This window comes from Aptenodytes patagonicus, chromosome 1 (genome assembly GCF_965638725.1).
Source record: "Aptenodytes patagonicus chromosome 1, bAptPat1.pri.cur, whole genome shotgun sequence".
Classification (NCBI taxonomy): Eukaryota; Metazoa; Chordata; class Aves; order Sphenisciformes; family Spheniscidae; genus Aptenodytes; species Aptenodytes patagonicus.
Window position 1 is genome coordinate 75577600 of NC_134949.1, and position 66770 is coordinate 75644369.

The window sequence follows — 66770 nt, forward strand, 5'->3', positions numbered from 1 at the left end:
CTTCCACTCCAGCCATGGGCGACTTGGAAAAGTCATTCTTGGACAAATCATTCCCTTATTGCCCAGCTACCCATCAGGGCAAAGGTCTGCAACAGGCCAGGCTCCATCTTCTTGCCCCACTCAGCTGGGTAGCAGTGTGGATATCTGCCTTTGCCACTCTGCAGCATTTCATATTTCGGTGGCAAGAAAGCTGCTGCAGCACAGCAGCCACCGCCAAGACTTACAACCCAACCTAGCTACAGGCTGCTGCCCAAAAGCATAGCCCTGGTCCCGTCCCCCACACCGTGCCCTTCCTGCATGTTGGCTCCCCACGGCCACACCATAAGCTGGGTCAAGAAAATGCCCTGGCTGAAAATTAAATGCTCCAGAAAGTTGACTCTGGGGCTTTTGGGGGTCAGGCTACTCCAACCCCGCCTCCTTCTTCAGGCACCCAGCTGCACCGAGACAGGGGGGCTCCCCCCTTTTCTCTGCAAACAGCTTTTTGCTGATGGGCTCCTGTTGGTGGGGAAATTGTGAGCGACACAGCTCTAGCCTTTGCTGCACGTTGTTTCATACGTTTGCCAGGAGATTTGGAAGAGAACTCCCCAGTCTTATCGCTGTGCTTTATTGAAATGACTCCAATTTTGCAACACTTGGTCTGTAGTACTAATGTGTGAGGGCCCAGCTCCAACATCTTAAACCATGACCCTCCCAGACCAAGAACTGTAAGAAGACAGTTTGCATAGCTAAACTCAAAAAAAAAAAAGCACCCTTTAAAATATATATTTTTCCATTTAGAAAGTGGCAAGATAAGTTGACTTTAATAGGTGGAGCAATGATAGTACCCTTACAATTAAAACAGTTACTGCTTATCATTTATAGAGTGGACGCTAAATGGGTCCAGAATGCAAACTTACCTTGCAGAAAATTCAGAGCTATGGAGAGGGGCTGAAATGGTTTCCAAATCAGAGCAAGATTTTTTGACTTCAAAATCAGCAATGGATTAAAAATTGCCTCCAAGTTGATTTAGAACCACCAACATATTTCCAATAATTCGTTTGGATAATGTTTATCCATCTCATTAGAACTTCTCTTATGTTAAATATGATGTGTTAGCTGGTATATTTAATATGAAGCATGTTAAAGATATTTTAATATAGAAACAAAATGAAATGAAAACATGATAAAGTCAAAACAATTGTATCTTATATCAAAACAAAAAGTTTTGATATTATTAAAATAAATCAGAAAAGTAAAAATGAAATGTTTTGACTTTTTCTTGTTAAAAAAATTTGTCAGAATTGACATGTTCTTGCAAAACATTTGGATTTTGACAAACAGAATTCTTTTCTACAGAAGAATTGTTTCAGTGAGCTCTAATTAAAAACTGGCTAACTCACAGATCTCAAAAAAATAGTTGTCAGTGGGGAATTATTACTGGGCATCAGATATATGGTGAAAGGGATCAGTTCATGGCTGTGCTGGTTTCGGTTGGGATAGAGTTAATTTTCTTCACAGTAGCTAGGATGGGGCTGTGTTTTGGATTTGTGCTGAAAACAGTGTTGATAACACAGGGATGTTTTCATTACTGCTGAGCAGTGCTGACACAGAGTCAAGGCCTTTTCTGCCTCTCACACCGCCCCACCAGCAAGGAGGCTGGGGGTGCACAAGAAGCTGGGAGGGGACACAGCCGGGACAGCTGACCCCAACTGACCAAAGGGATATTCCATACCGTGTGACGTCATGCTCAGCAGATAACGCTGGGGGAAGAAGGACGAGGGGGACATTCGGAGTGATGGCGTTTGTCTTCCCAAGTAACCGTTACACATGATGGAGCCCTGCTTTCCTGGAGATGGCTGAACACCTGCCTGCCCATGGGAAGTAGTGAATGAATTTCCTTGTTTTGCTTTGCTTGTGTGCACGGCTTTTGCTTTCCGTATTAAACTGTCTTTATCTCAACCCACGAGTTTTCTCACTTTTACTCTTCTGATTCTCTCCCCCATCCCACTGGGGGGGGAGTGAGTGAGCGGCTGTGGGGTGCTTAGTTTCTGGCTGGGGTTAAATCACGACAATGGCCCAGTGCAATTTAATATTGCCATCTGTGATCCTGAAATGAATATAAAAACACTTTTGACAAATTTCTAGGTAATAAGGAGTTTGGCAGAGTGGCCAAGGCCATCGTAGCGTGATGAGGATCACCTTGGGAGACTGGTGACCCAAATGTCAATTGTTTCAAATCAGGAAAATCTAGACCTTGCCCCCACGAACAAAGATGCTGAGACTGCTGCCTGACAGCAACTCTGCCTTGGCAGGAAGGGATCAATGATTTTTAATCGATAAATAACTAAGCAGTAAATGGAAGCAGGGGAGAAACAAGTAGGATACTGAGACTGGACCAATAGTGGAATATGGTGTCCTACTCTGGTATCAGCAGTGTAAAACTGTAAGCATGGAAAGTGCGATGAGGAAAGTATTTCTAAGCTGAGTTAGTGTGCTTCATTGTTTTGCCTGTCAGAAAGACGACTGAAAGGTGACAGGGGAAAAATGAGGTAAAAAGGTGACTTTTTTTTAAGCAGAGTTGTAAAATGGAATTTAAGGCAGACAAATTTAGAGGAAAAATGAAGCAGCTGTTTTTACCGGTGAGTCTAACTGACCATAGGAACATGGTACCTATCAAAGCAGCGAATTCGGCATTTCAAGCTCTCTTTAAATCAAGATTGGCTGGTTTACTGAAGGCACAAGTTATTTTGGTTCAGCCTAGCAGTAGGAGGAAAAAATGTATATGACCTGAATTGCAGAAAAGATCAGAGTAAGTATTCTATTAATAGCCACTACATTCAAAATCTATGTGAATCTACACATTAATTATTTGCACATGGTAGATAATCTGAAGATAACCAGGAAATGGCCAGTGAATCTTAAATTATGCTGAAAATCATGAATTTATCATCAACGTTGTCAACAGTTGTTGAAGGTAGACGTTTGGCTTTAAAATACTGCCCTGGACATCATTTCACAAAAGCATTTCCAACTTTCAAAATTTTGCTACTAACTTGAACGAGACTGAGTTTTTAACCTTCATTTTAGGGGGAGGAAGAGCGCCGATCTTCAATCACTGCCCTGATGGCAGGGAGACTCACGCAGATGCAAGAGAGAGACCTGCTTTCCTTCCCAGTTCAAAGCTTCCTTGGTGCCTCATACATTGCCCAAGATCTCAGGAAATTTTCAGCGAACAGAACATAATTGCAGAAACATTTCAGTCTCAGCGAGCACCGTTTTCTCAGGAAAAAAAAAAAGACGTATTTGAAAAGCTTGGTCAATTTAATAGCTGTGTTTAATTCCTGTTCATGCTACAAAACTCATTGTGTGAAGCTAGGTTTGTAATTTATATTTCCATCATGTTCTTCTCTACTTGTAAAATGGGCATATGACCTTCTTCTACCTTTATTTCTATTGTAAGGTCCTTGGGCAGAAGACTGTCTCTTTCCCTGTGTGTGTATATTTACACACAAAGTAAAAAGCAAAACAGCTTTGGGTATCTAAGCTCATTTGTAACATAGATAATGTTTGTTCTTCTACCACTCTATTTAAAAAGAGTATAATCAACAGTTAGGAAGCGCAACTCAGAGATATTATCTGCCATCCACGGCGTGAATATTATATATTTAAATAAAATATTGAATTGTTTGAAGGAACAGAATTCTTTTATGCCATGTGTTTCTTTGCAGAACAATATGACAGTAAGATAACATTTTGCAATTTCAGATCATTTCCCATGGCAAGGAAATTATATTTGCCAGCCAGCTGGCTTTTTTGCTCCATTTAATGTACACATGATAGATACTGGTTAGGACTGATGTTTTTAGCAGAACATTGTTCACAACTAAGTCTAAAAACATACAATGATAGAAAATCATGTATCAGCTTCTGGTATTTTCAGCTCTCAAAATCTAATCACGCTTTTCAATTTTAGAAGTGTTTGTTTTGCTTCTAGAGCAGGATGGCTTTTAATGAATTTAATTAATTACATGTTACTATAATACATGTAATAAAACATGTAATAATGTATAATACAATTATTATGTAATGCATAGTAATAGATATAATGTAGCATACAGAATAATAATTTTATGCTATATCTATTAATAGGTTTAATAATATTTAATATATTTATAGGTATATTAAGTTTACATTGTTTGCATTAATTTTGTGTGTTATATTTGTTATACAGAATTACATATGAAGAAAAGGATTTTCTTGTTTTAATTGTGACAGTAGTAGCTGTTTGTATCTCTGACACAGGGGGCTCCTGCCATTGTTTATCAGTATCTAGGGCAAATCTAGGACTTTGGTGATCTAAATACACAAAATATGGCAGGAAAAGAGAAATGGAGAAAACAAAATTGGCCCAAATCAGGTTAATTAACAGGTTCATATCAGAGCAAGGTATTAAACTGAATCAGTTGCTCAGACAGATACACATTCCTCCTAGCGAAGCCAGCTGTTAACATGTATATTTGTTCACAGCTCAAAGGAAGATTTAAAGCAGCAGTAATACCCTGTTTGGTCCGGCATTATGAAACATAACATAGCGACTGTAACAGTACTCAGTGGCAAAGTTTAAAATATCGCTTATTTTTGCCACTCGAAGTAATTCTCCACCTGCAACATCCTAACACAAGCATGTACTTCTCAAGTGAAGCTGCCATAAATCAGGATACTGAATGACACAACTTACAAAACCTTGGCACAAAGAAGTGATCTCAGTAGCCTCCACCTCCCCAATTCACTGATGCAATCCATATATTATTTCTTATAAGCCGAATTTCTCAGCCACCTCCCCCTGCCAGTTTTCTCTGGCCTCCCTTGCTGAGGACCAGGTTGTACAAAGTAAGAGGTAATATTTACAGCTCTCTCACCGCGCGCACACACACCCCCCGGAATAGGTATTAACCAGCAACTTACTAAAATCTCAGTCTTTCTGATTCACAACCCCTAAAGCCAGCTGCAGCAGGTTTTGCTAATCTTAGCCATAGAAAATAGGCTAGGAGGAATTCTGCAATGGCGCCCTGCACCTCAAACCAAAACCAGCTAAACATTGAGAGAAACCCCTTTATCCCAAATATTCTTATTTTATTTGAGGTGACCTATGAGGTTGCTTTTTGCCTTTCTATTTCCTCCTCAAACTTTTGCATAATCAGCTAGGCTAGGTAAAGGTTGGGTACAGATCTTCAGATTCATGTTAGTACAACATAAATAGCAGCAGTTTAGAGTTTTATTGAAAGAGTAGTTCTGGGACTGAATGTGCACTCACACTGGAGAATTATCTCCTGCATGCATTTCTAGTCTTTCCTCTCAATTTTTTGGCCTAGAGAATCATAAGCAGTTGAAATGAACCCTACATTTAATGAATAAATACACTTCCAAACACGAAGCTCAGAACTTGCAAGTAGACCTGGTTTTGGGACACTGTAGCAAGCCGCTCTGAACATTGCCAGATCTCCAGTTAGACATTCAAGCAAAAATATCTGAAATCACTACTGTTTTTGACGATATATGCCAGGGAAACAATAAAGTAAATTAACCATGACACCTTCATAATGAGGTCCCCTATTTTTTTCCTCAGCTGCAAACTGATTATTTGCAGCAAACCTCTGATTTATTCTTGCCACTCTATTCAGTACCTTCTCTTCCTCATCCTGGGTGCTCCCTTTATTTCATGTCCCCATTTTTTAGCCCTCCACTGTCCCCCATGTCAGTACACCTTTTCATTAATCACTCTTTTGCCATTCTCTTTTCCCATAATCCTTTCCTCATCTTTCTCCTCCATGGTGCTAGCTCTTCCTCCTCCTCCTCTCATCAGAGACGCACACTCTTCTTTCTGATCCCTGCAAATGATGTTCCCTTCTTTTACTCTTCCCTCTCTATACCACTACCTTAGACAGCTCCTCCATTTTAACCACAAACATTAGTATTCACATAGGTTAAGATTAGGGTAAAACATTTTCTTGGTCTAGTGCATAAGATACAGAAAATACTTTTTCATTGTTGTGTAGTATTATTAGACACAATTTGATTAGTTTTGTTTGTTTTAACCTGCTTCTGAAATCTTGGTACTAATCAGCATCTGCAGTGAGAGACTGCGCTATTTGGGCGAGACTTACGAGTAGTCATGCATCTCTAGTACACACAACAGGGAAAAGCTTTTGTTTCTTGTAAAGCTCTACCAGTCTGACACCTGCACAACAGCTTAATTCACCCACCTCTGCAAGTTAGTCAGCCCCACTTTATATAGAGGAAGTATGAACGAGCTGCCAGACAGCTCGGTGCAGATGAAATATCACCACTAGACTAGTTACTGGAATTGCTAAATCTGGACAAGCGCACCGGGACAGTCAGGAACCCGACGCTCCTTCTCTAGCTTTTAGACACATCCAGTTGCACAATCCAAAGGAGTAAAGACTAGCCGGTAGATGACTAGTCATTTTTCCAAGCCTGAAAAAAAGTTTTACCTTAAAAGCTTAACCGAATTTTGTAGCAAGAGCCAGAGGAAGCCCAGTGAGTCCATCTTAAGAGGCCAGATCAACACTGTAGCTTGAGCAACTCAAGTTTGGTGGTAGAGATCCATTTCACTCCCCACCAGCTCTCACAAGAGCTCTCACAGTATTACCACAGCCCAGAGAAGAGCGGGGCAGCAGCTGCTCACAAGCTGAAGCTTCAGACCAACTTCCGTAGAGCATCTTAAGTATTTAAAAGGTCAAATACATGAGGTTTTTTGGTCTCACTCCCTCCACGGTCTTGTCTCATTGTTATTTTACTGATAAAATCTGGGGAAAATGTGCTGCTGTTTTTATAGTGCAACACGATTGGCAAACCCCCACTTTAGAGAAGTGTAGGTTGTAGCACGCATGACTAACGATTAATGATGCTCATTAAAAAATGAAGTTCTGATGAAATTCATTAATGCTTGGCTTGAGTCTTGCTAACAGTTACGCAACATTAAGAGCAAGGCAATTACAGATCTTGGCTGCAACTCATTGAGAGATAAAAGAATACCCTTTTTCCTGTTTAACTCAATGTATGACATGCTGTACTACAAAAATAAGCTGTCCTGAAAAGCTTCTTCAACAATGAGGCACAGTCTGCAGCTCCATTGCCACCTGCGGGTAAGTGCTGGAGTCTATCATCCCGCTCTGTTTCACAGGGCACAGAGAAATAAAGGTATCAACAGAAAATAATGACAATAAAGTAAGAGCCATGCTTCTGGCTTGGCCCAGTCAGTCATAAAGTCATTTGAAGCAGACGCCACCTTTGGCCTCTCAGGTGACTGCTACCGTTTGAACAATTTTATGTACTGCTCCTTTCGCACTCCTAAAAATCTAAAAACCAGACAAGCAGCTTTATTCTAAATAGCATGGCAAGAGACCAGGATAAGGATGAACTGCAGATTAATTGTAGGGAATATTAACAGGGGATGGGAACAAACAAGTCATGGTTAGCAGCTTAAGTCTGGAGTCTCTGGCTTCCAAAAGACTATGCAACAAGAGGTTCGCACTCTGGTCTCAAAGCCAGTTCCTGATGAAAGAAATGATTTTGTCCCTGCACGTCAGCAGCAAAAGCACACTGTGGGGCTTACAAAAGCCTTCTCTACCTGTTCAGTAGCAAGTGCAGACTCTGAAAGGGGACCATGGGCAGCACACACCTGTGGATGTGTGTAAAACAGACCCCAGTGCACTCTCACACAGCTTGACTCTGCAGTGCTAACAGGAGCAAAGCCTTCTATTTAATAGATCTATTAACCTATAAACCTATACGCATTCTATATAACGCAAATCAGCTTTCTATTGTTAAGGGTAAATGTGCTATTTTTGAATACACTCAGGGAAACTCCTAGGAATGCAGATGTTATATAGTTGACATTTAAATACATTACGTATTGAAGTCCACTACATATGCCATTGTTTTCCCTCCTATTGTATGTCTGCAGTTTGCTCTTTATCTTGAAGAAAATGAATAACCTATTCAGGACCTTATTTTCCGGGGTGGCCTCAAAAAACCTCTTTATTACTTCCCACTGATGACTTCCAGCTCAGTAAGAGCTTGCTCTGCATTTTCTGGCCAAGTTGTGAATGAAGGATTTTTACCTGGGGAAGAAAAGAAAGATTCCACGTTACGATGGATTAGTTCATCAGCGCAGGAGATCTCCTTTTCACTGCAATTACAACAGCGAACAAAGACTAGCCACAGGTTAGCCCTGTGGAAAGTTTTGAGGATTTGGGCAGTGGATACCAGAGATACACCAGCTCTTGGCTCTAAGCAGCAATTGAGTAGGGACAAGTAACCCCAGATACCCAGTCGTAGTCAGAGTATTTTCTATTAAATTGAAAAACAATTCTTCAACTCACCCATTCTGTAGCAGTAGCACTTCAGCAGCAAAAAGCCCAGTGGAAACAGGCCACGTGTTTAGGTGGAGAGCCAGCGGTGCTTGGGAGTGTTTCAGAATCTCGGGCCGCAGAAGTTGTGCATATAGAGTATCACTGTGTGATCATTACACTTCCAGAAGACAGAGTTAAGAAGTGGAGGCCTTGCAAATTAAGATGGCATTTTTATTATACAAAAACCTTATTAAGCAAAGATGCATGGGGCTCAAGTCTCCAGTCTCCAACAACGCTGGGTTGATGCTTTTTCTTAGCCCAAAGATTAATCTACTTTTGCACTCAGCAGAACTTTTTAAGGTTTTGCTTTATTTGCTTGTTCTATCCGTCCCTTACTACATATACACAAACTCCGGTAATTCCTTAAGCTCACTACAAACAAGACCAAAATTTCGTATTTGGTGTATGCAGGAAAGGCCCATTTTCAGTGACAAGGATGGCAGGTACATAACGGAGTGCAGACTTTGGCCCAAGGAATGTTTTCCTCAATAAATTCACTGCGAGCAACTGCAGAGGGTAACTCAAGCCCAAGTAAAATCTGCATCTTGGTGAAATCATTTTCTTTAGGGTGCAGAACCGAGACGGAGGAAGCAGAGTTCTGTTGATAAGCATCATAACATCCCAGTTAAGCCCCAAGCAAGTGTCTAACATTGTGCCACTAGCCCTGGGTGCACAGCCTTCCTTCAGCATCACAGTTCAGCCTGTGAAACGGGTCCCAGGTAGTTAACACAGCCCTTATTGTGCGTAAATTAAACTTCACAGCAGCCCAAACTTCACGTTTTCCTCCGATTCCTCATTGGTAGCAATTCCTACTGACAGCCATGCTCCATCTAAATTCCTGCCTCCCAGATGTGAAATTTTACTGGTCGATGACCAAGCCTATTCAATATGCAAAACTTAAAAGAGTTAACTTTGTGCCAGCCAAATACTGGCTCAAAGTTACTTATTTTCAGCTGGGTTGTTAATCCCAGAAAGAGGTATGCATTTCCACACAAGTCAAAAGCCTTTCAGAACTCTCAGGTATTCCGTATCAGGTGCTTTCAAACCTGGAGAAAGCAAAATCATCACAACAGATGCTAGCAGTGCGGTTAGAAACAAACTTTATTGTCGCAGTTTGAAATTATTTACACAATATAAATCTCTTTGAAAGGTACATTACTTCATTTAATCAGTGGTAGAAGGCCTTATAATAGCTTCAATAACATTTAGTTTAAAAGAAATACAATTCACTCCAATGGATAAATGATGCATCTAAACTCCACAACATACAAGGAGGGTCATGGGGACAACTTGGGGGGATGACAGCGCTGGAAGAGGACAAAGGCTTATTTGTAAATTGAGCTTATTTTATTCACAGGACATAAAACGGACTTGTGTTTAAAAGAACACTGAAAAATATGCAGTAAAAAAATGACACAAAATGGAATATATCCCTAATACGCTATGGCCCTGTTTCTGCAAGTATTTAAAGGGGTTCAGATAACTGGATTAAGAGGCTTGAGACAGAACCAATGAATCTAACTTTAAGTCGTATTTAAGAAAGATTGGATACATTCTCAGTGCTGAGACTATTCAAAGCACTTGTGTACAAAGCAGCATTATTAACTACCACAGACTGCATCTGAGATACAAAGTGTTGAAAGGAACATTTCTACAAAAAAAAAATTCTTTCACACACTGAAGACTTGACACCTACCATTTTTTGATAACACTTAAGAATTACTACTACCAAAAGCTTAGAAACATATACTTTTTTCCAGTTCATGCTGCATTTTATGGCGTTGTATACAAGTTTTCATGTTTCTCTTCCATGGTCTCTTTCATCTCGTGTTTTGCATGGGTCTCTATGTGGGAAAAAACCACTTAAAAAACGCAGTTGCAACACCACAAAAATAGGCTGGTGCAGTACCTGAAGTTATTTCAGCATTTATTTTCTAATTTCTAATTTGTTAGATTTCAAGTAAATTGTTTGCTTTCTAAACATTCACACAACTTCTAATTTCCGACAAGTTTTTTCTGTGTCATCTCTCTGTAAGCATCAAATCAAACATATTTGGGAAGTCCATGAATTAGAGTTCCACACCGTAGAGACAGCAGCTCAACAGCTTTAGAAGGCTACAGAAACAGCTAACAAAATCTTGAACCCCAAGTTTGGTAATCTGGTGAAATCTGGCCACCTGTTCTAAAATCATATTGGGCTTCAGGGCCATTCCAGTCAGTTTTCTGACATTTCACAGTAATAATAAAACCCTTTATTAAAGGATCTGGTGCAGACCACCACCTGTACTGTTAAATACAAAGAAAAGCCCAACACACACTTTAAGCATTACAAATTAAACAACTGCATAGGTTGGGGTTTTTTTTAACAATCTTTTGGAACGTTTCTTCCCTCTCCCCCGGTTCACTGGTTTCCTAATCACAGGAACTTAATCTCTACAGATCAGACCAATTGGAAAAGTCACTTTAAAAAAAATAAAAATCAAACAATGCTTTTTCCAGTGTCTTATCACATCACTTAGATGGAGCACCTCCATACAACTGGCACGCGCAAACGTTTCACACATTTTCCTTCCCACTCCAGAGGTCTGTAAGCCACGAAGTTTGGTTTCTTCTGACACGTCCTACCTGGATTTGTGTGGTTTCTCACTGCTGAGAGCCCCTTTCTTAAAAGTTGCGTGGTTGGCTAGCAGAACACCTACCTTTCACAAGACCAAAGGTCATGGCTTTCTATATCTTTCACAACTAATGAGAACAATTGGCTTGCAGCCCACAGTAACAAAAAGGGGGGAAAAGAATCAGCTGCAAGACTGCTCAACATCAGCCCTGCATTACCTCAAGGTTTGATCAAATGCTTTCTGTCCTACTACAATTACAACTTGCCCGGTGCGGAAGAGATGATAGGAGGCAGTAGCTAATTCCAGTAGTTTAGTAATCTAGCACACCTTAGAAGGCATCCAAGAACACAGTAAACAATACCAAAAAAACCCCATTAAAACAAATCAAGAATAGACAGCCATCTCAAACGCACAGGCAAGATGTGGTCAACCTCCTCTGCAAACTACAGGAAGGACTACCTCAAGCAAGAGATAATATTCCACCGGGTTATAGAACAAAGTTTTGTTTAATCAGAAAGTTACCCAAATTTGTTTTAAGATTTCTTTCAGTAGGAGTAACAAAAGAGTATTTTGTGAGCTTTTGTTAGCTACCAAAGGCTTTAAAAAAAGCTGAACTTCATTTTGAAACAAGCTTTACCCTTTACAGTTTGCTCGTCCTTAAACCATGCAAGTAAATAAGCATATCCAATACCTTGCTACACTAAAAGCTTACACTTGAGTTTCCATGTGAATTATTTCCTTTTACTTACATTTACTGAGCCCATCCCCTCCTCTTGACTAATACTTCCTTCAATAAACTCACTTCCCAGGACCCTAGTAACTTAAAGGGTCAATATCGATAAGCATGCATACCTTTCATCCAGTGCAGGTAAAGCTGACAGGACGTACAAACTGCATCAAGATCGATCTGTCAGATGGACAGTAAGATCTGCACAGCAGTATTTTCCAGCAGAGTTATTAAACACAGCAGTGACAAGAATAAACTAAACAGCTTGAAGGACGCTATGAAGTTCAAAACAGACAGTGAAAGGCAACAGTAATGAAATAGTCAGGCATTTGGGGAAAACTATGCTTCATTACGTCTATGCTTCCAAGATTAAAGGCCTCTTCAAAAAGGGACTTCCTACACAAAAAAATTCTCTTAAGAAGTCATGTACTGACAAAATAAAACACAATTTTAGTCAAAAAGGAAATAGTGATGATTAAGTATGGAAAGGAAGCTTTTTATATTCTTGTTTCCCCTAATGAAGTAGGGTTGTGGGCACGGGGAGGGGGTGGAGGGAATGGCACACAGGGAAAATACCTCAGGTAAGTTTCAAATAGTCTAAAGGGGCTACCAATAGTTCTAGCATTGAGGAAAATGACGGGCAGAACTATTTTAGTGATTTGGGCATTTATTATAAGCATTTACAAGTTAGCAACTAATCCTATTATAAGGCTATATCCACCAAAAACATTTAAGCTGGGGGACTTCTACCACAACTAACTCAATTGCTGTCACCACGGGAGCGCACACTTTAAGAGTACTTCAACATGCTTACGTTTAGAAGTCACCAGCGTTCAAGAACGTATAGGAAATTTTCAGAAGTAAACAATTTTAACAGCCTTCCCTATACCACAGGTACTACATGTACCTCTGACACAGTTTGCCCTATTATTAGAACAGACTTTCTCTTCATTTTAGTACTGTATAAACTCCTTTATTCCCAGAATCATTCCCAAGAGCAAAATGTCAAAAAAGCTAAGGGGGGGGGGGGGGGAAAAAAGATGCCGGATGCCCAAGGCTATAAATGGATACCTTAACATAAAACTATTATGCTCTGTTACAGGTCAAGTTAACAAAAGAAGTCTGCACGCAGAGTTAGATTTCTTCTTTACATCGAAATTTCTACAAAATAGGAGAGAATACAATGCAATACACAAGTCCATAAATGCAAGATACAGTACAATTCACACTAATTTACAAATGGTTATTTACACTGTTGTATATACATACACAGTCAGACCTGGTTAATGCAAATTTGGTAAGTCCTTTTGAAATGCAAATCAAGAGGTGTAAATGAAGGAATTTAAAATTACGTGAGAAGAGACTAGTTATCATTCAGAAATCTTTAATGCTTAGGTAACTTAAGAAATTAGGCATGGATTAGCCAGATCTGACTGCAGAAATGAGAAGAAAAAAATTCACACTATTCTGCTTTACAAAAGCAACCAGGCCACTATGGTCTATTGACTTGATGCTATTTATGCAAGAATGCCATTACTAATAATCCTCTTTATATTTACAATATAGGTTTAACTACAGCAAGAATTATTAATTTTGGCATTCGTGCCCTTAGCTTAACATAAAGGCAACAGAAGATCTTCTTGGCAAGTCAGTCAAAACTACTTAAGGATGTTTCTAGAGCTCAGTCATTTCTTTGTCCTCCTTCAAGTATCTTAACACTGCTATTAAAGAGACCGAGATAAATTAATTGAAACAACTACATGTTCTCTAGTTCGGTGCTCTAGTACCTAACTTACATTCAGAATGTCCTGTATTCACAGTTTCAAGCTACCTTATAATCTGCAATGCTATTGCGAGCTACTGCTTCAAACCTAACACATCTGTAGATATTCCTTAGCAAGCGAGAATATCCGAGTGCTACCAGCTCGAACGGATGTGGAACAAGGCTCAAGGGAACTGGCATTTCATTTTGGAAAACGTTTTACAGCATTTCCTCAGAACTTACCAGGAATTGTTTTAACCTGTACTTGTCTTGAAAGATAGCTGATGCAAAGCAGCATTTGAGTATGTAAAATGAATTTCAACATGCAAAATGAAAGCCTCTACCAGTACTGCAAAGTCAACCACTGTAACCTGTGACAACCCTTGTGCGTCTTCCAAGTGGCTCAGGAAAAGCTTGCGGTATTTACTATCTGCTTCAAAGTGCTTTTACGGGATTCAGTGGAACTTCACTCCACAAGAATGAGATTGAGCTGCACTCATGAAGAGCTTTGGTTCTGCAGAAGCAAGCTTCCACTCCTACAGTTATTGCTACTTAAGCTATACAAACAAAAATACTACTAAAAAAAATTACACTAACTTGAAATTTAAATAGTACTGGTACCTAAAACGGGAATGTGGATTGCCAACTGTTGGGAAAGTTAGGATCTGTCAAGTGTTGGATTTCCCAAGACCAAGTGAACTTCACAGCCTTTTTCAAATATTTCACAAATACAAAGCAGCACTGCCAGAAATAAAGCCACCACTTGAAGAAAATAGTAGTAAGAGTTCAAAAGTCTTTATCAATCTTACTTCCAAGCAGATCTTGCTGAACTTAAAGGGACTACCAAGACAGCAGAGTATTATTCAACATATGTCAATAATCTCAGCAGGGAGAAAGTACAGAAAATTAAAGTCTTCAGTGCTTTCATGAGCTCTAGCAACATCCTTGATAACTGCTACAAAGGAAAATATAAATGTCTATTTTAGCTATTTGTTTCTATTTAACTACCAAGAAAATTTGTCCGGTATAGTAGCCTTCAGCTAACAAATGCTAACGAAAATGGTTACCTAATTTCAAGTTACAAGAAATCCCAGTTCTCCCATTTGTATTAGGATTTTTAAGGTTTTGACTGAAGGAAAGAAAAAAAAATTGGAAACAGATGAATACAAACTAGTTCAGAGGAAAAAAAAATCCCAAACCTTGCTTTTGTAAAATAACAGAATGCCATTCAAAATGGTCTTTCAAGGTGAAAGTTTTTCATTCACATCAATTTTCTTTGTCCTGAATCAATCCAAGCTTTTGTAAAGCACATGTGTATATGTGTGTGTGTGTGTGTATATCCACACACACACACAACAGTGTGCCATAAAGCAATTCTGAATAAATATCTTTGCTGGAGTCTGTACAACAGACTCCCCATAATATTTACTCTTCAGGTAAGTTTGTGTTTGCACGTGTATATGCACACACACAGACTTTGTACATGTGGGCACTTATGTGACCAAAGTGCAAAGTTTTTCAGAGTATAATCAGAGTTGAGTACATGCCTGCCCAACTCCACACTGCATTGTTGGGTTTTATTTTTCTGTTGTGGGTTTCTTCCCCTCCCGCCCCCCCCCCCCCCTTTCCAGATTTAAAGCCTCTTTTCCACTCAAACTTATACATTGTTTTGTTAAGTAAACATTTTCTTTTCAATTCACATTTTGTAATCCAGACCATTCTTGGTATAATAGCTTTAAGAAATAAGAAAACGTGTGTGATGATCAAAGCCCCTTTGTTCAAGTCATATGCTTTTCCATATTATCCTTCAAACTGGAGACTTTGAAAAGTAATTTGCTACCACAGAAAAGAAAAAAAAAAGACATACCAGAATCTGCAACTACAGGACCAAGCATTTAAGACTAGAATCCAAGGTTAGAAGATGACAGAGCAGAAAGATGTCAACAATACATGAACTGTAAACCTAAGCGTCTTGCTCCCCAGTGCAACAGGATCTCTGTTCACTAATCTTCAGTTCAATAGTCCATTCCGCTAGATACTGCTGAAGCACATCAAATGCAGACACCAGAATAGTGTTCAAATTTAGAATCAAGTTTCAAAAAGCAATATAGATTTGGAATAGTCATCTTCTGCTTTAAAAGTACACTTAATAAACAAGCAGCTTTCCCACAGAAGTTAGAGATGGTACAATGTCCACCTAAGACTATGATGATACATACCCTCAAAGAATCTGATGGCCACGTAACTTTCACATTTCTACAGCTTAACGCATCAATAAGGAAAAATCAAAACATTATTATTTCAGCAAGCTGGTTGATTCTTACACAAAAGTACCATCATATGGAAAGCTACCTTTTTCTTTTTTAAAAAAGAGGGGGAAAAAATAAAGATCACCCTAACCTTCTTCCCTAGTTAGAGCACGCTGGTGATCTCACGAGTCTATTATCACTCATATTTTGCTTGTATACATCTAAAAGGTTAATATTCTCTGACCATGTTTTCTTTAATATAAGTTAATGCAACTTCAATAAAATAAGTTGTTAAACAAATCCTTTGGAACAACTTCACTGTCTGCACCCAATTTTTACAAAAAACAGATGAAAGCAGCAATGGAATCATGTTAAACTTATAATAAATAATTCACATACAACATATGTTAAATTACAAAGAAGGATTAAATTGCCATTTCTACAACTTTTTATAGATTTAGCAAGTTTCTAATCTGTTTTATATCAACAGCAGTATGTATGCTCTTCATATAAATTTAACATTGAAGGACTGTTTAGAGGCATTATTTATAAAGCAAGAACTACCAAGTGAGCATTACAGAACTTCAACAAATGTTTAGCTTTTTCCAGTATCTGTTCTCAGAAAAGATTCAGGGGTTGTCTATCCACTTGGCAAGCTTCTTCCTCTTCATTACTCAGGAAGAGTTAATGTCATGACCTCCAGCTTCATTTTGAAATACTGGTTAAACCGAACAATTGCATACCTATTCAAAGGGAGAGAGAGATTTGAAGTTAAGAGCAGATAACTCCTCACATGAAAACAGCATGCTAGGTAGGACTAGTCAAAAGTCCACTTGCCCCAGTACCCTCTTTCCAACATTGACCCTTAGCAGCTGCCAAAGGAAGAAGTTAAGAACAGAGCAGCCATATTAAGGTACTTCCTCACCACCACCCCCACTCCCAGCCTGCTACACTTTGCAAAACATGCTGTTCTGGGATTATCAAAGATGTTGTTTTCGTGTTTAATAGTTCTTAATAGACTATCCAACAACTGACAACTACAATTCCAAAGAAATCTGATCTTGATCATTGCAAGAACAGCATTTTATTCAAAACTGACACATTTGGGTTCTACCACCTGTGCTTTAACTTGGTTTTTTGTGCCATCTAGTGGTTATTAACAAGTACTTCTACTTGAGAATAATTAGTCACAAGTTCACATTTGTCTCATTTACAAAATGACACAACTAAGCCTAGTAAACTGGCTTAGTCAGTGCAGAAAATTCTGAAGTGGCATCTTTTACCAAGCAAAATGATTAATTTTATCACCTCGCCCAGTCACCAATGGAGAGATGACTTCCTCTGCTTGTTGCCATGAAAGACCATTTTAAAAAATGCCAAAGACACCCATCTACCTGAAACAGAACACCATTGGCCAGCATCTCAGGAAACAGAACTTAACATTCACTGACATTACAAAGATTCTTTTAAAAAAAGATTAGGAATATCCAAGATCAACACTCCATGCAATCAGAAGTAAACAAGCTCTTTTGTACAAGAGCCCCGTTTCTTGCTTGACTCTTGCAGTTGGAGACATCAGTCTTGCATCTGACAGATAGTACACCACACTGACCAACTTGGCTTTTATGTCTTTGTCTCTCCCAACAAAAAACATTCAATGCCCAAAAACATTTACTCCTCTAGGTACGTTCCTTGCCTTGTTATACTATGTGTTTTAGCCCAGGGGCAGATACTAATTTAGAGAACTTTCAGCAACAAAAAGCACAGACAGCTTTTACTGTCTTATTTTCTCTTAAAAATTAAGAGTTATAGTATGATCACATAGATCAGGTCTGTTGCTCAGATCTCAGTTTCTGATAGCTGGGGTGTTGGACCAGATGGCCCCACAGGTCCCTTCCAGCCTCAAGTATTCTATGATTACACGTAGCAAGCACACTTACCCTAGAAAATCAAAGTCAATGGTGGAGTATTTGGCTTGAATTAGAGCCCACAATCCCCAAAAGAAGTGGGAAGCCTGAAAGAAAAAAAAAAAAATTAGTGAAAGATTAACATTCTATAAAATCCAACACGTAAACATATTCTCACACCAAGACAAAGTTATCTACAAGAGAACTCTCAAAACCCAATCTTTTTGTAAAGTTATTTGATATCTCTTTACCAAAGAGATTGGTAAACAAGTATTATAGAATTAATTACTGGCAATCAAAGGAGTAAATCCATTGGCATCCTGATCCTCCATGTGTCATTTTCAAGAAAAGTAACACTGCAGTTATAAAATAGGTCATCTATTAAGTAGACTGTTGTACAACTATATACACCATGTTAAGAAAAGGACAGAAATACAACTATCTCATTTCTACTGTTGCTAATTAAATTACATTACACTACATGTATTCAACTCTAGTGCAAATATGAAATTCCTTTTGAATCTTTCATTACAACCCTTAGGCCATTATAACTACAACTCACTTTCACTACTGACTTGGACAAAGAAATAGGATCTGTAGCTGTGTAAGAGAACTTCTAACTCATCAGCATTTACACAAGTTTCTCATCTGTTCCAAACTTGCTTCCACTGCAAGTCCAGATAAGTAGTCTGGAGGCCTATGTTCAGTTTCAGATTGAAACTACGGATTACATTAATGATATGATTGTTAGTATACTTCAGATGAACAAATACATGTAATGGCCATGAGCTTCATAGTCTGCTTGTGGAAGACATTTCTGGACCACCCAGGTTACAACTGATATACTTCAGACTTCTGTTCAGTAAAGAACTGTTTACAGTTATTACCTAAATTGCTTCCTGAAGCTTGCATGTACACTTTACCAGAAGTGTAGAAGACACATGCATGCACACACGCCTGAAAACACCTTAAAATGGCAGCTACTGTGTCTACATGTGAATCTTTCTTGTACCTCTAGATAACTTTGCCTGATAGTGAGCAGTTTGGCATTTTGCACTAGCACCCATTAACTTCAGTTCGTATTTTCTCTTCACAAAGCTTCCCACATTAACTGACACAAGAGTGTTTGGCAGTATTTGTGCATCATGTGTGGTCTATAGGCAGGTCTTGAGCTGTTCTCTAAACAGAACTCTATCCTCTTAAACATTAGTATGACCATAGTTTAAAACTGACAAAACAATGCTATATATTTTAAAACAGACCACCAGCCTACTTAATTGCATATCTAACTTTCCTAAATGAATGGGACAGCTGAATTTAATAGTAACAGTTGATAATACAGATTTTAAAAGAATAACAGCAAACAAGCTGGTATTTTTTAAGGGCTTGTTTAATAATCATCTTCCTAGAACATGAACTGTATTTCCTCACTTCAACCATTAGCTTTTTGCCAGAAAACTGAAGGTATCACAGTAACAGAGGTGTGCTTGGATTAGTCAGAAAGAGGACTGAAATAAGGCCAAACTGGCTTCTTAACCTTAGTCCTCCTATGAATAGTTTGGCATGTTATCCTTCAGGAGAAAGCAAAATAAAGTTATCTAGCTGTTGCGTAAAAGGCACTTTTGCTGTAACATTTCCTGTTACATCCTTTAGGCAAAACAAGATCAGGGCTAGCTGGAAAACGTAACAAAAATAACGTGAACCTGTAAAGTATCTTCAGAAATCACACAGATATAAAGGGGGGGGGGGATGGACAATGACACACATCTTCAAACAGTATACATAATTGGGGATTGAATACATTCAGGGACTCAATGCCATACCTATTTGACTTCTTATTCTACCTCCACGAATGATGTGGGTTTTTTTCCCTGAAGGACAAGGCACCAAAGCCAGGTGGAATTTTCTGAGGGCAGATCAAAATTGAACACACTCCATCCTTTCAAAGGGAAAGAGCAAGGGAGTGAAGCTTTTACATCCAAAGTCTGGGAAAGAGACTGATGGACAGGAGACAGCTTAGAACGCACAAGATACAGGAGGAGCAGGGAGCAGACTCACAGACAGCCCTCACGCTCTACAGAAAGGCAGAACTTCCAGGGAACCAAAGGAGACTCCATGTGCACTTTGCTAGAATTTAAACCACTAAGGTGACCAAAACCAAATCTGAAAGCAACTCTCTGCTTGCCAAGACACTGCAGGCAAGGAAAAGAGTTAAGGTAGTACTGAAAGACTCTAGAGTGACCTAATTATTGGGGGGGGGGGGGGGGGGAATTAACTAAAGTATCCTAGTTTGATAAAATTTTATCCTCTTACTTTAAAAAGGCTTTTAAAATCAGAAGATTTATAGGTCCTTATGAAGTACTACCTTGTTCTTCTGTCTTCTTACCATTACAAGAAAAAGTTCAACACAGACCCACCATAAGCTCTAGCCAATTCAGGAACTTGCCAGACCAATAAACAGCCAATAGAAATACTCACTAAAAGCTCATCTCATCTTCTGAATGCTCACTGCCTCTCTTTCACTAGGAATATTCTACAGACAATTTTTAACACACAACATAACAGAAGGTTTCCATAGAACAGACTAAGGAAATTTTTCTTTACATACCACAGCACTCAGAGTAAGAAACTGGCAATTACATTTGTCCATAGAGTAGCAGGCTTCTCTATAGCATTTAATATATTCTAATCAACAGTATGTTATTTACCAGTGCAAACTGATTGACTTGGACATATAGAACTTCAACTTCTTTTTCACTGACTTCTGTGCCAAATCCTTTATATTCTTTGTAGGCCTCAAGGTAAGATCTCAGCCATTGTTCCTGTAATTTTCTGTTAGGATAAAGGCTGTAGTCTACCTCATTTACTCCTAGAAAGAGAAAAAAAATAGCTATTAGAACCTTACGGTGTCTAAAAAGACCATCATAATCACATTACTGGACTACTTCCCCCCTCCTCACCCCCAACACACATGCACAAATTGATGTGGACAAACATCAGTGTTTTTACTTTGACCTGATTTTATCAGTTACATGTTGGCAAGAATTTCTCACCCATGAATCAGAGCATTCAACATAGTAGAAAGATTTATGCTGTGTATGTTTTCAGCCACATACGTATTCTACTTGTATTCTGAAATTCAACAAGTCTGGCTTTGAGAGAAGCCTCAAGAAAAAGCATTTGCATTATGAAACAAAAGCCCTCCCACGCACATCAAATATTACACATTTCATAAGAAAAGGGACTTGTGTACAACAGTATCCAAAGCTGAATCCAGATATATATACATTGTCACCAACTAAGCTCATATTTCTGAGATGAAATTTTATTGGAAGTGTACCTCTCTCTTCCCCAGGGTATTGGTAGAATTAGAAGTTTTATCTCCACAACCACTCTTTTGTCTTATTTTTTTTTTTCTATACTGGAGATGCTTAGTCACAGGCCACATGGAGTCTGCCAGGAGTCCCAAACCTGGATCACAGTTCACTCCCACTAGCTATCATTCCCAGAAGATTTGGGAATTCTCCTTAAGTCTTATTTTTATGAACAGTGCAATCCCCTACCACCTAAACTCTTTCCTGTGTCAGATCCACTCAAATTTAGCTTTAAAAAAAAAAATCAGATTTTTACTGGATGGCTAGAGAATAGAGATGAAGCACAACTCTTCTCCATAGACAAAAAAAGTATTTGTGTGTTTAGTCTTCTTACTGTACTTAGCTCCTTAAAGATGTAGTCAGACTCTCATAAGTCCCAGATGAAAAAAATCAAAAGCTCTCAAAATTTGGTTTGTAAAGAATTTAACTTGCTTTCCAAATACTTAAATTACCAAGTATACACTCTGAAATTTTTTTTTTTTAACGTTATCTAGACTTAACGTTCAGTTTGTGAGACAACAACTGGTAGATTAAGGCTCTTAATTTAACCACACTGCATTTTCCATCTATATTAATCATTATGTAGGTTTTTCCTGTTGCCCCATCTTCTGAAATAACACAACATACACCCAAGGTTATTTCTCTCTTACAGAGTAAACAGAATGAGCATTCACTGAAAAAAATTGAACTAGTAAACGAATGAGTCTACCAGCACCTTATTCCTAAAATCCCACCTTTTTCCTACACCAGAGTCTTAGCCTTTACTTCTTATTTTAGGACACGACTCAAGGGCAAGTACTTAGCATACACATGCAAAGCCACCAAAAAACACATAAGCCTGCCTTTTGGAACTGTGGAACCACACAGCATATTCTCGGTGTATACCTATGCTGTAAAAGATACATCTGCAGTATTTCACTACAGCGTGCTGAGTCTCCGCTGTGTCATTTCACAGAAGTATACTGTGAAAGCTGTGAGTTCTGTATTTATTTAACTCTGCAAAAGCTTAGGACATGATGTTCCCATTTCTGGGTTAGCAGAACTGCAAAGGAAGGGCATAACTGGCCTGCAAGATGAGACATTAACACATTTTGATACCATCAGATGAACAGCTATATACATGTATCTAGATATACAGAGAAAAAGAGAATGTGCAAGAATGAGGGTTTTCTATAAAACCAGTTTACCTTTACCTCAGAAATCCAGTTTTTACCTGCAAATTCATTGAAGTGATTTCCAATGTCATAAGCCAGGTAGTTGTATCCAGAGTACTCATAGTCTATGAACTGCACATCACCTATGTGAGACACAACAGCAGCAACATCAGAGTCCATATCAAATGAAGTCACAGCCCTAATCCTTTGGTGTCCTTTGAAGTTTTGGGGGAAAAACAAAACCACACCACACACCCGTCTTACTTGTGCCCCGTTGTGTGCACTCAGACATTCCAGGGTAAGGCTGTGATTTTTATGATATGAGATTTCCTTGAATATTCATTCAAGAAAGCTCTTAAATAATTACTTAGAGCTTACAGTTCTCTATTTTTAAACTCTGAATAGCAGAATTTCAATTTTAACTGCTACCACATGAGGGCATCCCTTACCTTCAAAATAAGAAATACAGTAGAGGATCCTTTATTTAAACTTTATGTACAAATAGCAGATCAATTTTTCCCCAACTTAAAAAAGAACAGTCCTCTTTATTCTCATATAAATGTGCAACCACAGTGGACTAACACATTGCAACATGCTGGTATTTCCTTTAACATGTTGATATTTCCTGCTTCCTCCAACCACACTTACAAAGCAAGACTATTCTTAATTGTTGCTTTTTTTAGCTGGCTTAAACTAATCTCAAGAAACCAGACAATCCTCAAGTCCTCCAAACTATGAAACCATGTAGTGTTATGTAAACAAGGACTGATAAAGCAGCAAACACAGCCCCCAATGTTTCCAAATGACATTTAACTACAGTGAAGCTGGGGAAAATGCTTCACTCAAGGTAATACAGCATTGAACCTGCTCAAGAATGTCTACACCACATCAAACAGTCAAAGTAAAACTAGAGCTCTTGTATTTTAAGGGAAACCAGCAAAATTGCTAAAGATATCAGAAAAGGAAGCAATGCATTAACTTAAGAGCTGTTTGCACTAGAACATTAAAATGTAAAACCTTACATTTCCCACTGCAGTGCTGAAATGGGTAATTTTCACAGTTGCACCCTTCTCCCTCTCTACACCCATTCTTTTGATGACTAGCTGCATATTTACTCAATAAAAACACATTCCTTCTATTACAATGAACAATCTTCTTAGCATGACTTAAAACATCTTGCAGATACTAATGCTAACTATCAGAACTCCAGGTCAAAAAAAAGTAAATCAAGAATAATGTTAAGTCTGTTATGTATTTCCTAGACTAAGGATTTTAAGTGTCTAATATACTGCCTCCTTAAGATTTATGGATATTGCACATATCAAATACAATAGCTTTGCCAGATAAGTGTCCTGACCAAATTATCACAGAACACTGTTAGAAGCGTTCCTTTTATCTATGCAGTTCATCTTTACCATATTTGAAATACTAACACATTAACGTTTTCCAGATGGATAAATCTTCTTGTCTAAGCACTTATAATGGAAGTTAAATCCCACAATACAAACAAAAATCACTGAGTCACAATCCTCCAAGTCAGAGTTCACCCTTACTTCCACAGAAAGAGAGGACTGCTTACCAAGGTTATGAGGTTAAACCTTTTAGGCTCTGACAAACCAACATGAAAATGGCCTGCAGAGTGGCAAGCTCCTCCCAGGAAAATCTTGTTGGCAACGGAAAATTGAGGTTCTCTAGAACTCTGAAGGGACAAGAAATTTTACAGCAGCTGCAGCCAAGATCTTGTAATATTGTCACAGATTAACTTCTGCCACTGCTTGACTGGCAGATTCATATACTTGTATATGCCTGCATTTCCCACTGGTTCTTTAGTACTACTTTTAAGAAGCAGCATCTATAAGTTACAAGCCAGTCAAAATGCACAGCCCAACCCTGGTTAATATTCTGCTACACAACTGACCTCCTGAACCCCCCTACACACCCCCAAACATTTGATATTGCTGGCATTCAGACACTTTTCCTTACTCCCCCAGGTAAAATACAAACATGGCAGGTGAAAGTCTATTTGCAAAATATCAACGTAATACTTTAAATTTCTTTCATGTGCAAATTTCATCTTGAATATACTTAACGTGCTATTATGCATTTTTAAATACAGCTAACATTTAAAACTCACTTCCAGATATAAATAATATTATGTACAATAAGAAATTCAATCTAACAAGATACAAATGAGGCTGTTACCAGGCACTCTCCTATGGGGAAAGGCATGTGAACAAGTGGTGCGATAAACCTCCAGTCAGTGCACAAGTAGCACGCTGCATGCCACCACAAGGCAGCAACAATGGCATACCTAATCTGTAGCAGATGATGAAAGTTTGGCAAACTCACATTCGATAAAACAAAAGTTCAAAGTGAAAAAGTCCTACATTTTTACTGATCTCTTTCAGACTTATGCTACTGTGGAACTCAACCTTAAGTTTAATTTTTGCATGAAAGGCTCAAAATAAAGATGCACAGTTCTTTCTGTGAAACTGAAAGAAAGCAAAAACCGTAAGTTTGTCACTTCATAAATGCATACAGGAAAGCCTACAGGAAAGCCACTTCTAAAAGATATGGCTTACACTAGTAGTTAAGCAGCTAGCTTTTGTTTTGAGGTTTTTAATAAATACAAAGAATTTGTACATTCCACTGATTTCACAGGGAGCAGGCAGACCAACAAGAGACATTAATCTAAGTGCATTTGTATTTTATTGAAGTGAGACATGATTTAAAACTAAGCTCTATCATCTCTCTGGAGAAGCTACTGTTATCAACAGGAATAGAGACATCAAGAGTACTGAACATTTCAAGTTGAAACACACTCCTTTCATCAAGGGGTCTACTAGTATAGACAACATGCAATGTAATCCATGAAAACTACATAAAGACACAAAATGGAATACATGTTGTGTTCTGTACACCAGAAATTCAATTTTTAAATAGATCAAGTAGTAGTCAAGAGGACATCTGTTAGATCTCCTCAGGGAACTGAAAGGTAGGAGGGTGATGACACCTCTCTTTCTAGCTGCTCTTCACTTTTAATGGTTTAATAAGGTAAGCACTTTCGACGTGCAAGTCCTAGCTGTAGTTACCACAGCAGAATGATGTATCCTGAGTTCCGTCCCATCCTGCTCATCAGGTGAGCCACTGAGGCCCTAGAAGACAGCTTCAGTAAAGACAATGATCTATGCTATGAACATACTTGAAAATTCACAAACGGGTCATATACCCAAAGAATAGTTTTAGCTATAAATACCCAATATATCTTTGGAAAAAAAAAAAAAAAGGTTTTTAGATCAAAACCAGAAGCCTTAAACATACCTCAGTCTTCAGAAGCACTGAGCACCCACAGACTCCTACCAAAGATCATAGAAAACATTGGGTAGGCAGAGGGAATAAACAGAACAAAACTAGCCATCTACCTACACACTTAACTTCCTGGCAGGTGATTTTAATACATTCAAAAAGAGCACGTACAGATATAGACAAAAGAATACTGATACTTGGTCTTATTGAATAGCAACTATTTAAATACTCTTAAAAAATCAAGTATTTTTGGAAACTCCCAGGTCACATTGGAGAAAAAAAAACCACCAAACTTTAAGAGCATCAGAACACAAGGTCTATAAATAAGCAGTACCAAGCACCAAGCATTATTTTGACTATCTTGATGCCCAAATTGTAATTAAGAGCAACGTGAAGCTCTGAGTTATATCCTTCAAAGAGTAGTTCACACTGATAATTATGTTATGTAAAGTAACACTTGCAAGTTTTCATATCCTGAGTGACTGCAAACGGACATTAACAAAACAGCAAGAGGCAGAGTTCTGTCAGCCACAGCATGAACAAATTCAAATGAAACGAGTGACTCTCCATTAAATGAAGCTAGCACTCAACATTCTATTCCAGTCTCGTAAATAAAATTTAAGGACATGAGACTGATTCTTCTTAAAAGCAGTATGTGGCACAACTATGATTTTTCTTTCAAATCTGAAAATTTAACAAGAATTTAATGCAGAGGACAAGTCTAAAGCAAAGCACTGGGACAAGCCACAATCATTCTAACTGTATTGGACAGGAGTCCTAGTATCTGTTGATAGCCTGTAGCTTAAAAAACACATACACTCACCCACCCCATGCCTAGTAAATGTGCAAATTAAGCATTCACAAGCAAAGTGATAAATACAGTGTTGCTAAAACCAATAAATTAGTTATTTTGTTTGTGCCAGCTTCTGAAAAGCCAGATAAAGACTACCAGCTTTGCTCAAACTTTACTGGGGAGAGAAAAAAAAAAAATAGTAGTTAATCTAGAAGACTGATTCTCTCTCTTCAGTTACAACTTAGGGTCACCAAGGTCTTTTTGATACACAGGAGCCTTTCTAGATGAAAGAGTGAATTTAGTAAGAGTACAGCATCACCAAAGCTGTTAACTGCCTTCATACAGTTTGATGTCACTCCTAATGAAGTACATCTTTAAAGATTCTATTTTGTGCTCTTGCAAAGTTATTTGTATACCAATAGAAGCTTTTGCTCTGCTAAACAAAATTCCAGCAATACATGTTTATTTACAGTTAAAAAGCTGAGCTTCCACTCCTAAAATCATGTTCCTCATCTTAAGACTGTACTAACAGACAGATTGATATTTTTTGCTCTGTAAAAAGTACACTGTAAGAAACAGCTTTCAAACAGACAAATATTCTACAGATGGCTTTGAGGTTTGGTTACTATGAAAATGGTACCTGTTGTACTGTGTTGTAAAACTTCTGCAATCTGGGTACATGTGCAACATTCAAACGTAAGTTTAGTAAATATCTATTTCATATTTCCAAGTATTCCCCCCCAAGATGTTAACAGCTAGCTTGAAGCCAGAGTGCTTTATGTACCTCCCTCCTCCCCACCCTGTCCCCAAACACTAAGCACTCACACACTTGTTATTGTAGGATTGCTCATAAGCGATACACTGCTGGCATAGTTAACTCCATTCTGTTTACAAAAAGAAAAGCATATAGCATTTGTTTTAAAAGTAGGAACTTCAAGCCTATTGACCATGATAGCGAGCCTTTTAAAGGAGTTCCAATTTTTTTTGCAGCATGGTTCTACTATGAAAAGTGACTATAAAAATTACTTTTACCTCAATGGGTATGTTATGGAACGCTAAAACTGAAGGTAGTTTCAGCACTGAAAAAAACTACACAATAACAATAGATTTATTTTTGGTACTACAGTATCACAACTGCAATGTGTTTAAGACCACAAGCTGATTTTTTTTCCGCATACCTTCCATGCTTTTTTTCCCCCTCCTCTTTTTAAGCAGAACTATAACCCCTACCACTGAAACTAAGTAAAACGACTGAAGTTTCGTACTGAATTCTTAGAATTTAAAACTGCTGTTAATAGCATTGTACAGGTACGTAGACATACATATTTATACACACCTATAGAACTAGAAGTACTGCAATTCTCTTCAAAATGGTATTACTTGGAGGGAAACTTGTATACAAACCACCAAAAGACGCTTTTCTCAATTCACATGCATTCAGTGCATATCTGATGCAGAAATTGGTTATACATACACAGCCAGTTTTCATACTAGAACCAACTCCAGCATGCTTTTGTTAGTTTTTATTTAGAAATTAAGGCACATAGGCTTAAAAGGTCAAAGACTAATAACGACTGAGGGAGAATACTTCAGTTCCATCCACAGTCATTTACTTCACACACTTTCGACTTACATGCCAACAGTCTTAAACTGTCAAACAAATATGAAGATACTAGAAAGAACATGTCATCCTCACTTCAAAAGAAAATCCTGATCTAACCTGATGTACTTGTTGCGCTCAGCTGAGCTCAGATATTTGAAATGGAAGAAAAGTTGTGCATTTTTACTGCACCATGGCCATTTTAATGTTGCAAGTTTGCCTTTTTTGTTTGTTTTAATATCCTGTTTAATTGATTCATTTAGTAACCGAACCTCAAACCAATAAAATCCAGAAATAAGAGAAACTGTGGGTTTATACAGAAGCGTTACAGATTTTAGTTAAGGCATTCTTTAATAACATGAATTATGAATTAAATTTATTATAATAAAAACAAAAATGTAATTCATCTTTGCTAAGAGGTGTACTGCCTACAACTGTTTAAATGAAGTATGTATTTACGAAAGAAATCTTTAAGATGCCTATGTACCTCACGCAGGAAATAGTCACAGAATGTAGTATTAAGTATCACTAAGATACTTCATTATGAAGGTGTCTTCCCACAATTACAAACCAGAACAATACATGTTGTATGAGATAACGTCTTCAAGTTATTTTCTCTGCTTGTATGATTTTTTTTCCCTCCGAAAAGCTTTATATGACTAGAACTAACAATTACATACTTTGAAGCCTAGTCATACAGGAAAGCTAGGGATTAACAAATTCATTAAAGCAAAGCAAGAAACACCAACATTCTTCCTCTGTACAGTAACGTATAGATGAGAATTAGCTAATTAAGCAACTTAATATTTGCACAGATATCACTACCACTACTACATTGGGTCGTAAAAGCTCAAATTGAGTTCACTCACTAAAGTCAGTAAAATGACACTACCAGTGTAGCAAATGCAATTACAGCATAAACAAACTAAGCCACTACTTACTGTTCAGTTCAATACCTACCTCGTTTCTTGTTGTAAATAATATTCTTACACAACAGGTCATTGTGACAGAGTACCACTGGTGATCCTAAATTTGACAGTCTTTCCTTCATCCAGGCCATCTCTTCCTGAAGAACTTGAGGACTTGGAATGTCACTTAAAAACCTTTTTAGGTGTAAGAAGTTTGAGTATTAGTATTTAGTACTGTGTGTTCCATGCCAATAACTTAGTTATTTTCCTCTACATTCTTATTTCAAATAATTCAATAGACCTTCGCCCAAACTAGAGCAACCTTTCCCCTGGCACCATGGCAGTCAAATTATGAAAATTATTTCCCTCTGTCCTCCCCCCAAAAAAATCTCTGAAGATTGTCTGTGCTGTAAAAATGACAGCAGTGCAAAAATCAGGAGTAGACTTAAACACAATCCTGAACATTTTTTAGAGTAAAGATTAAAACTGTTATAGCATGAATTTCATTCACTTTTTGCTCACATTACATTACTTCCTTCAAGTAGGATACACAGTAAGTACTATATGTATGTATACAGAGGAAAAAATTAGGATTCATTTTTAGTTCTAGTCACAGTAAATATGCTTAAGTAGGCATTTCTCTTTTAGACTTTCAATTAACTACTCAATTTTTCAGTTTTCTTAAGAATGTTACATTGTAGAAAAAAATTCAGACAACTGCTAGATCATTCTTTAATTACAATGCAGCAAGAAGGGCAGTTGGCATTAGTGACTTCAAAGAAGTTTATGAAGAATGTTTAAGCTGGAATCTGCTACTGAGTGATATGAAGTTTGATGATATAGTACAAACACTTCCAAATTACAGTTTTAGCTTAAAAGTTTGATTTCCAATCCCCGAGAAACATTGTCTTCAACTCAAGCTTTAGATTACAGCACAAATTTTATTTAGGTTAACGTAAATGTAAAACATTGCTCCTAATTTTGCCGTTCCTCTCATCCCAATCTTCCAGTGACTGATGCTAGAACCATTCTGAAATATTTTCTTATTTTGTTAAGCTCCTAAGAAAAAACAGTTTGATTTACAAGTCAAGAGCTATACTGGGATGCTAAAAACAAAGTGTAATTAAACCCTTAAACCCAGGTGAAACTCCATGATAGCACAAGTCTAGAATGACTGTGTGGATACCTTTTCCTCCTCTGGAAAACACTTCAGGAGCTCATCCCATCACCCAAAACAGCCTTTCAAACTTTACTTTTATGCCACCCAATTTTGGACAAATTTATAAACTCAACAAATACAGGACAGCTAAGAGGTGCAGGTCAGAATGAACAAGCAGCAGTACTCCTGCAACCCCAGGAAATACGTTTTCAGTATTCACCCCAGAACGTAGGTCTCAGTTTGGGAGACTCATGGATGTTTCAAAAGCTGTTGAGACAACTACCTAAAGTAGTACTTCACTTGACCTTGGTTCTTTAAAAAGAGTAAAGAAAACTGCCATCATTTATTAAGTGTCCAATCAAACCAAGAACTGTATGTATATATACACAATATACCAAATGAATTGAAAGTCTCTCCTTATATTTGACATTTATATAGCTACTTCAGTATACAAAAGTATGACAAAACTCAAAATTTTACACAGTTCAACGTTACGTGGTAACCCAAACCTGTATTTTTAAACATTCTTCTACCCCTCAACCAGAAAGAATAGGAAATCTGGAAAGCACATAATGAAATACTTACCTTTTATTTACTTCCTCATCCATAAATTCTGTGGGTATGAGAGAGAAGTATTTCCTCATCTTCAGCCACAGATTAGATTTAGGGATCCATCCATTGTGTGCATGAATAGTATGAATTTTAGCAAGTTGTCTGGCAATGAGTCTAAAAAAACCAAAGTTTAAATTAATGTTATATTTGCAATAGATCTGACAGTCTTTATCATATTTTTCCTAGCAACAAGAGAAGACAACTACAATATATTTAACAGAAAAACTGTAAAAAAATGCAGCAAGGGAATCCAAAGAGGGTTTAAACAAGAGCAGCACAGCTATAGGGCAGCATCTTTAAAGAATCAAAAGGTCATTAGCAGCGCTACTTAAGGGAAGGGAGGTGGTGGGAGGTATTGCAGTTCAGTTATAGCACGCATACCTCACCTGTATTTACAGTCTATTCTTCAACTTGCTTATCTTTAGAAGAGTCGACTCAAATTAGCTGCCATTGTTAGGCAAATACATTTCAGTGCATACATGAAAAGCTAAAATCTTAAGACATCAGCACTTCCTGTTCACCGCTAATAGTTTAAAAAATTATGTCTCAATGTAAGACTATCTATCTTGAACCTATTCACAAAAGGAATGTATTGGAAACAGAGCTAGGCATACTTGCTTTAATCAAGTCCAGCCCCCTACAACTCCACCATGTTAAATGATCTCCCTAATGGTAATGTGCAAGTGTTAAATACTCACAATAAGCAGACCTCTAATGAGTATATAGTCTTCTGGGGAGGCAGCGAGGATCATTTGTTCAGCACTGAAACACCATGATAACTAAGACAGACGACACTGAGTTGTCAAGAGTGTGAACATCAACTTAGTGCAGGCTTATAGAAATATTTCTTTTCTGCCTGTTCATAAACTAAGCTTGACATCCTTTGGGCCTGACAGAACACCATAAATGCATCATAGAACTTGAATAATGAAATAATAAAAACATAAAAAGCTTACCTGAAAATATCTGGATTGCATACGTGCTCTGGATCCAGTGCTTCTCCCTGCATGAACTCGTAGCACAGGCCATTATTGAAAGTACAGTACAGTTGAGGTGCACAGCCATGAGCCTGCAACACGCGGAAACTCTTCACTTCCTCATCTCGATCCACTAAGAGCTCGGTCTTATTTCCATAGATCCTAACTAGAACCACATCGTCTGTTATGTCACCCACATAGCAGCCAATGAGTTTATTGGTGATTCCATCGGTGAACAGCTGAAAAGTAAAAATAATGCATAAGCAACTCGGATCTGTATCTGCATTTTCAACGTGCAGGGAAAGAATGCAGGGTTATTCTTTAGTTCACAAAACAAACGTTTATTACATTGAGCATTAACAAAAGAAATCTTTAAGATCCAGGAAAATCGTGGAGAAAATTGCAAGGATTTTTCCCAGTAACACATGAAGAGAGAAGAGGAAAATGTGAAAACATACTACAGTGAACTACAGAAATATTACATGTAAAAGGCAATAACTGAAAGCTCAATATTTTAAAATGAGTTTCCACATAACCACTCTGAAACTGGTGGATTAAAATGGCTGAAATCAAAGCCCCAACCAGGCAGCACGAAAACAAAAAAAATTTTGATGCGCTTCAGAATTTCAGTATTTCCTATCAGTGCACAACTAGTAAAAGATACTCCTGGAGTTCTAAACTACTCCTTTTAAAAAGCAAAATTCAGGTCAGAAACAGTTCAAGTTCGGTGGTTATCATCTTCCCACTAGCCTTGAGGTTTTACTGATAGAGAACAATTCCTAAATTCGCTTTGGCATCTCTACAAATTTGAGATGGTACTTAAAATTCAAGACCCCAGTCTTCAGCCTCAAGTACCATTCCAAATTTAAAAGCTTCTGACAAGATCCGCTATCCTCCCATTTTACTTCATAACTGGTACATGCCATTTAAGAGATTAAAAAAAGCATTTCAAGTCCTTACCATTAAGATGTATATAAACACAATTTTTAAAGCCCTGCAATTCACTAGACCAGTCTAGTCACTGATGCCTGAACATGCTGAAGATGAAGCAAGTAACTTTCTACAAAAATAAGTAAGAGCATGATATTTACATCTAATGAAAACCTACTCACTGCCTTTCAAATAACGATGGAGGTATGGATACTACAAGTTCCTAGCTATGGAAAAGGGGTGGGGGTGGGGTGGGGGGTGGGTGACACAACCAAAAAAACCCCACTCCTTAACTGCTGCTCCTCCTTTCACATTTGATGATGAGGCCTAGTCATTATATAGGCTGAACTCTTGCAGATGCTACCTGACAAGCAGACTAGATCCTGAGTTAGTGGGCTGCGTGTACCCAGTTGCATGTAGTCAAGCGTTTCAAATCCTGCTCAATGCCTGCAAGAGTAACACAGCAGTTCTTGATCTCCTCCTACAATCTGGGACAGTTTTACAGCTCATAAAACAGATGTTTGGTGCTTCCAAACTCTTTGTACTCTGTCAACCCAGACTGAATGCCTAAGAACTTGCTAGATGAGCACTACCCCTATTAACTCTAGCTGTTAGGTAAGTGACTGAAGGGCAAGACAGGTGACAAGCAGCATCACAAGCAAGAATGCCAATATTTTCATAAGTACTGAACAGCCTCCTGCAGTCTTAAGCACAAGTAGTAAGCAACTTAAAGTCAAGGTTCTCACAGCAACTGTAATGTATATTCAAGTATAAATTTTTTAGTGGTTACAGTCATGCCTCTTCTCCCACTCTGGTGCCCCCAAAACCCTAATTAAAACTCAATTAAAAAAGAACAAACTCTCATGCAAAGCACAAGACCTCCTTCAAGTTGGTTAACATACACAGTTAGACATACACAATTTTCCCTTGGGTGGACATCTTGCAAGTTTAATTTCACACCTTTCTTTAGGAAGTGCTTTTATCATTAATTCTCATTTAGTTAACTATTCCAGCATATGCACAAGAGACAAATGGAGATATGGTCTGATCATCTTTATTAGAACTTTTTCAAACTATGTAGATCCTTGAAGCTGCAAGCAGCTTTTATTTAAAGGCAATGTGAAGACTCTGGATAGAATTTTTTAATTCATAATTGTAATATAAGTCAGAAAATCAGATGAAAATTGAAACCTATTTATCAGAATTAGAATACTAAATGTTCAGTTACAACAGTTTGAATTCCTTATTCACACATCCTCCCACATTTCTCCTCCTTCAAACACTAAGTCAGGCCCAGAACAAAAATACTGACAAATGAAGAGGTCTGTGCATTTCAGCCCTTATATTAAACATTAATGTTTAAAGAAAAAGTACTTTTTTTTTCTTTTATTACAATACACGTCAACAACAGGCAACTTCTCTGCAGGCATTATCATTCCTTAGAACCTTGGACAGTTTTGGTGTTTTGTTTTTTTTGTGAAAGCCAAACAATTCAGAAACTTTGACTTCCCCCACCCTCCTCCAAGAGGAAGCCTTTATTTTGAAAAGTAAAGTAGCATCATTCAAACAAGTCACAGCTTATTTCCAAGTCTCATGGATTTGGAGAAATCAAGCATCAGGAGCATTTTTTTCAATTCCTAAAGGAAAAAAAAAAATCTGAAGTTTGGTCAAGTCTCCCCATTTAGGAAAAGACTTTCACAGTGGAAGATGCTGTATTTTAGCTATTACATTATGCCTTGCTTTCCTCAGCACCCCTATGCTATGAGGTGAACAAACTCAAAAAGAAATAGCTGAAGGTTCCTGAAGAGAGATGCAGAATAGCAGAGGATATGAAGGTACTCCGTTTTCTTAAACGGTTACGAACACTTAATCTTGCAGAAGTAGTTTCAGCAAATCACATACCTTTCATCTACATGGGGCAACCATAAATTCAAATAAACCCGCTTACAAAGCCTCCTTGACTGACTCAAAATTAAGACTTTACAATTTATGAACACATTACTAGCTATTATTTTAATAACCCAGAATAGGAGATAAGTAATGAGGAATCTTGTCTTCAATAGTCTTCACAGCAACTAAATGTTACAATATTAATCAGTGCAACTAAGAAAACTGTACCGTTTAGCACCACAGATACTGGTTTTCACATTAAAATGAATACAACTGTCCTCTTAATACTACCCTATTCTTTTGCTTGACACTTATGCAGATGTTTTCAGTTTTCTCTATGTACATAAGCATATTGTTGCAACAATGTACACACTATATCAAGAGAAGGATGATGTGCTTGAGTAGTGTTACCTAATTTGAACAGGCAGCACTTAAATATGTTTCAAGTATGGCTTGTAAATCACAAATTAACACCTTTATATTATAATGTATTCATTCATAACCTTCCCCCTCATAAGTGTATTGTCACAGATCAGAAGGGACCTCCTATGATCATCTAGTTCAACCTCCCTGCTCAAGCAGGGCCAACTACAGCCAGTTGCCCAGGTCTGTGTCCAGTAAAATCTCCAGCAATTCTGGAGACTCTACAACCTCCCTGGGCAACCTGTTCCAGCATCTGACCACCCTCACGGTAAAACAGTGTTTCCTTGTGTTCAGATGTAATTTCACATGTTTTATTTTGTGCCCATTGCCTCGCTTGTCACTGGGCACTGAGAAGAATCTGGCTCCCTCTTCTTCCCCCCCCAGGTGTTTATACATATTGACAAGATCCCTGCAAGCCCTCTTTTCTCCAGGCCAAACAGTCCCAGCCCTCCCAGCCTCTCCTCATAGAAAAGATTCTCCAATCCCTCAGTCATGTTCATGGCCCTTTGCTGGACTTGCTCCAGTGAGCCTGTACCTTTCTCATACTGGGGAGCCAAGAACAGGACACAGCACTCCAGTACGGCAAATCAAAGTGTAAGTACTGATTCTCATACATTTTAGCATAAAAATGGAATTAACTCATTAAAAAGTTTAAACAGCACTTTGCAGAAGTGATTTGTGTTGAGCTGTCGATCAAGTTAAGTATCTTGCCTGCCATATGTAAATGAAAACTTCTGAAACATAACATTAGAAAAAGCTCTTATCCTGTCATTGCAGGACTGAAAGAAAAGTGAAAGCTCTGTTGAACTAAGAAGGATCAAAACCAGTAAGTATAAAATTCACTATCCCCCTGAAGAAAGAGAAGTCTATTGTCTTTATTGAACGGCAAAGGCAGCAAACAAAAGAGGCAATAGTTCCCTACATACAATGGGAACTTGTGCTACCATTTTCTACTTCTTATAAAACAACCCTCTAATCAAGCTTGCCTTTCTCTCCATACAAAATTGCACTATAAAAAAGACAAGGCTCTAAAGTCATCAGAAATAGTGACACTACCAAAAAACAGATGTTAAGTAGTACTGATGCAAAGAAACAGTAAGAATGATTTGCTTATGCTGTTAAACAAACTTCTGGCCACTGTACAGCTTTTGTCATACTGCACAGGTCTATTACCCCCTTAAAACAAGTCTCATTAGTGTTAGTAAAAAGAAAACTACAACAAGGAAATTGGACTCCCTCAACTGATAATTTAGGAACTCTACTTCTTATTAGCATCTATTTGTAACATGCTGCTGTAAGTAATTATTTACACCCAGAAGCATTTTAGTTATTGCTTCTTAAAAAGGCAAAAGGGTTTGCTTACTTTTCTAATAACATTATCCAGACTAGACAATTTCCCTATTCCATCATGAGAAAACATCTAATGTTTTCTACCAGTAAAAGAATATACTACTGACTTTATTCTTTTCTTCAGAATGCCTTTACTGTAGCATTTAAAGAATCAGCTTAGAATGCCTTGCCTGAAACGTAACCTGAAGTGCAGCAAGGCAAAACAGAAGTTCTATAACAAAAGCATCAGTTGAGCAGCATAAACAGAGAATGGACCCTGATGACACGGATAAGAATCAGTAAACTCTCAGCCACGTGGAAGATGATGGAAGAATCTACAGAATGTTATGAATAGCAGGTAGAAAATTCTGGAAATAAATCAAGAAATACAGAGCCAATAGATGTCAAGAACACGATGCAACACAAAAACATCCAACAGCAAGATTCTGGTACTCTTGTAATTTAATTATTTAAATATTACAATTAAATTAAAATTATTGTGCTATGTACTTACCACACTGTAGTAAGTACTTTCAGGTGAGGTGACACAAAGCTAAAACAAAATTTTGAAAACATTTCTGGAAATGGTTATTTATACTGGCCCACAATCCAGTCAGATCTAGCCTGAAGTCAAGGCTTTCTAGCTCTTGGGAACAAATATAAATCGTTTACTGAAATGCAGAGTGAGGGTGAGAAAGCTACAAATAAGCTTGAGTTGCTCAAATGCAGTCTCACAAAGCAGCACGTGGTAGAAACAAGCCGGGCCAAGTGAGTCCAGGAAGAGCAGAGAAAACTCAACCAAGACACGAAGTATCTTTGAGACAGCATTGACCCTAAAAGCACTCTTATCAGCAACGATCAGATTATTAGATTCCTGAAAAGGGCATGTGATGGATATGTTCCCATCTCATAAATAGGTGGTTCAAGAAAAGCTTATATCTGATCCTATTGTTCCAGGTGTTCAAAAGAATGAGAACAAAATTACAGTCACATGTAATAAGCATGAACAGGCAGAAATGAAGCGTCACAGGGGCAAAGTAGAAAGCACTTATCACTCACAGAAGACATGTAAAACCAAGCAGATTTTTTCCTTCTAGACTGTTATTACATCCATAGGAGGAGAAAAAAAGAAAGCAGTATTGTACTGCTATAGAAACAGAACAGTGATGTGAAGTTTCAGCATAAACAAGTAGAGATTCCCCCAATTCTGCTGCTGAACCCCGTAATGCACATTAAGATATCCAGAAAGGAACAGACTTAATACATGCTTCTTTAACGCTCACAAAACTTCAAGTTTGTATCGTAAGATGTAACTTCGTTTCTTCTGGAAAAGTATATACAGGCACATCCACAAGTATGCATCTCAAGAATTTCATTTCTTGAAACAAGGCTAGTTATTTCTCCATCTCTTTCTGTAGCTATTCCTAAAAGAAAAACAAAGTACAAATAACAGAAAATGCAAGCCTTCAGTAAATTCTCATATATTCAACAGAGCTTACAAGAAACATCATTCAAAGGTCTCCAAGTTCTGGAGCCATATCCTCTAGATCATTATACTCAGCAGATGAAAGCCATTATCTATGTGATTTTGGTGGTCAGATGATCACGAACAAGACCGTTGGTATCAAAAGTACCAAGGCTAGCAGGGAGCCAGTAAGTTAATGGCACCATTCTACGTTGTTTGGCCACAGGCTGAACTAGCAGTTTTCCACTGAACTCTGGGGGTGCTCATCCCTAACAGCAGCGTGGAGAAAGCAACACCACCACTACCTATGCTATACAGTATCACTTAAACTTTTTTTTTTTGCTACCAAACAATCAACACTGCAGCTTCAAGGAAGAAATTGGGGGGGGGGGCATGCGTGGGGGTGGTGGTTTTGGTTGGGTTTTTTTAAGGTTTTAACTGAAGTTTCACATCCTCTATATTCTTAATGTAAAAACCACTTAAAATTACATTCAGTAGTCTATTATAAAATGCTATAGATATGTCACCCCTTAAAAGGGCTGCTTCTGATCTAAATGTGTGACAAGATGAGAAAGCTTTTTTCTTTTAAGTCAAAAGAAAACCCCAAAGAGAAACTACATATTTTTCGTCTTGTTTCTGAAGAATATTCTCCTACTTGAACACAAGCAACATCAGGTAACTAGTTAAGACTTCTGAAGTGGTGAATTGTTTTAGATCTTTCTACAGATTTTGTGCTACTGATGAAAACAGTTACAGATACATCCAAAAATTTAAGCTAGTAGAAAAGGAGTATAAGATTTTATTCTAACTCAAAGAATTAATTTGCTGCTCCTCCCCCTGGAGGATTTGGACATAAAATGGCCATGTAACAGTAGGGGGGGGAGGAACAGGAACTACAACATCTTAGATAGCTACCTTCCTTTCCAACATTATGAGTCTATAGCATAAGCTATATGCCGTTACATAGCCAGATCCAAGCTGTGTCTAAGCAAATATCGATTCTCTGTAATTAGAACCAGTCATCAATACAAACACTCCTATGGTATGCACAACTGGATTACATCATGCACTGTGATGTGGCACACCTATTACGTAAAGTGTCACCACATGCATGACTGCTGCCCCATCCACTGATACCACAGAAAACGCTTTACAACAAGGGACTGAGATTATCCAGCTTCATCAGAAGCTTAATAAAGACGGAGAAACAGACCCAGCATCAAACAACATCTAATACTGCCTATATTTCCAACTTACTGTGACACTGTGTTCAAGGCACACCTCAAATTACAGTTTTTCCACAACACATCAGCAATGCAGCCCATTCTGCAACTCTAACTTTTCTTCTTATTTATTCTTATTGTAACTACTTTCACAACTGCTGAAGAGCATGATGTCCTTAAAACAGCTAAGCAATAAAAATACTCTTGAAAACTATAATGATACAAAATAAAAAGTTAGTTTGTTTCTCCCAGACTAACATTTTCCGTTTACATTCAATTATTTCAATGCTTTAAATCCCACATTCAGTCTGTTTAAATAAACTGTGAAATATTTTAAGTAGTTCAGAAATCTGAACCTAATCAGAGTTTATAAAGAAAATACCAAGGTCGACACAAGCAAAGAAGTTAGAGCAGCAGCCAGAAAATACTGCCTGAAGAAAAGCTATTGAGCATAAGTCAGGAAGAAAAAGCAAAGAGACACAGAGAAAAGGTAACCTCGTATATAAAAAAAATGGGGTGTGTTGTTTTGCTCATGAAAGTACAAATCTTCGTAAGCATGGCTCTATTTTGTGTGTTCACATTTCACAGCTACAGAAACAAATTTTTGCAAAGAATTATAAAACGCTGCAGTAATAAAGTCATGCAAAGTGTTGATAAATGCAAAGACATGTACATCTTGGTAACAAAGACACAGTAACAGAAAACACGCGAGGTCCAATTATTTCAGAGAACATAAACTTAACGACACTTATTCGGAGATGATCTGGAACTAAATTCCAGATAGGAGCTTGCAGGATTCTGGGAGAAGGAAAGAAAAAAGTCTTTGAAGAATTTGATCCCCTTTGCAAAACTGATCTTCCCCCCCCCCCAGGTTTGGGCCAGGACAAGAGCACTGTTTGCTAGCATATCATTTTTATCATTCTAGATGCCTGAATGATTCTGCAGCTGATTTTTCTTCCGCACGTTAAGATATCATGCTGGTCTATCCAAATAATGAAGGTGTAAATTAGCACTATCAATATTAAGCCTCTTCACCAGTAAAAACAAGCAGCCTTTATTCTCAATGTTGAAGATTACTTCAGAATGGAAAGAAATACAGTTGTTTTTCCTGTACCATAACATTACACTGCACTACATTAACCTACTGAGTCCTTCATTATCACCACACCTACAAGATGTAGAATAGGTCATGGGATAAAAGAATCCTGAACCTGCACTTACTGAAGTGGTAACTAACCTTCCTATATTGTAACCAAATACTGATCCTCCTTCAAATACTAACACAAATGAATCTCCATAAAAGACAAAAAATAAAAAAAATTCTTAATATGGGCAACAGATTCCAAACAGTGATTGTATTTTTACATTAGGAAGGGTGACAACTTCTTTAAGACAGTAAAGAGTTAAAACAATTAAGTTTTTATCTTTCATTAATAAAGAATTGTCCAAAATATAAAAATTGGAATGTCCACTGTCACAATTGAAGCTGTTCACTAATTCAAAACAGGGTTTGAGTTTCAAAGAGCATTTTTGCTTATGAAATCCCCCCAAAAAAAGTTTCTCACGTTCACTGCAATCAATTTCTGAATTTAGCAAGCAGTGAGCTTTTCAGCAGGAAGTTGGGAGAGGCCTCCAGAGATCCCTTCCAACCTAGACTACTCTACAATTTTATTACTAAAATCAGCTGCTACAGAATCAAAAGTGACTACTGCAAAAAAAAACCCAGATTTGTTTTAATAACATTGCTTTGTATTACTGTAAAGCAGAGAAAGCAAACTTCAAGCATTTAAGGGTTAGAAAATATAACACCCAGTTCTACACAGCTCCTAGTACGTCCTCAGGTGACAAATGCACAAAGTATCTACATGAAGATCAGTGTTTAGACAGGAAAGTTTTGTTTCTCCTTACCAATGTAAAAGAACTTGAATACTTGTACTGTTTTGTAGTGATAATACTCACATATAACTTGAGATAGAGGAGATACCTTACAGTAGAACTGCTTGTGATTCAGCAGATAATTGGCAATGCTTATGGATTCTACAGACTTTCTGATAAATAATGCTATAAAAGAATAATTTAAGCACTGAAGATTTACATTCTGTTCATCCTCTGTCCTACGCTTATGTTCCATGGTATGATGCAAAAAAATTAAAAGTGTTAAAATATATTCATGATTTTAGATACAAATCTTACTGAAAGTGAGGATTAAGCATTAAATTTTTTTTGAACTACACTGTTTCAAAATTGTTTAGCTGACTAAACAATTTGACACACAACAGTAAGTTTTTAAAAAGTTAATTAATTTCTCTTGCAAAGTCAAACTCTGGACTCTTCAACTTCTTACTAATTGTGTTGACCCAAGAAGTACTAAGAGCAAAGGTAGCTAACAGAGTTCAACAGAAGAAGCAGTACTTCGTTCCACCTATCAATGTTGTCTACTTTGCTCTATGATGATGCTGTTTCAGATTAGTCAAGCATATTTTCCATGTAATACATGATTCTTATTTTCATCTCCCTCCTAAATATATGCCCCTCTAATGAGGGGACTCCAAGGCAGACTTTCCGTTCACTCCATCCTCTTAAAAACAGTCATCTTTCAATTCAGCATCTTACTGTATGCGATGCATGTGTAACGGATGGCAGCAGCAATGGTGGTAATACAACTAGTTTCAAACCACATGCATTCTTGCTTGTTATGTACGCACAGCAGTTTAAACACAGACTAAAGAGTTAAAAATAAAAGGCCACTGAAGAGCTTCATGAATAGGATGTTCCTCTGCTGTTCAAAAGGAGCAAAAGGAAATGCGAGTTGAAAACGTTTGGTCTTCAAGTAACTTGGTTGAAACAAAACTCAGACAATTTTTAGACAGAAATCTCTAACCACAGTAGTCTACTACTTTACTATTGCATGACCAGTCAAATGAGTCCCTGTTCCACACCAATGGTACCGCGGGTTTTCATTCTGTTAATGTCTTCTTCTGAAGACGGTGAAAGCAGTATTTTTTTTTTCCCTTAAACCTACTAGAACTTTCCCAAAAGGTTAGAGTCACCCCTCCTTAATACAAAAGTGTTTCAGTTTTGTTTATTAGCATTCCTGTATGAAAAAGAGAAAAACATTCTGTTGAGAAGTATCCTCATGAAAGAGCTGAAAGAACAAAAACATGTTTAACTTTAGGTAGTCCTGCAAGGAGCAGGGAGTTGGACTCGATCATCCTCATGGGTCCCTTCCAACTCGAGATATTCCATGATTCTATGACTTCTAACAACCCTGTTTAGTATTACATGTTGTAAAGCTATTTTCACTGCACCCCAAAATGTTGGGACTGTGCTTAACTTATGGCTACAGCCCTCAAAGAAATTACTTCGAAAAAATCTCATTAGCTCTCGTTAGCTTTATTTTCATACTAACTGGACTGGCATGTATCAAGTTTCTTTTTCTACCAAGAAACTTCAGAAAATTTCATTCAATTTACATGCTATTACCTCAATGTGCTCAGTTTTTCCATACAAATTAGTTCCAGCAGCTCTCTTCAGAGGAACATCACTAAAATAAGACGCTTCCACGTGTTAATAACTGCTGAATAACACAGTTTAAGAGCATATAATAAAATGCTCAACTAAACACAGGCTGCAACTGAATTGCTGTTTTAGCGAGGTAAACTGACTTAAGACTTGTATGGGGCCAGGTTAAGTATATTCTAGAAGCACAAAAGCAGCCAATGCTCAAGCAGATGACTCGTCATAAATATGAATGATTGCTCACCTAGAGAATACCAGAGACTAAGTGGCGATACTTCTGCATACGGTGAAGACTAAGAGATGCAAGCAAGGGCGTTAACGGGGCTGATACTTACCGAGATACCGTCAGCCTAAAACCAAACCCCGTAGCAAATCCACGGCATGTATTTATATTCATTTATTACACGCGACGGCGTGGGGCCCGCCAAGGGCTCCGTCGCCGATGGCGCCCAGGGGAGCGCCCCAGCCCCGCGCGGCGTCCCGGCGGCCGTTACCTTGGCGGCCGTTACCTCGGCGGCCGCCCCCCTCCGCGCAACGGCAGCGCAGGCAGCTCGGCGGCGGCTGCTAGCCGCCCCCTCCTCCTCCGGCTGCCCCGGGGCGGAGGGAAGTCCCCCACCGCTTTACGAACACGCCCTGCTCGGCACGGACCCGGCGAGGATGAAGCTCACGGCGCCCTCCCCTTCCCCGCCGGCACCGCAGCCCTCGCCCCCCAGGCCGGCAACGGGCGTCGTGCATGCGGCGGGGACGCCAGCCGAGAGCGGGTGGAAGAGGTCTCCCCTCCGCTAACGGGGGGAGCCAAGTTTCAGCGGGGAGGGCACGAAAGGAGGAAGAGGAAAGCCAGCGATGGGGGAAGGAGGAGGGCCGGGAGGGGGCAGGGGATGCTGCCGCACCGACACGCCCCGCCGCCAGGCTGCCTAGCAAATGGGGCTCAGCGCAGGGGGCTGCATTTGGAGAGCGAGGAGGGGGGGAGGGGGAGGGGAGGGAAGCGAGGCGGCAGCTCCCCCACACAATGGCCGCCCGCCCTCCCCCCTTCCTTCCCTCCCTCCCCAAGCTCGGGCTGCCGCATCCCCCGCCGGGGAGCCGGGCGCAAGGCCCCGCGACGCGCCCAGCCTCCCCCCGTACCTGCAGCGTCACCTCCTCGGGTCTCCAGTGGGGCCGCAGGCGGCGCAGGAGCTGCAGGGCGCCCTGGCGGTAGCCGGGCCCCTCCCGCTCGCTGACAGTGATGTCCAGCTTAGGCACCTCCGGGGAGCCGGGCGGGACGTGGATGTAGTTGGACATGGCGGCGGTCGGTCGGACGGGGCGACAGGGGCGGCGGGCTCTCGCTAGCGTCTCCTCCGCGGCGGAGCCGGCAACTGAGGGGGAAATTTCCACTTCGGCTCTCGATAAAGCGGCTCCACCTCCCCCCCGGCTGCGGCGCGGAGCAGCCTGGGAGAGCGGGCGGGGCCTGGCGACGCCCTGCCCCCCGCCTCCCCCGCGCCCCTCACCTGCCCGCCCGCCACCGTCTCTCCCTCGGCACCCTCCCGCGCCGCCCACCTGCCCGCTGCCGGAGCCCACGGACGTGAGGCAGCGAGGGAGGTAATTAATTAAAGCTCCTCGCGGCTATGGAGGGGGAGCCGTGAAGGCAGCCGGTGCGGGAGAGCGGCCCCCAGCCGCCGCCCGCTCCCCGGGCGAGCGGGGCGTGAAGGAATGCGGCCGGCAGCTGCCGCGGCGCCGCCCAGTCAATCACCGGGCAAATGGCTGATTTTAATCAGGCTTTGAGTTATCTGCTGTGGTTAATTTTTGTCTTTAAATTCTGTGCCAGCCTTCGTAACATCCCCCCTTTTGTTTCCCCCGTTCCCTGCAGGGTGTATATCTGCTAACCGCCTTCCAGTTTCAACCAGTTGTAGTTTGATACCATTTGTGGTCCCTTAGGGCACTGGGAAATTATCACGCAACGTGCCCACCCTGATTTAAACATCTCCATAAAGATTATCCTTTTCATGAGCAGTACAGAAAAGATACGGGTTTTTTTTTCCCTGTTTTGTGCTGGAAACCTTGCCGCCTTGAAGTTTTATGGGGCAGTTGAGTTATTTTCAGAAAAAAAGAAGAAAAAAGAAAAAGCCCTGACTACACCACAGCATTTTACCAATCAAGAAAAAACAAATGGAACAAATTATCTTGTTTTTTTTAGAAATGTTTTGATGCTACCCATAACATTCCTACAAGTACCTGCCTCCCATCACATTCTGATCTTCCCACGTAGGAAATACTGAAAACTCCAGGAGTTCCTCTGTTACAAAGCAAGTTTATTAGGTTGGCCTAAACCACAAGAACTATACAAACAGAATAGCGGCCGGTCTCTTCCTTGAAGAACTGTTACTCTAAATAGACCCAAGTCAGGGGAAAGGGGCATAATTTATGCTCAAAATGAACAATGCCATGAGGGAAACAGCTAGTTCTACAGGTCTAGTTCTCATTAATTTCATACACGTTCCTCTCCAAAAGTGCAGTGCATTAGTAACCTTTCCACTGTGTCATCCACCACCATCTACATGTGAATGTGTCTTGTCTTTTACCAAGAATTGCTGTTGTCTTGTCAGCGAAGGGTTTTCCATGACCTCACTATGTAAGTGCATCATCACTTCTATTCCTATTGTTTCTGTTGAACACCTCACCTTATCCCAATATATAATATTCTTCGTTCACTCACCTGTATGCCTTTCCCCTCAGACAGGATTAAACATTTGGAATAGTCTGTCAATAATTTTTCAAGTAATTTCCTTGTTAAATCTTTTTTTCTCTCATTCGTCATGATTATTAATCTTAGTATTCTCTTCTGTCTAAACTTTGGTTCAGACAAGTGTTTAAAATCTTTAGAGCCAGGAATCTGTCTTTGTGAGAGTTCAATAAACAAAATTTCCTTCTGTTGTGTTTTAAATTAAAATGTAAAGTTTATGGGTTGGTGTTATTAGTGTAAATATGTTATTCTATATTAATAACATTTTCCTATCAAGGGTAAGAACATAGAGGTCGAAATCAAATTTCAAATGTCATAAAATTTCCAGATCTAAATGTTATAGCTTGAGTACATTTCTAGTGGTAATATGCTTTTGGCTTTCCTTTGTTTAAATCTGTTCCCTAAAAAAAACTGTTTCAAGTTTTATAACCCTCTTTCCTGTGATTTTGCATCTGTTTTTTATACACACCAACTCACCACTTCCTTAAAATCTTCTTTCTCCATCTCACCTGATTGGACCTACCCATTTCTTCCATTAGCCCACCCCACTTTTTCTTCTTTAAATGTAAGGGCATTTTGAAAGTTAAACTCTTTTTTTATTTGGGAAAAAAAAAAAACTTTCTTTAAACACACTCACCTTTGTACATTGTTCAGTCCTACAAGTTAGTATTACCATAGTAGCATGATCACTCTACCTCATCAAGCATGTGATACATGGTGCCCTCTGCTTCTGCTTAGGCAGTTTGGTAGATGATAAACTAAGACTTATTTATGGATTAAGGGCAAAGTGACTTTTTTTTTTTGTAAATAAAATATCAAAGGTTGAATGCTCCAGCTTCCGTATGTTAATTTCAGCAAGAACTGGTCTAAACGGAGATTCAATCCTGCTAATGCTGAACATAATACTCCTACCAGCTTTCAGTTGTTAACTCTGAGAAGCCTTGCTAACTTACCCAAGTCTGACTAAATTTCCAGAAATTGGCTGTGAGTACATTTTAAACATAAAGGGGGGAAGTTGGAGCAGTCATGGTGCTTAGATTGTTTGGGAATGAAGGGAACTGAACTTCTGCCTACTAAATATTTATCAAACAGATGAAAGAGCCAAGAACACTTAGGCAGTAGCACCTTCATCTTTCTAGTCATGGTATAAAGACACACCCTTTTTGCTTGTCCTCATGGTGCATCGGCAATTCTTCATTCCTGTTTTAAAACAGTTCAATAAAAGTTATAGCTTGCTACTCACCCTGTTTCCTTTCCTTTTTACCTTTTGTTTCCTGCAAATATTTGCTGTGTTCAAATCAAACCCCAGAAAACATCTTCTGAAGACTGGGACTCTTTCTCAAGTTTCCAAGAAAAGTATTTTTTTCCTTTTTGAAAAATTTATTTTCCTTTTTCTTCCCCCCCCTCCTGACACCTGTACCCTACAAACTGTGAAATTCATTAATAAGAACTCTAGTGGGTTCTTCACAGGCTACAAAGTGTTCAGGTCAGGTGTAGACTTTTCTTAGAAAGGCCTGATGTTACATGAAGTAAGGGCTCGGGAATACAGAGAATGTGTTTTCTCTTAATGCCTGATAGTTTTGTAGGTACACCATACTAAATTAAAGTCAACAGCCTGTCTGACCTGCTTATCCTCACTGTTCTGCCATTCTCTTTTCCTTCTGCTAATCAGAAACCAGGTTGTGCCATTTCATTTATTCCTACATTTTTCACCTTGCCTTTAGGTCAGTGCTGGATGCTGTATAAGCTCTTAAAAAAAAAAAAAAGGCGCAAAGGAAAGAGCAACATCGGGCTCAGAACCAGTTTTAACTTCCCAGGTGCAGTTCTCCTGGCTGCTTTCCAAACCCAGTAATTCAGTAATTGCTTCAGAATGCATAAATGTGACTATAAATGGGAAATGTACCCCTCCTAGCCATAATTAATTTTAATAACATTTTGCATAGCAGGGAGTCTCAAAATACTTCCTATTGTCCTAATCTCACAAAAATTGAGTCATCAGAAGGTTAAACTTGCCATTAGACCAGTCAGCGGGCCTGGAAATAATTTTTGACTTCCAGTCCAGTCCAGTCCTATGATCGCAGACTTTCTTCAGTGCTTTAAAGAATGTCATCTCTCTTGATTATCTAGCATGTATTATTTGTGTCAAGATGAATCACATCTCTGTACACACAGTGTTAAACTGTAATTCAACTCATATTTATTTATTATATCGATTTTTAAAGTGCCTGATGCCCTAGCATTCATATTGATTTACCAGCAACAACTCTCAACACATGAAGTTGAGAGTTCTGTCATATATTTATTGTACTTTATAAACAGATTTCATTTTGATCTTGGTGAAGACTAGCTTTAAACATACTATTTTATAAAAATCTTGACGGTTTACAGATTTCTCTAAGATGGATACTGCTTGGTATGTTGTTGAAATAGTAAAAACCCTTCTCTTGTGCAAGTTGCCTGACAGAATATTAGGTTATAGCTTTTTAAAGTATATTTTGAAAGCTACATATGATAGCGGAGTAAAAGCCTCAATGCTCACCGCAGTTTCATGGCTTAATTTTCTAGTAGTCTACCAATTTGACACATTCCATGTGATAACCTAGTTCCTGAGTGTCTAACCCCTATTTTTTCCAACATGGGAGTGGTGCGGTACATAATGTAATGTAATAACAGATGTGATTACATGTGACATAGCTTAGTGGTTTCCAGCTCTTTCAGCTTTTCAGGGTTTCACCTGGAAACCTAAGAAGTTTCTAGTGGACGTCTGGACATGTGTGCCAATAGGCTTGGTTACCTCCAAGGTTCCTTCAGATGAACGCACAGATGCCTTCCCTCTGTGCTGTCCCTGGCTCTGAGTCCATGAACTGTAGACTGAACCACTGAGAGTAGTTACCCGATCACTCGTCCTGCAGGCAACCTAAGCAAGCTAAGCAAAATGCTTAAGCATGCATGTTAATTAATCTCAGTGCAGTGAAGAGACAAAACCTGACAAAACCTGCTTAAGTCAGTAGGACCAAATACATGCTTAAGCAGGTGCGAAATCAAAATGAGCAGCTTAGCAAGGAATTCTGCGATTTCTCCATGCTGGTGGGGCTAAACTGTACATTTGGTTAGGGCTATTTATAAAATATTATAGCCACTGGGTACAAAGAAAGAAGATAAAATCTTCATACTAATTACACTACTCAAAAATACAGGTTAAGTGAAGCAGTACAAAATCATAATTAAGGCCAGTGTCTGCATTTATTTTAATAGACGCATCTGTATTTTAAAATATGAAGAGTAATTATAAGTTGACTGATCCGTGACTAAACTTGAACTGTACACGCATCCAATGATTTACCATATCCTGGTGCTTTTCTCAAGGACAACAAATACACATACCGTGTAAGTACCCAAAAAGAGTCTACTTGGAAAGATTTAGGATGCCTTGCACGCGAGAATAAATTCACCTGCAGCAATATAAGAGGAGGAGTTAAATGGCTTTTATATCTTCTAGAAATTTAAGCTTTTCTAACATTTTATTGGCTAATCAAACATCCTCCTATGAAGAAAAGTTATAAACCTCAGCAATTTGGAACACTCTCTGTGAACAAAGACAATATCAAATGTGCATTTAAATGTTACGCAAGCTTGTAAAAGAAGCCTAGAATACTTTTTCCTATTTTTAAGGTACTATCAGAATGCCATTCTGTATTCACTAGTGAAATCTCTAATCAATTTTATAGCATAAAAAGTGTGAGGGGAGTTAGCTGAACTAAATTAAAACAATTAAAAAATGTGTACAGAATTATCTTGAGAGACTGAGAGTACGGTTATCACATATAAATGATTGCCAATTCACATTCAACCTGAATCAATAATAAAGGAGAAGGAAAGGCAAAAAAGGGTGGCAAAGAGAGGAGATGAGAGGGGGAAGGGGAAAGAAAGAGCAGGAAATTGTTGTGATTTTGTGTCAATACTAAATGGACTTAAGTGTCTTCCTCACAAAACCACTGTTCCCAGCAAATTTCTTGGTAGTTTCAAGAAGTCAAGGACTGAAAAATTCATAGAAATTACAAGCAATGGTGCTGCTTTCTTGTGCTTATATCTAATTCCTTTTCATCAAGTTGATAGATAACCAGGAGGACCCTGGGGCAACACCACTGCATCCTTTTCATAAATATTCAAGCTTGTGTACTGAGGCCTGCATGCCCATTAGACTCCAAGCTGGATGCTCTTTTGGTGCCCCTTTGTCCATCTTTTCTCTAAGCCTTACTTCCATCCTTGTTTATAGCCTATTTCCTACAGATTTAAGGTTAATGTGACCAGACTTTGTGCCTGTCCTCCCTTAATAACTTGAGAAGGAAGGACTTTAGAATTTCACTGGGACTTTAAATCCCAAAGATAGTTTTAAATCCTAGAACTGGCAATTACTGAACAGGTGAAAAGAATCCCTATTATTTCTCACTGAAAGAAAGGAAAGTTGAGCTAAGCTTTTACCCATTTTCTAGCTGCCGATGAAGTAATTTGTTTGGGTTTTGTCTCTATATTTGCCACTTCTCAGCTGGGCAGAAGGGAGAGGTCCCTTCACTTCTGAAGGGTGCGTAATCCCAGTTTCTCTGGATTAAAATTGACTAGCATAACCTAGTTTAGTATTCCCTGCTCAGACTTTGCCTCTTGTTTCTTTATTTTGATCCCCCTGCCTTGTTTCTCATGTAGTGCTCTCATGCTTTGGTTGTTTCCTGCCGGTAGAGTGGAAGTACGTAGCTCCTTAATGAAGGACTTGCACTGCGTCCAAGGAACAAACAGCAGCACCCCAAATCAGTCCATGGCTCTGCAGTCATTTTCCTTTTCTGGAGCTCTTCTTTTTGTTTGGGGTTTTCCCCCCCCCCACTGTCTTTTGTTTTTAGCAGATTCTCATTTCCTTTGGTCATCTTCTTTTGTTGTATACCAGCCTGGTTAAAATCAGTTACGCCGGAGGAGCAGACCTTTGAGCAGCCCGCTCAGCTTCCGTTGCCAGCACCAGGAAAACCACCGTTTACTTCTTTGGGAGCCAAATGAAGTGAAACAGGCTACGTACATCTGTGCGGTCACATGAGCTTGGATTAAAGTTCAGAGCGGAACGCTGCTCCCTCGCTGCCGTCACGCCTCACCCAGTGACGGTGCACATTCCACCCACCTCTCGGGGTGCAGCGCGGATAAAGGTGCCCTGGGGGCCAGAGGCTATGGGGGGTCCCCCCTGGGGTGGCAGGGCAGGGGAGGGTCTGGCAGCCAGGGCTGTCCCACCACCCCAGCCAAGGAGCAGGGCAGGCTGGGCTGAAATGGGGTCCTGGGGAGGCTGGGCAGGGCCGTTAAATCCCATGAGTGCCTCAGGGCCTGGCAGCAGCCCCCCTGGTTCCACCCTGGAGCAAAACAACCTGCTCTCAAGAGGGTAGGGGAGAAGCAAGCCTGACTTTCAGAGGGGCAGATCTGAACCTACAAGCTGTAGGTCACCATCTCAGGCTGCTTTTGAAAGTCCTACAGATTTTATTGTTTTCAGTATTGTTTATTTCATTATTTATCCTACAGATTTTATTTACTCGTGAGGTGTTGAATCTTAGGAGGCTTGCCAAAGAAGTACAGTGGGCATAAGAGAAGAACAGCTCAGAACAGCCTGATACTTAATCATAGGCTGTAAATATCTTTTACAGACTTCTCTGTAACTATTGCTAAGCATAAGAAATTAGTGAATTAGTCAGCTTCATTTGTATTTTTGTTAAGGGAGAGCTTGGAACATTAATTAAATTATATTTCAAGTTTAGGGATAATAAAGCTATGTATTTCCATTGCAAAAGTAAAACGATAATACGGCTGCAGGGGAGGAGAATTGCTTCCCCGGCTCCTGCCAGCTTGGACAACAAGCAGTAAGCAAGCAGGAGGGTAATCAAGGAGAAAGGTAGCAAGAGTTGCTACTAAGAACATCGTGTCTTACTAGAAGCTCCCAGTGCAAGTGGAATTCTGGATTTAAGTTTTATCAAAACACCTTGAAAGAGAACTGGAAGCCTCACTGCAGTGTAAGCAAACACCTATTCTTAATCATTACCAGCTTTCCTCAATTCCATTTCTTTCTCATCTTCCCTTAAAATATTTTGGTTTGTGCAGCAGATTCAACTCTGCAGTCTTTACACTTGAAGATGTGACAACGTTTCTGGTTTGTTGGAATCCGCAAAGCTTTTAACATGTGAAAAGGAAAGAATATTCATTCCGTCTTCACCCCCCTCTCTCCAAAGCACCAGAAGTGCGGTGTAATGCCTCTGGTTCTTCCTCACACACTGGAATTTTGCATTTCTATGTCAGCTGGGCCTCCCTGCCCGCAATCCCTAAAGGCTGAGGTTCACCCAGGGTACAGCAGAAAATCTTTTGCAAGCAGGTCGCAACTGCAGCATTTTGTTTCACCGTGATCCGTGTATCTTCTGCCTCAATGTTATTCTGAGATTCACGTTTTTATCTTGACTTTAAGTTTCTAAGCGAGCAGCATTTTTGTTTAAAAGATACTGTTTTCCCTGGTATTCATTACACTTGGCTGTGCTTCGAGTATGGCAGGAGCTTAGTCAGCTGTTAGTGCAACCGAGACTTGTTTTTCTTCTTTTTATCCCTTTCATTCAGTGGAAAAAGTTTCCTGCTGCTCTCTCTACTGATACTTGATATCCTGTCTCCAACTGATGTACGGCTTTAACTTTTAAAGAACAGCATGTCAGCTAGCTCTGTTAATTATCACTCATTTTGTCTTTTTTTTTTTTTTTTTTTTTCATTGCAAGATTATTTTGGAGGTGTTACTTCTCAGGGGAATGACTTTTTCTAATCCAACTCCCCCTTCTGTAATAATAAAAAAAAATTACTTGCTCTTGCTTTGCAACAATATATTTATTTAATCTACAGAATTAAAGGAATGTTTAGAGTAAGCAAAGCAGCCAGTCAGCAGCTTTTCTGAATGTCTGTTACAAGTAATACCGTAATGCAAAACAGTAGGGAGCTTGAGAGCTTTTTCTGAGTTTCTCTTAAAGTGGTTTACATTCTAATAGGTTTTCCTGATAATCATCTTTCCTCCTCTTTTTTACCAGAAATAATCTTTCTGGCACCAACAGCAACTACCTACATTGGAAAGAAACAGTGGGAAGCCATTACTATGCAGTTATTGATCATGTAATCAAATGTATCACTAAAAGCCATGCCAAAAGCTGTCCACTGGTCTTTTTATGATAAGTAAGCGACAAAAACATTTCCAAAACCTTATTCTACCACAAGCATTGAACTCCCTGCTTATCTTTACAAGTATTTGTTTCCCACTGTCTTTGGGAACAGGAAGCTTTAAGCGGTAGAAAAACACAAGTACATAAAAGCAGAAATACTGAAGGAATGTTTGAAAGGTAGATCGACCGATCCTACAGCCTCATGGATTAATTGCCCAGAATTATGTATTTATAAAAACACCTGCAATACCATTCATAGATCCTTAGCGGTGGACAAGTGGAACTCATGGGGTAGCTCTTCTGTGACGGTCACTTCTAGTTCAATAAATCATTGTCTTGCTTTGCTTTGCTAAGTTGCATAAAATCATTGGCTCAAGGTCAACTTCTATGTGATCCCTCAAGTGTCCCCAAACCAGCTCTGCCACAGCCTCAAACAGATTCTATCTTATAAGTCAGTACCACATATGGACCTGTGATGAAGAAAGTAGAATAAACCCAGATGTTTGAACCTGCAGAACCATTTAAAAAAAAAAAAAAAAAAAAAAATCACCTTTCAAACCCTTTGATGAGTTTACGGTTACAGCTTATTTGTAGTTCACTTTCTGCCAGTCAGGGATTTACTTTTCCTCCACGAAGGAGGAAAACTTTTCCACCAAGGAAAGTTCTCCTTAATCATGTGTGTATGTGAAAGTCGATGCCAGAAACCAAACCTCTGGCAGAAAACATTTTTTTCCTACAATAACATCTCCCTTGCTTATTCTCTTATAAAGCAAACTCTTTAATTGCTTCCAGAAATATTCTGGGTTTCTGCTCTTCTCTGGTCTATTTCAACTTTCCCTTTTTTATCTTTGTGGTGTTTTTCAGCATTCTTTCCTCAGCTAGCTGTTCAAATCTGATCCTCATAATTCACTAGATGTTTTCATAAAAAGAGTGAGGCTTCTCTTAGAAAGAAAAGCACACAAATAAGAGGTTTTACCTGGCCAAAAGAGTCTGGCAAATTCTGAATTTCGTATGAGAAGGATCACAGAGCAGAACACAAATACAAGAACAAAGCACACTTTTGATGCCGTTGCTGAAAGCGTAAACAAGATCAGAAAAAGGTTAGAAAATGAAATATAATTAGTACAAAGTTTGGGTTTTTTTGAATACTATGTCGAGAAACACAATCTTAATTTTAGAGGTGAGGGTGGGGGAAGGAAATAATAGAAAAACTGCATGATAGAGAAGCTTAGGCTCAAAGTTCAAGAAGCAGCTGAAACAGGCCCAGAAGTAGCTGTGGAGATGCACTTCTTATGTCTTTGACCCAATTTTACAAAACCCTGAAGTTAATTCCAGTTTTACATGGGCAAAAGATGTTTCTATGTGGACACAAGGTGAGTGAAAGCAATACAGGCATTTCAAAAATAAGATAAGCTGTTTCCACAGATGTAGCCTATGGAAACCTTTTTCAAAAAACTAATCACTACTTTTATGTCCCTTATCAGCAAAACATGGAATTCACTCCAATAAATTTTATGTCCAATGAATTTAGAATAAATTAAAGAAAAGCATTTTAACTGATAGGTGTATGGAAAATAGTGCTTTGGGCAGTTTAGGTAAATTTTGTGGCCGAATAATTTTATGGCTGATAATAATACCTGCAGTTACTGTACGTACCAAGTTAAGGATAATTAAGATAAAGGTAATTAAATCTTATTCTTGTAGGATATAAACTAAATTGGCAAAAGTCAGGAAGGAATTTTTTTTTCTTCCAAACTTTATTATTGCACTACTTACATTTTTTGGGAATATTAGAATACGTTCACCTATTTTTGGAGGCCTCTGGTTCTTGGATACAGCTGATAATAGAAGAGTGGATTACTGATATCATCTAGCATCAGATTATTTTTGGTGTCCTCAGTGGAAACCCACGAGGCCTGCAAACACACAAGCAGAAATTCATAATGAGAACAATATATTGCATTATGCATATATTCAAAAGTATGTTAAAACATTAATGTGGCCACCTTTAGTACATTTTTAGTTTCTTAGCTTGGTGCTCTGTAAGAAGTAGAACCTATTTCTACATTGATTATTCAGAACACATGCTGCTGCATGTCGGCGTGGAGATCTGAGAGAAAGAGGGAGTTCTGCCACCGAGCCTTTCTCCTCCCTTAATGAGCTCCCCAGCCCTTCACCGACTGCTGAGGAAATCCAGATCCTCAGAGGGCTCTGCATAATTCTCAGCGGTTTTTTCGTACACAAACCCAGCTGCGTATCAACTGGTACTGCATGTGTAGAACACACATAGATTAGCTTTTATTTTCTGTACTTCTATTTTTATAATTGCACCCTGATAGAGCATTATTCTGTTTTTATAAACTTGCCTGTCACACAAATACGATATGCTTGTCGAAAAGGCAAAAGGAATCCTAGGATGTATCAGGCAAGATAGTCCCAGCAGGGACTACCTACAAATACAGAGGTACACGGGATACAGAAATAGGGGGATTACAGTACAAAGCACTGTTGAGGCCTCATCTGAAGTACCATGTACAATTCTGGTCCCGTATATTAAAAAATGAAACAGGTGTGGATAAAGGATAATAACATGATTAGGTAAATGGAAACCCCCCGTTCTCTTGTAAGAGGAGTCTGAATCTTGGCTAGTTGCACCTAGTACAAGAAAAGTTGTGTGTGGACAGAACCACCCATCACAAAAGTTTCTGGACAGATGTATCCTAAAGGGAAAAGATCCATTTAGGCTAAAAAACAATATTGGTGTGTACAAAATAGGCATAAACTGCTACTGGAGTTCTAGTTGGAAATTTCTAATCATTCATGAAGGTTCTGAAACAGCCTTCAAATATGAGTAACAGGGACAAGAAATGTCTCAATTTAAAACAAACAAACAAGCGTAGTTAAATCACAAGAAACTTGATAACTCTGTCCTCTTTCATACTGAATCAAAAATAATGGGCTTCTTAATGTAGGGTAGTATATCATCTCTAAGAAATACCAGACATTCCCACGTGTTTATTCTCATCAGAGAGGGAAGCGGAGAACAAGAGCTAGTTAGCTGTACTTTAAATTCAGCTCCTACTGTTTTCAATTGTGGCCATTTGGAATGAGAAGGGTTAGGCATAGAAGTACAACCCAGCCTACATCCAGCCCACCCCTAGTTAAGAATTTTGATACTTCTCCATATCTGGCCACGTGGTTATCCGATGACTGTTATCCGGCTAAAACAGAATTATTCTTTTTCCAGATTACTTTTCATCTGCATCAACTTCAACTACCTAATTTCATTCATCACAATTTAGGTACCGCCAGTTAACAAAGCTGTGAGTGAGGACTGCATTTTACCACATACCAAAGTACTTTTCAGTGACTGCGTGAAAAAAAAATGCATACAGCCACCAAGAACAGAAAATGAAACTGTGACGCACATCTGATTTATGAGCTGAAGGTTTCCTTTCCTCTGGGAGCCATTCAATATCACAGATAGATTTGAAATGTAACTTCTGTAACAGCGTGCTCTGATAACGAAGCCTCAGTTTGAGACTGGAAAAGATCATAGCTGCAAAGGTTGCATCCGAAAGACAGAGCTGTTAGTTCTTTGCTGCACGCAAAGTCCATGGACACAATTTTGTATGCTTATCTAACAATCACCGATGAGCAAAAAAACTTGCAAGATGTGAATTACAAAGGACGGGCAAATATCTAAAATTACAGGGGGAGTCATCATCCTCTCCACACTTTTCTATTAGTTCCCCTAGCGCGGTAGCATCACTCCCAAATAGATTTTGCCTCAGCGTTTTAGTTCTCACCCGTGCTCTGGTCTGTCTAAGGCACCAAGCTAAGAATTCCTGGCTCAGAGGAATATCAGAGTACACGATGATCAAACAGATAACACGCGTGCATCTCAAACACTTAATAACACATTCATTAGAATTACTGCCCACGGAGAATAAGCAGTGCACTTCCAACAGAATTTCCCCCTAGGCCACCGACTCTGCTTTTAGACTGTGAGTAGTCTGACCACACTGACTACCAACCCCGCATCAGTGGCTCTAGGTTAGTTTGAATAGGCAGTCTGCAGTGTAACTCATCTATTGTGATAGTTCACGCCTTGTCTTATCTCAGTGACACCTAAAAACCAAAACCAAGCACTACGTGCGTGTTTTTATAATGCAAGATCTTACATGGCAGGTATCACAAGAAAAATGTTTCCAATGTTATCCGAGACAGTTCATGCTTTTTTAAACTTGAAGATCAATGCTATCAAGCTGTTTCCCTACACATGCAAACAATAACAAGGTTAAAATAATATTAGGTCTGTCTTAATTTCAAAACAATCCTCCAAAATGAATTGAAGGCTGATGAAGTGATTAATCTGTTGACTTAAAGCACTGAAACTTACATAGTGCATTGAGATAATCCCTGGCATAAATGGAAAATCACTGGAAAGGAAGGCCACGGATAAAATATGATACTACAGGTGACAGCAGTTAACTCCTTGGTTTCAGAAGCTGTGTGAGAATTAGGCCTTCAAAAATTCAAGGCCTTGTCTTCACACAAATCACAGCTATGCTTTGCATCAAATTCTTGAATCGGTTGACCTTTGCAAAAAGTACATGGAGGCTTGTTTTTGAAAACCGATTATATCAAACTTGCTTGCCTTTGTTCGGTGGAGGGTTCAGGAGTCACAGCAATAAAATCAGGAAAACCAGTAGGTTTTCATGCTATTGAAAGTAATTTGTGAGACATTGCAAGACTAGTAGCGTGGAATTAAGACACAAAATAAGTGAACATGTCTAAAAATGAGGATGGATGTACTGGAATATTCTTATTTCTCCTTGCCTCTTTCAGACTGTTAAAATTAGCAAAGGCAGGTCTGTTCTTAGTCCTCACGTTTGGTAATGGCAAGATAGCAGAGATCTTTCTTACTCCAAGAGCCCAAACTGTAGGATACAGCTCTTACAGGATAGCAATCACATACTTGCGTACATGAAAACTCTTCTGGACTACTGTAGAGAGCAATTTTTTGTTACTCCTTAAAAATACAGCACTGGATCTCCTTATTTTTTGTTAAACATTAAGGTGTTTTTTTTTTTTATTTTAGCAGAATTTTCCCAGCTGCTAAATGCTTTGGTGTTAGCTAGCAGCCTACTTACCTTAACTTCCAACTTCAACAGCATACCCTCATCAGGGCACTGAACACACCAACACAATTACACCAGGTCCAATTACTCTGTAACCACCTTCCTCCATAATCCTCCTCTGCAATCACTTCCACCTCCCTCCCCAGGCTTTAGCTGCCAGCATCCAAGATTAGCACTAATACAACACAGCTGTATACCTTTTGTGAAAACAGGTAAGTGGTGAGAAAATTCTCACCCAAGGCCTCTGCAGCTTCTGCCGCTGGGAGGGGAGCTGGGTGTAGGCTCAGGCCCCTGCCCTCGCTCCTTCCTTAGTCCTTGCCCAAGAGCTCTGGTGGGTTGGCTGCATCCAGCCTTGTAGATCATGGCCTCACCTTGCTGCTTTGTCTTGACCTTCAGCCTGCCTCGTTACTATAAACTTGACTGCTAATTACCGGGCTGTTGCTCGAACTCTATTACCATCACTGGACCTGCTCAGCTCCTCTTGTTGGGGTGCTGTGGGACTGCACTCTGGTGGGTCATGTCATTGCCCCTGCCTGCCTTGCTGTCACCCCTACCTCCTGGCTTGCCTAATTAAGGTCTGTATTTAACTTTCATGCATTGGAAGATGCTCAGTCATTTTACAGAGTTAAAATGTATAATTAAATGATGTATTTAGCATATATTTCTCAATTTGTGCTGTTCATAATCATCTTTGCTAAGAAAATCAAAGCAGTACCTCCCTCAGCTGCTATCAAGGAAGTCCAAGGTGATGATCGTTAATTCTCCTGTACATAACAGCAGAGAAAGGCAGAACAAGCCTGATGAATGAGCGTTTTTGTACTTTGAAGGCAGTTTGAAGACACTGTCGTCATATTTCAAAAGCTCTATAAATTGCCGTTAACAGGGTCAAATGCAGCACCGAACACAACTCTGTCAGGAATGAATTAAGATAGTACTCAGAGAACAAGCACAGATGACCGGATCCTACTTTAGTTAGCCGGGTTTTACTCTACAGGAGTTTTTACTTAAGTAAGGTGATAAAGCCTTTGCTCAATGGCTAGTAATCAAGAGTGAACTGGATTAATTCACAATAATAAAGAATGGGTCAATACCGAGACCATCCATCTTCTCTCCTTTCCACTCTGCGTAATATAGTATATGCATCCAGGGCTATATATAAATTAGGATTTTTTTGAAAAGTGTGCTTTGCGGGGCTTCACTTATCCTGCAGGTCTTGAACTTTTATGCTTTCTCTGTGAATAGAGACTTCCCCCGGACCCTGGGGGGACTTAGGAATGTGTACAGCAACCATGATAGGACTGTTACAAACAAACAAAAAATTGCTTTGTTAGAAGTAGTTATCTTGATTGCTCCAATAACCCATCAGCCGCAGATAAGACGACTCTCTTCTACTGTGGACTTCTGTATGCCTTCATATACAGCATAAGATTTTATCACTAAGACCACCTAGAGCTGCTCTAGTGCAGAGCCCCAAATCCTGTAGCAGCAGCACCATTCTCTTGCCACACCACACCACGAAAGACACAATGCACATTCTCAGTAGAAAACAAAATGAACTTGGGACTTCTGATTGGGGCTTCCCGCCCACCCCCTTTCCCAAAGAGCTCTGGATGAGAAGGGGACAGTTTCTTCCATTTGTTCACCTTTTTCCCCATCACTGTGCGCCTGGAGGGAGAGTTTTTCTATCATCTGGCTTGTGAAGTGCTTCATCTCATAGCAATCACAGTTCCCCTACTTTACTCACATGATGTGTCACGGCCACTCTGCTAAGCTGAGCTTGACTGACATTCTCTGCAGCGGTGGAACATACTTTTCACAACAAATTGAATGGTGATGGAAAGTGAATTATAAGGACATTACTTTTGGTTTATAGTTTAAGCTTCTAACCTTACCAGCCTGAGTTGAGAGCCTAGTTTTTCTGCTTCCCACATACTAAGGGAAACACAACTCAGATCAGGAGCCTCCCTGTCTCCTCTGGCTCGGCATGAGAGTTCAACTCTTAAAATAAACGTGAACCCCTCTGTATCAGATGTTTTGACAGCAAATGAGTATCACAGGGTAGACATTTCTGTAAGAAGCTGAATGTAAGGCATTGCATGCTGCTGAAAACAAAACTCAGTGAGTTTCCTTCATTAATGTGTTTTTATTGTTTATACATGAAAAACTTTAATGTTTAATCTTACATCATGTCTATTCCAAATGGAGTACAAGAAGCAAAAGCATCACATGATTATGAAGAACTGCATTCACTCCACATTTTAGAATACAAAGATTTATTGTTTTGATTGTAATCCAATTTAATCTCTTTAATGCACCAGCAAATAACTTGCCTATCTTGTGAAGGATCTTGAAGACTACTCTATAGATATTTTATGCAGAGTTAATATACTTAAAATAGTCTTCTCCGAGACACAGACTGACTTGCTGAGCAGTGTGTAGGTACTCTTGCTGCCATAGCTGTTGATGAGACAAACTACCATAGCTTTAATAAGCATTAACCTACTTCAAAATTTCAGGATCATCATCTTTGATCCTGACAGCAATTTCAATGTATAAATATACACATTCATTAATATTTCCATGTTTTGGGATGGGACCTGAATAACTGATCTATTGATTACATTTATACAGGAGAAAGGAAGAGAAAATACCAACAGTGTTAAGCAGAATAAAAAATCCCAGCAAATAGAACCATTTTAATAACTGTGTAAGTAATGCATATTACAATCACAGTTAAATATTTCATTTCTTTGTCTCAACCCTTAAAAAGGAGGAAGGACAGAAATGTTGAAAATGTCACTGAAGGACTAATTATCTTCTAATGATATAAATACTGCTGCTGACAATGACATTTAATTATTAACTAGGTGTTGACTAATTAACTAGGGCTTTGTAAGCATGAAGCACGCTGAATAACTATTATTATTGTACTGCTTGTAACTAAGTATCTTTGCTAGAGCATGTGTACACAGGATTCTGCTGCAATCTCTGTGGACTGATATCCCAATTATGCCATTGCTACTCATTGCTCATAAAACGCACAAAGTCATATGCAATGTTATTTCCCTCACAGAACTGTAAGAAAGATAAATGATATCCAATTACTAGCTGAGAACATGACATCAGATCCAGTTGTTTGATTCCCCCAGTAAGTAATTGCGTACATTCCTGTGTTAGTGAATATTTATTTTATCCAATTTCTTTTAAGTCTATATGGAAATTGAGACCCTCATACAGCGATAATAGCGTAAAAGGGAATATTTTGACGGCTCTCCGTTCTTACGACCTGTTTGATACGGACCAAATCCCAAAGTGCTGAAGTCAACAGAAAATTGACTTGACTAGACTGTTGGAAAGAATATAAAGTGTCAAAATCTCATTTTCAAAATGAAATACTTTCATTTGATATCCAGGAAACAAGTGTACATAAACAATTCAGAAGTATAATTTTAGGACTAAGACATATTGGGGCTTATTTTTACCCTCTTAATGTAAGCGTTGAGAATAATTCTTGGCTTCTGTTTTTCCTCAAAGGACAACCAGGTTTTATTCAATTCGCTAGATCTACATGGGAATATTTTAGAATATCATTTGAATTAAAGAGTTTTCATTGGATAAGCTTTTTTTCATACATATTATAGGAAATTAGTGAGATCCAGATAAATATGCTGTTGTATCGCTAGTATTTAAATTTCCTGACAATGTTTAACTTCAAAAATTTATTCCAAGATACTGTCTGCTTTTAAAGTCCAAATAAGTTCTGTATTCAGTTCCTGTATAATACAAAAGAATAGACTATATTATCATCTATCACCAATGTCAGCTCAGCTTAGTCCCTTTAGCCTGGAAACGACTTTGAATAGATCCAGGACAAAAGGAAACCACCCATATATACCATTACTCATATCACGTGCTTTAATTCCATCAGGGAAATCACTTATGATCATCTGATTTTTACCTAATAGTTAACAGCATCAATATAAAAAGCATTATTGAGAGATGCAGCTTTAGGCAAAGTAGGGTAAAGTCTCCTCAGCAAAACTGAGCCCATAAGATCCTCCCCAAGTAATTGAGAGTCGAAATGAACTTTTTGGCTCAAGTACTAGGTAGCCACCATTTATTGACTGCCGTCACAGCCTCTTTCTGCAGCTGATGCCAGGCTCACTCTCCACCTGTTCCGTGTGTATGAACAGGGAGGGAGGGAGCTGCCCTAGCAGCGAGGTGACAATAATGGAAGACTGCAGCCTGCCCACAGTCACCTTCCTGCTGCATGTAGTGCACATCTTTGCAAGGCCATGGGCCTTTTCTTTCTTGTTCTCACTCATAGGTCAGCAAAAAATGCAGACTCAGTGACGGAAATAGAGATTCTAAGTGCTCCCAATGACTTATGATTACAGGCAATTAAAAAAATGCCTATCTCTGGTAACTTGCTCAATGATAACTCACATTTCCATTAGTCACGTCTACGTATTTCCAGTTTTAATTTGTCCTGTTCAGACTTCCATCCTTTCCTTATCACTGCTGCTGTATTAGAGACCCTTATGGTAGCAAGCATTTGTTCATGCAGACAGTAATAGACATTAATACCGCTCTTAATCTTCTGTTTAAACAGGCTAACCACAGTGCAGTGAGCTCCTCCAGTGTAAATCAGAAGCCTCAGTGATGAAACCCTACTCCCCCCAGGAGTTCATAATAAAACTCATCTCTTCATTTCAGTGAGAGTTTCATCTTACTGATTTTACTGAGACAGGATTTCACTCCCTATCTTTTAACCTAATGAGAGGGATTAGGGGTTGCAATGCCACATCAAATACGTACAGGCAATAATAAATAGTAGCGATCAGGATTTTGCCCCGTTTAAATCCTTGTAGTGGGCACACAGCATAGCACATGTAGTCAGAGCAGAAGTAGTTTGTTGGGTTTTTTTTCTGGGATGCAGGGATCCTTTACTAAAGACATATATATGTATCACTCCGGATATAGGACCCCTCTGAGCATTATTAAAACTATTTTTTGATTGGTGTCCTGTAGATTTCAGCCAGATACCGCTTTGAAAAATGTAGTTTTACAAAGAAATACTGGGATTTTCCCCGAAACCGAAAACTGGCACTGTAGAGTTTTCTTTGTTGATAAGAGTTGACAGAGACTCCTGTTTCAAAGACTACTTATCACAGCAACTGCAGTAGAAATAGAGCCAGTATCTTCTGTGAATGCTAATAAGCAAAAGCAGATATAAAGTCACTTTGGTGTGTTTCAACAAACTAAAAAACAAAAAAACTTCTTCATTCATTTTTGTTCAAATCAGCTCAATGCAATATAATCAAAAAGCACTTTTCCCCATGGTTAAGACATAGCCCACCACATGATTCTATGATCTCAGTTGACGTTGTAACCTGAGGAAAGGCTAGGCCACCACCTTCTAAGCTGTATCTTGAAGAAGACTAGTAAGCTAATATAATTGAAACCTACCCTGAAGTTTGGTAGCAGGTCAGCAGATTGAAGTTATGGGGAAAACCTTTTCTTTGGAGTATCAATTTCTAAACTAAGGGTTCAACACGCATGTCTATCACAAAGGAAATCTCTCTGTTGGAAATCCAAGCATATGCTGAGCTAGCAGTTAAGCAGAAAACAAAAACAAAATCCTGTCATACTTACAACAACTGGAAAAGAAGGGATACATGGATCTTCACACTTAAGATGGTAGAATCTCCCATAGTTTCCCCACACAAAACTCTCCTATTTTTATGACACTCATTGCTCCACACAAGATGCCTTTAATATTGTAATTAGCAATATTCTTGGTTTGTATAGTTGGGTTACAATGCCATTTAATTCCTGACAATACCTGCTCAAATACGATAATACTGTTCTTTAAGCATATCACACTTGCCATCTTGCTGAAACACAACTTCTATTGTCACGACCTGCTAAAACGCCACTTCTAAGCAAAAGGGAAAAAACTCAGCAAGAAACAAAGTGGGTACTAAAGTGCAAAGTCAGATATCTCATCTTTTTTTCTTATGATGAAAATACATCTCTTAATATTTTTTGTGGACTTGTGGCATGCATATTACTGAGAAAGTACATATTATAGTTTTAGTTTCAAGTATATCCATTACATTGAACATCATTTGCCTAAGCAGAGGGAAATCTAATGTTATTTTAGATGCCTCAAATAGTTTATATATTCTAGGGCTTTGACTAAACTTGCAGCTGAGTCCCCTCTACCTTTCCCTTTCCGGAAGTCCCTGCTGGCCCTAGAAAACTGGAATACTATTGGCATGAAACGTGTTTAAGTAACATGCTAATTTATGGAAAGACAGGTCTCATTCTGCCAGTATAGAAAGTCCTCAGCCCTAAGACAGGTATAATACACCAAGCAGGTTTCTTAATGCATTAAATTGTATCTAATTTATCTTCCAAGTATCTAAGAATCAGATTTGAACTGGTTCTCCAAAACAGGTGTTTTTCTTGTTTCTACTCCTTTGACTACTAAAATCTTCCATTGAAAAGCTGGATCCTTCGACAGAAATTTTTTGAGAAAGAAATATGCGTTGCATTAATCCCTGTATTTCATAATCCCAGAGAGAGGGAGACAACACTGGGCAACACTGGTAAAGCTTCCCTGGAACTTTATTTCCTGTTTGAGATGCTACACTTTAAGGAAAAAATGTGGCCTGTTCAGAGAGTCTTCAGGAGAAATTAAAAAGAATGTTCAGAGGCATGAAAAAATGAATGATGAAGAAAGAATGGGAAAATCAAAGTTACTTACTTCAAACAAGTCAATTAAAAAATAGGAAGAGTTAGATGGCAAGTCCATTAAAAAAATCCATAAAAAACTTTGCATGAATAAAGGGAACAATTCTTCCTTCTCTCTCATAATGTAAGAGATAGGAGTCCACAACTGAAATCAGTTTGTAAGTTCAAAATAAAAAGGAGAGAAATTTTCCCAAAGCAGGTGGTTAACCTGTGGATCCTATTGGCCCCAGGTGCTATAAATTAAACAACAAAAAAGATTACCTAAAAGAGCATATACCAATTATTACCAGTCTAATCCAGTAAGAGTCTTCTAATATTTCTGAAGGGATAATCTGTTCTCTAGGTTCAGTGGATAAGACAAGAATAGATTTGTATTTCATCACACCCCCCCCCCCCCAAGTTTTAACTTCAGAAAATCTGTTTTAAAAATTTGAGAATAAGCAGCATTGAGGTGGATTGTCTGTAAAGATTAGAGAGGTCTTTAAGAGTCAGGAGTGTTGCAGGTTTACAAGAACCTGCCTGGAAGAGCTTACCGTGTTAGATGTTCTCTTGATTCCGTTTCAGCAAGCATCTGGTACAATAATGCTTGAATTGTTTAAGGATCGTCCCAAATTGTAGCTATTTCATTTAACGAGGCAGTACATTTAGCCAGGTATTCACTGTATTAACTGGCCATTAGTCAGGCAAATTGTCCAATCTTCGGTGAACAACACAGAGCTCGAGTTTTGTTTAGTGTGTTCAGTGACTAAAGAGGGGTTTAGGAAGACCCTGGCATCACAAATGTATTCGGTAGAGCCACCTACCCATCTCTAAAGAGACAGAACTAAACTACGTTTGTGTCCTTTTGCTTATAATATACAAGGCAGTTTCAATCTTTTGTTCAATGTGCTAGAACTGCACATTGGAATGTCCTTTTCCAAAGTAATTTTTTTCAAGGATTCATGTCCTTATAAGCTGACAAAAATTTTCTACATATCACAAGACATGCCGTAAAATCGCAGTAACCATGCAGTGTTTCCTAATAATTGTTGCATTGTAATTTAGCTAGCAGAAGCAGCAAAGAAATAGGTGTTTTGCCAGAAAAAAGGAACATATGACAAAGTTTACTTTGGCGTTGTTTTTACTTGTTTGTAGTCAAGAACTTATTTTACACTCCATAAATCTTGGGCTACAAAGCAGTACACCAGTTAATGAAGGCCAAACAATGCTGTATCTAACAAGGGCAACACAATGTTTTTCTGTAGTCCCATCTTCTGCTGGTAGTTTTCTATTCTAACAGGGAAGTTAAGACACAGGAATGGCTATGTTAGTAAGTAAAGTAGTGGATCAGTGGCCCATCTTTAGGGTGAAACGGTGCTGAGGACCTAGCACCCACACCATATGCAATTCAGGGGGTTTAATTCCATGCTAGCTTTAATTTGCTGCCACAGCCTGAATGCCCGTGAACAGCTAGAACGTATTTGGTGTATTGCTAGCTTGTGCTTTTCAGTTCAGTCTTATCCAAATGAAATATCAGTTCATATGCTCTGTAACTGCTCGATTATGTGAGCCAAAACAACATTTAAGCAGGCGAGATCAGGAGATTCCATTCAAAAAGAACATTTCTGGTCTAAACTAAAACCCTAACATTAGCAGCGTGTTTTCTGGTTTTGATTCCGTTCTTGGGTCTTTTCTCTTTACTGCTATCCTGCCTTGGGAGCAGTCTCATTGAAGTACCCCACTCAGACAAGGATGGATGAGCAAGAAACATGCATCTAGCCTGTTTGTAATTTACTCAGATATGATGAATACTGACAACAGTATGAATTGTTCCAAAGATATAACTTGAAAACAAGCTAAAGAGAGGAAGCGCTGTATGAGTGAGACTAAATGCAGCTAGCTGGAGGACAGACAGCCAAAGATCTTCTATATGTTAATTTGCTATGCAACGCACTACTGTGTTTCGTTCATACGGTTTGTGTTTGCAGTATCACATTCCAGCCCATAACAGTATTCAGTCTTTTTGTAAGATTAGAAAGAGGGGAAAATAATCCAACCAGATCTACTATTTGGCTCAACATCTGGAGACTGCTTAATCAAAACACAAGGGTTCTTTGATATTCCTGTTCACGACTACGCCAGCAGTACCACTCATGACCCACAGATTTTCATGCAACCTGGTTTCATACTCCCAGACTCCCACCCGTAGGCACACACCCGACGTAACTCCTGGCCAGTCCTGCTCCTTTGGCTTCCCCCAAGCTTCCACGGCGCCATTTCCTAAACAAAGAGCTTTTCAGGCATCAAGAAGTCAAAACCTGGCTACAAGAACCATATAAAATCCTATTTCTGATAACTAAATTCCATTTAATCTAGTCATAATCCCTCAAATACTGCAAATACTTGTATTTAATTAAGAAAAAAAAAGTCAGACCCATGGGGTTTGGTTTAAGTCCTTGAAAGGACTCTCCCACTGGACCCTCAAGACCGAGACTGGATCGACTCCTTCCTCGCGGAAGGCTGGATGCAGAGCAGGCCCGAGCCATCGGAGGCACTGGCAGGGCTCTCCCTGCGGGCCGCGCCGGCCGGCCGGCAGCCCCCGGGACAGAGCCTCCACGGCGGCCA

At 39.0% G+C, this 66770-nt stretch overlaps 1 protein-coding gene across 1 annotated transcript; it reads right to left on the reverse strand.

The window, feature by feature from the left end:
- Positions 1 to 15151: 15151 nt before the first annotated feature.
- On the reverse strand, positions 15152 to 43728 carry ETNK1 (ethanolamine kinase 1). The gene is made up of 8 exons (XM_076342892.1): positions 43459 to 43728; positions 31537 to 31796; positions 30554 to 30694; positions 28862 to 29004; positions 22262 to 22345; positions 20383 to 20543; positions 17708 to 17781; positions 15152 to 16510 (listed from the first exon to the last, which is right to left on the reverse strand). The coding sequence occupies exons 1-8, from the start codon at positions 43612 to 43614 to the stop codon at positions 16438 to 16440; spliced, it is 1092 nt and encodes a 363-aa protein (XP_076199007.1). The 5' UTR covers positions 43615 to 43728; the 3' UTR covers positions 15152 to 16437.
- Positions 43729 to 66770: the final 23042 nt, after the last annotated feature.

Coding starts and splice junctions, on each gene's coding strand:
- ETNK1 (XM_076342892.1), bottom strand. CDS start 43,614: ATGTCCAACTACATCCACGTCCCGCCCGGCTCCCCGGAGGTGCCTAAG. Junction 30,695..31,536: donor TGCAATCCAGATATTTTCAG/GTAAGCTTTTTA, acceptor TGGTTTTTTTAG/ACTCATTGCCAGACAACTTG. Junction 17,782..20,382: donor AAGTCAATCAGTTTGCACTG/GTAAATAACATA, acceptor TTTTTCTTTCAG/GCTTCCCACTTCTTTTGGGG.